The following is a 72089-nucleotide window of genomic DNA, read 5'->3' on the forward strand; positions in this document are numbered from 1 at the left end:
GGAAAATCTGTTTTCAGTGCCTTGCTGAGGCTTCACAGCTCCTTGCCTTGCTCAGCGGAATGTCTGGAGGAGACTCTGGGCCTCTAAAAAACAGCTCAGCCTTTTTCCTTGCTTGGACCTGGCCAGAGCCAGCCTGGAGAGCTGCCAGCTTGGAGAAGTGGGAGTGCAGGGTGGGTTCAGCCACACAAAGGAGGAATGTGGAATTACAGGAGTGTGTTCCTGCTGGATCTGTGCCCCACATCCTTCGAGGGTAACAACTGTGCTCCTGGCTGGGCTGGAAATGAGCCAACAGATTCTTACAGAAATGAAGGGCTATAACTCTAATTTATATTTAATATTTGACACCAAAACAGTGAAAAAACAGATCTTACTAAACTGTAGACAAAGCATGAGCCATTTCTATTTCCCTTATTAAACTGTAGACAAAGCATGAGCCATTTCTATTTCCTAGCATGGTCCTGTAGCTGGAACCCCAGTTTTTAGCCCTGCTGACTGAAGGAATGTCAAGGAGCTCACTCTGCCCAGCTCATGAGCTTTGCAAGTTCTGTGTGATTTAATTAAAAAATGGACCTGTTCAAAGCAAAGAGATAAATGTCTCTTTTTAAATTACTGCATTTTTAACAGTACCTCATTTCCTAGATTGCTTTCCTGGGCCATTTTCTCCAGCCCAGCCTGTAGCCCTGGGTTTCCAACAATTCTTCTTCCCAGCTTTTTGTCAGAGAGGAATCAGCTCTGAATTCCTGGAAACCAAAGCAGGAGCCAGCAGAGCCCACGCTGCTCCAGCTCTTCACTTTTTGGAGTTCTTGTTGTCTTTATGGCCCCTCAGTGTCCCTTCCCCATTCCTCCCCCTTGGAGCTTTATCTCACACCTTGCCCTGATCTCTTTTGTGGAGTTACAAAGCTCACTCAGCTGGGAAAGTGTCACTGTGGTATTTTATGAAAAATCCCTTCGCTAGGATTTCTTCTCCTGGGAAGCTGGGAAGTTTCAGTTTCTCCCGGTTTTTTGATGACCAAGTCCAATTTAATGACCAAGTCCAGTTGTGTTGGGACTCTGGTCAGTCATGGGTTTTTTATTATCATTCTTTTCTAGCCTTCAGATGGATCCTTTCTCTTTCTTTAGTATATAATATAATATAATATATGATATGACATGACATGACATGATGTGATATCATATCATATCATATCATATCATATCATATCATATCATATCGTATCATATCATAATATGATATAATATAATATGATATATGATATGATATGATATAATATAATATATCAGCTTTCTGAGAACATGGAGTTAAATTCTGATCTCTCACCTCGTCCTGGGGACCTCACAGCAGCACAGGAAAGCTTCTGGGAACCCCTCCCTGGAGATCTGGGTGCTCCTGGGTGTGTGCTCTGGAGCAGAGGGAAGCGTTCCCTGGGTGATGGATAACTGAGCTTCGTGGCACTGCCAGCTCAGGGAGGCACTTAAGCAAATGGTTTTATTGATGGCAGGGAGATTGTTAAATGGAACCCCTGGAATATGCTGTGCTGGGCTTTCCTGGAACAGTCAAATGAAATAAATAAACTTTGGAGAACAAATATCCATCAAACAAACCCCTCAGGCTTCCCCAGCCGTTGTCATCCTCATAATCCACTCGAAACCTTTTTGGTGTTTTCATAGACACTCACAAAGCAGCATATCTGGCAATTTTTAGCAATGTTTCCAGCTTTCTCCTGGGGGTTGTTCCCATGGAAAAGAGGAGTGAGGTTGGTTTGGAAACTCTGCCTGTTGTTCACCTCAGTCCCTGGGAGTGGTGGCATTGATCTGAGGGGAGATGGATGGATGGATGGATGGATGGATGGATGGATGGATGGATGGATGGATGGATGGATGATGGATGGATGCAGGGATGGATGGATGGATAGATGATGGATGGATGGATGGATGCAGGGATGGATGGATGGATGAGGGATGGATGCAGGGATGGATGGATGATGGATGGATGGATATTTGGATGGATGAGGGATGGATGGATCGATGAGGGATGGATGGATGGAGGGATGGATGCAGGGATGACGGATGGATGGATGGACATACATGGATCGATGGAGGGACAGGGAGGGATAGAGGAAGGAAGGAAGGAAGGAAGGAAGGAAGGAAGGAAGGAAGGAAGGAAGGAAGGAAGGAAGGAAGGAAGGAAGGAAGGAAGGAAGGAAGGAAGGAAGGAAGGAAGGAAGGAAGGAAGGAAGGAAGGAAGGAAGGAAGGAAGGAAGGAAGGGACTTCTCAGCCATTTCTTTATTATTGAAAATTCACCTGTAAATATTCATAATAATATGAATTGAAAGCTTTCCTTTGGAAAATGCAGATTTAATGTTAGAATCCCACCTATCATTTGCAAAAAAAAGACAAAAACCAGTTAGGTGTGAAGCATTCATATTAAGGTTATGATTGAAGCCTCTGGGCTATAAAATTTTAATATTTCTGTGTTAATCTTTCATCTTTTTCATCTGCTTTTGACATTTATTAGTAATATCCCCTGAAATCTGTTTATATTGATTTAAGATTAATCTTTTATAGTTAATTCCAATAAAAATTTTAATGGTCATAGATTAGATTCTCCCCTGCAACATGTTCAACAGCTCTTTCCCTCATTTGAGAATGTTTAATGACTTCTCGTGGTGATTAAGAAATATTACAAGAGGAACACGACAGTTCCGTGAAGGTTAAAGTAACAGAGATATGGGAGAAGAACAGATTAAAAAAAACCCCAGTCATGCAACTGGATGAGCTGTCTGGCACTTCATGGCTGCTTTTCACTCCTTTGCAGAGCCTGATGCTTCACACCGAGGTCCAAAGAGTGTTTAGTCCAAGGAGTGTCTGTAATCTGCCTGCAATTCTGGCTGTGCCTGCCATTGGCCCAGGGCTCTGCAAACACAGCTGAGAACTGATAACAGCAGCTCATAAAGCCCCAGGTTTGATGCTGAGCTTCACAGCCAGGAGCAGCAAATGAAGGAACCACAGAAGCGTTAAGGTAAGGCTTTCATTTTGTTATTTCAATGTATATTGTACTACATATTATTTATTCCAAGGTTCTGGAGAGCTTTGCCTCACTGATGAACACTCATCACATAACATAACTTGGATTTATAAATTATAAAGATTTATTTCCAATGTTTTAGGGTTTGGAGGGAGACCAGGAGAAGAAAGAACTGAAATTCAATGAGATAGGAGGCTTTAATGACAAGAACTTGAATAAAATCCTGATTTTCAGAAAAATGAGCGTGAGGGTTTTTAAGTTTTAGGATGATATCAGCTGGGGCAACAGAGCAAAAGGGGATTTTAGTTTGTGATGGAGGGAGGGTGATGGGTTTAAAAATGGCAACAGGTGCACACAATGATTTAAACTGTTATTTCACACAAAAAATAGTTCATTCTGAAGTATTTTTCCCTTCTGTGAGTTATCACTCAAACACGTGAAAGTGTTCTGATGTGCCAGTGCAATGCACACCTGCTCCCACACTTTCTTAGCTAAAAAGAACCAATTTCTCTGAATTTAACTCTGTTTTATGAGGTTAAATGCCCTTAACCACAAGCTCAGTGCAGTGGTAGCTGCCAGTGTGTATTGATCTGGCTGCTGAGATTCGTTTTAATTAGTTTTAATTAGTTTGAATCAGTCTGATTGCTGGTGCACAGTTCAGTGTTGATGGCTCTGGGTTGTTCTCTGAGCCAGCACAGCCCCCTTGGCTCAGCACTCCTTTCTCACCAAAAATATTAAAAAAAAAGCTGTGGAAAACATGAGGTTTTCCCAAATTCCTGAGGCACTGACTCCATTGAGTTATTTGCCATATTCCAGTTGTGATTCCAGCAGCAACCACTGTGCCATGAGTTTGTACACACTCTGTTCTGCCACTGCACAAAAAAAGCAATTTATCTCTGTCTTGCCTTCCCCACGTGTCCTGGACACGCCCTCAGGGTTTATTCCAGCTTTTCTCAGGTATATTTCTAACAAATCAAGTTCCTCCTTTTTAAATGAACAGCCTTGTGTTTGTTCCATAGGAGAAAAGAAAGTTTAGAAAAGGAAAAAAAGGGAAGAACATTTAATTTATTGTCTGTTTCAGGAATTTTAGTAACGTGTGGGCAACTTCATGGTTAATTTCAGGAGTAAATTGTTCAGTGATTTGCAGGGACCAAAATACATTTCTGAGTGTAATAATTCCATAATCTGCACTGGGTGAATTATCCTGAACTGGAGACTTATTGCACATAGTATTTAAGTAGAGTTTTATTTAAACCTTGGGATTAGGTGATGTGGCTTACAACCACAATTAAAATTATAATTTCAAATTAAATTTTTAATTTGAAATTATAACTTTAATTAAAAATTATTCAATTATTGTCGCAGACATCTTTTTATGAAAATCCTTTCTAAGGATTTTTTTCTTCCTGAGAAGCTGAGAGGCCTCAGGAACAAAACATGTAAGCAATGGTTATCTGCTGCTTTGGAATGCATCAGGTGGATCGGGGATTGGTCTCGTGTGGATGTTTGGATTTAGTGACCAGTCACGGCAGAGCTGCCTCTCTCTCTCTGTCTGAGCCAGCTGCCTTTGTTATCATTCTTTTCTATTCTATTCTTAGCTTAGCTGCCCTTCTGAGATGAAGCTTTTCCTTCTATTTCTTTTAGTACAGTTATAATATAATATATATATATCATAAAATAATAAACCGAGCCTTGTGAAACATAGAGTCAACATTCTCGTCTCTTCCCTCATCCAAGAACCCCTGTGAGCGCTGTCACAAATTATAAATGTTACTAGCAACGTTTATGAGCTGGAGATGTAATTCAGAGCTGTTCCTCGTGTTTCTCTTGGTCTGATGGGGTTTCTCTGGGTTTCCAGATGGGCAGGAAGTTCAGTGGGCTGGAGCTCACCCTGATTGCCCTCTTCACGGTGGTGACTGTCATTGCTTGTGTCCTCATTGGGCTGCTGGCCACAGGAGAGCCCGGAGTCAAATCTCCAGGTGAGAGCTTCCCCTGGCTGCTGGAGGAGCACAAACCCCGCTGGCGTCTGCCCCAGGGCTCCTGCTCTTATCAGTACCCAAATGCTCTTATCATTACCCAAAGGTGCATCGTGGCCAGTCCTTGCTGTGGGTGATCCAGTCAAAGTTATCACTTGTGAATGCAATAAATGGTGTGAGTCAGGGTTTATTGTCATGAAAAAATCTCTTATCTCTCCCTCCACTGATTGGACTTTCTTTAGGAGCATAGAGCTCAGATAATTTCGATTTTTGGAGTATTAAAAAAAAAAAACCTCCCAAAAAAATCTCCCTAAAATCCCCCAGTGTTTCCTGCTGAGGCACTGATAAATCAGGAAACCTTTGTGTTCCAGGGATGTGATGCAGAGCACCTGCTTTACTTCCAGTCCCATTTTGTGTAATTCCGTTCACACACAGGGACGGGAGTAAAAAGCTTGGAGGTGAAAATGGCAGAAAAATAAAAATTATTGCTTATACAAGGCAAACAACTCTGTGTTTTAGTAAAACTGCCTATACAGACTAATATCTGCATATTTTTTTTCCTGTTTCTGCCAAGAGCAGGAGTTTCCCTGAGCAAAAAGCACAAGTGCAGCTGATGCAAAGAGGCAAATCTGGGGGTGTGCGTCCATCTCAGCCCAGGGCACTTCACAGTCCTCCTTCCAGACACAAACAGTTCCCAAATACATAAAGGAACCTTCAGTGCTCCCTTTAATCAGCTAAAGCTGCCCACCTTAAATTCAGTCCCACAAACCTGAAATCTAAAAGAGCATTTTAATGGAGGTGCTTTTCCCTGATGCTCCAATTCCAGTAAAAAACTCTGGCTCAGAGGAAGGAGCACCAGGACAGCCCAGCTGAAGAAAAGTTCTTCCCATTTTTAGTTTTGCACATATTTTCAATGAAGCAGAGCACATTGACAGGAGTCACTGAAAAGTGGACTAATGAAATAAAATTATCAAAATTACCTATATGCTCAAAAAATTCACAGTGAAGTTTTCATATCTGAAATAACTGTGTGCCATTTTCCAAAGGTAAAAATGAATCACAGAAGCCGTGGTTGATAGAGATTTGGATCTCTGCTGTTGTTAGGGAAGCAGGCAGCAAAAGCAGATGTGCTGAGTTCAGAGGGACTCAAGTCATTCCTGTGGTTTAGAGATGCTGCTATTAACTCATTCCTTTATTTCCTGGTATTATTAACCCATTCCTTTATTTCCTGGTATTATTAACCCATTCCTTTATTTCCCTGACAGAATTTTACCCACAATGTCAGGACACACCAGTAGCAGAGAGAATTGACTGCATCCCAGACCAACTTGCAACACTGGTAACGTTCTGGAAAATACTAGAAAAGAGATTTTATCCTATAAAACCTCCTGCTTCTTTATAGAAATGTGATTTGTCTCTACAAGCTCAGGTGTTTCCTTAACCTGTTTAAATGTGTGATTTTCCCAGTGTTTGCAGGATTTCAGCCCACTGACAGCAGGTCTGATTTCTCTGGTTTGGGCAGAGGTGGCAAAAATATTGGTCAGACACCAAGCACTTAAAAGAGTCACCCTTGGTTTTTATCAACTTTTTCTGAACGGTTTCATTAGGTGTGATGGTCAAAAAGTGGCATTTACAATAATTCAGAAATGATGGCCTTTGCTGAGAATGTGCCATTTTACAAGGTGTGCTCAGAGTTTCCTTTCAGACCCACTTTGGATCTCTGTTTGATTGGGGTGTCTGAGAGAGCAGAGTATGGAAAAGACCTTTTGGCTTAAGAATCTCAGAGTTAAAATTCCCATGGAAAGCATCATCTCAGGCTGGATGAGCCTTGGAGCAGCCTGGGATGGTGGAGGGTTCCCTGCCCATGGAAGGAATTGGAATGAGAGGAGATCTGAGGTCCCTTCCAACCCAAACCCTTCCATTATTTTATGATGCCCTTTATTTTTCAGTGCTTTCACATTGAGAAGGTTTTTGTAATAGTTATTCCTGAAAGACTATAATTATTATAATTTTTATGATAAAAATAATTATTTAATATATATAATAATAGAAATATATAGAAATAATATATAATATAAATATATAATAATATGAATATATAAATATAAATAATATATAGATATATAATATAAATATACAAATATGAACATATATATTTATAATTATTATTTATTATCTTTAAATTATAAATATTAATTATTTATTATAATTATCATTTTCATATTTATTATTATGAATTATTATTCATATTATTATTATGAATTTTCTTGTTTTCTGGTGAGTGCTTGGTATCTATCTTTGATCTGGGGAGGGGAAGCTTAGGAGAGAAAAAAAACCCCAGTGTGATGTGGGTTACTTCTGTCATTCACAGAGCTATAGAAATTGTTACCCAGCTGTTGGAACCTGGAGGAAACTCCCACCTAATTCCAGAGCTGGCTGTTGTTAAAGCCTCCCCTGCCATGGGTTTTGTTGTGATTTGTAGCTCAGTAAAGTCCTGCAGGGGATGGGTTAGGAAAGGTTCAAATCACAGCCTGTTCCTCGCCTCTTCAGGTTCCTTCCCTGCCCCAGGAAGAGGCAGAGCCCTGCAGGAGAAGCCATGCAGATCATTTAAATCTGCAATTACCGCCTCTGAAGCGGTCACCCCACGTGCAGGGCTGCACTCCTCGGGCAGGGAGGGCAGCAGTGGTGCTCTGCTTGCAGCTGCAAGGCTGGTGCTGGGGGAGAATGAAAAACAATCAAATCACAGCTCCCAGCAGAAAGGTAGATGCAGGTTGCAACGCTGAGGGTGCCTGATCTGGAACAGGAGGTAAAAGAAATGATTTCTGAATATTAGTAAAGAGCAGGCAGCAGATTTGACAGGGTTAGAGATCAAGATCACCTTTTCTCTATGGGGAAAGCCAGAATCCCTATCCCACTGATTCCATTCACTCCTGTGCTCATGTTGCCCTGGAAGTGATTGGGTTGTGCCAGGCTGCAATAATGCAGGAATCTGTGAAACTGCAGGTCCTGCATCACTCTTCTGCAGTGGTTTGTGTTTGTGGTTTTCACAGTGAACAGCAGCTGGGAAAATGGTTTGGCTAAGCTGATCTGCAAGGGTTAGAGCCTGCCTTGAGTGCCCTGGTCACTGAAGATGGCCAGGGTGGAGCCAGAAAATGAGTGGGGTTGCAGAAATGAGAAGAAAATAGGAGAAAGAAAATGAAAGGAAGGAAAGAGGAAGAAAAGAGAAGAGGAAGGCAGGAAGAACGGAAGAAAAGACAAATGAGGGAAGAACGGAAGAAAAGACAACTGAGAGAAGGAAGAAAAAGGAAGGGGAAGGAAGGAAGAAATGCATAAAAGAGAAAGAAAGGAAGACAGTAACAAAAGAAAATAAATAGATATTTTTGATTTGATCATATGGTTGGTGAAGATAGAGATGCTGGAAGAAGGAAGATTTTCAGGATCTATTCACTGCTGTGGAAAATTGCCTGGAGGTCTGCTCAGACAAGCAGAACACAGCAGTAAAACAAGAATTCCACTGAGCAGAGCTGGTGTAGGCCAGGCTGACACCTCTGAAGGCTCAGGGAAGGGGGAATTGTTGCTTTGGGCTTGGTTTCTGTGCTTTTCCTCCCAAAATGCCCTGCTGGTGGAGGCCTGTGTGGATGCACATTTAAGTTCAGCACGTGGCCAGGCCCTTCTTGGAGCCCTTGTGCTCAGCTCATGCTGTTCCCCAGTGCACACAGCTTCCTTGTATCCAGGGTAATTCCTAATTAAGCTTTGGGTGCTGGTATCTATTGTGCTGCTTTTACAGCCCCCAGCCCGGGATCACATCTTTATTTATAGCAGATGATTGCTTTTACAACAGGCTCCCCAGTGTCTCTGGTGAACTCTGCTCCTTCCCCTGTGCCAGGCACAGCCAACCCTCAGCTCCTGTGTTTACTTCCTTGTGCAGAAAGCTCAATATATGCCACAAAAATAGGAATGTGCCAGGATAAGATCCAGCTGGAAAAATATCACTGGACTGTGAAGGAACTGCTGAAAATAGTTGAGGAGTAATCAGGAGGAATAGCTGGGGAAAAGAAAAAGGTGCTTGGGAAGCTGGGAATGTGGATGCTTGAAGTGCCAGGTTTTAGGAAAATCAGTTTATTCTGCTTTTTATGGGATGGTCTGGGAACGGAGAAGAGGATGGAAGTAGTGAATCTGTTCTTATATTTAGGACATTCCCCTGTATATGAAGGAAATTAAGTGAGGGGATAAAGCTGAGATCTCTGCAGTCTTGGGGGGCTGTGTTCTTCCTCTCCTTTAGCCTGCAATGGTTTATAAATGGGAAATGGGGAGTGCCCAGATGGCATCTGGGGAGGTGGGAAGTGAGCCTGGGTTTTTCACAGCCTTGCAAAGGGCTTAGTGTGTCAAAAGGGGAAATCAGTCCCTACAGCTCTCCTCCAGCCCTTAATTTTGGCCTGGTACCTGATGGAAATGACAGCAAATGTTTTCTGATGGGATGATTCTGTGACAGAGAGGAAAAGCATTCACCTGTTTGGTGAATCTGGGGTTTGTTTTTGGGTGGTTTTGAGTGATTTCTGTGCTCTGTAAAACCGCTATCAAATAAATGCCCCAAGATTGCCCAAGGCAGTGGCTTTGTGAGCTCCCTCAGTGCTTCCTTCAGCACCTGCCTGATTGCTGGGCTGGAGCTGCCTTATCTTTTATCTGCCCAGAGCCTCTGAAAATAATTTCACCTGCACTGACTAGTCTGGGCTCTCCAACCCCAAAGCAAGGACAGCAGCAATGCAGGTTTGGGGTCGTGTCCACCTATGTCAAGCTGCAGAATATTTTAAATATTTATTACAAACACCAAAAGCATTTTTTCAGGATCAGATGGAGGCAGAAAGAGTTTCTGGTAGTGGAGAGGTGAAAGTGAGGTTTGGAAGGTGTCCCTTTTGGAGCTGGGTGCCTGAGATCACTGATGGAATCACCCTTTGCCCTCAGTGAGAGTTGTTTTGCCACTGTCCTTTGCCCTAAGTAATGAATGGGGGTTTAAGGGGAGAAAATGGGTGGAAACTTTGTGATTCATTGCCCCAATCTTATCTCCAAACATAAACCTCACACACAGAGCGCATGGACAAGTTCATTTCTAACAGCAAAGCAAAGGAATTTCAGCTTTCTGGTGAATGTGTGTGTAAAGCATGGTGCCACTACACTGAGACAGAGGCTTGAAAAAATGTATTTATCTCAATTTGAGGTTATGCAGGAGCAGTCTGACTATTTCTGATACTGGGAAATTACATTAAAATGTAATATTGGGAAATTACATTAAAATGTAGATATTATACACAATGTTCAATTATGCATATATAGATATTTATTAGATGTTAATCCCGTGATAAATTTCACCCCCTCTCCAGTGTGTGACTTTTGGTCAGACTCTGCTGTATCTGTCCCAGCGGAGAGATGTAGATTATTGAACATAATCAATAATTCAATATTATATTGAATAATATAATAATTCAATACTTATTTAATATTAATAATTAATAATTACTGAATGTTATTCATTATTCGATAATAATTCAATAAAAATAATAATTATTGAATCATTATTCAATAATAATTCAATAATTCAATAGCAATAATAATTATTGAATTATTATTTTAAAACATTTAAAACATTTAAATAATTCAATAAAAATTTAAAATATTTAAATAATTAAATAATTCTTTTAAAATATTTATTTTACCTGTGGATCTTGTGGTCTTAAGACTGCATCTCAATAAGCAAGTTTATTCTGAATCCATAAAAAACCCTCTTTAGTGCTTTCTGTGCTACCACTGAGTTCACTCTATGGAGTTTTTCAAAGGAGGGCTTGACCTGAGTGCAGAAATCATTAAAGTTCCTGGTGTTTGGGGTGAAATGTGCCCTGAACTGGTTTGGTATGGGTGTCTTTGTGTGCCCCCACTGATCTGTGTCCCTGCTGTCCTTGCTCAGAGCACCTGCTCCCTCCGTGGCTGCTGCTGGAGCCCCCAGAGCGACGCCAACGTGCCCTGGTGCTTCTTCTCCCCCAGCCACGGCTACCAAGTGCGGGGCTCACAGAGATCCACCAAGGCAGGTGAGCTCTGGGCTGGGCCCCAGCTCCCACCCTCTCGGAACCTCTGCTGCTCACAGTGACTCTGAGGTCCGTGCCAGCCTCTTTTCCCAGCCCAGCGGTCGAAGAAGGAGTCAGAATTGTTCTGTTCTTGTTCTCAAGGTTGTTTATTATTTCGTATTTGTAACGTTTTTTCTCCGACCCGACGAGGGCTGTCTGGCAGGTGGGGTTGAGGCACACTGGTGTTATCTTTTTATACTAAAAACTACATATACAATATTTACAATAACTTCCTAGTACCTGTCACCTACGTTAGACAGTGAGCTTTTACTCTAAACCAGTCTAAAATTGCCAACATCACCCAGAAGATGGAGGCCAAGAATAAGGAAAAAGGACAAAGCACGCCCAAATTCCCCCATCTTGGGACCCCGAGCCCCCATTCTAAAACCTCAAAAATCTATTTTTCACCTTGTGACAAACTAACTATTATTCTACTTAAACTTTCTTGACTTGTAATTCTTCATATAAAGTTGATAGTTGTTTTTTCCAAGGGCTAAATCAAAGGCACAGGGGTCTTGGGCTCTGTGCCAAGGTCTCTGAGCCCCCTGGGCAGGGTCCTGAGTCCTCCAGGGCAGCCAGAGGAATTTCCTGGGTTTCAACACACCCCCGTGTTTGTCTCCCAAGGGTTTGAGGCCACGTTGGACAGGCTGCCATCCCCTTCCCTCTTCGGGAATGACATCCAGACCGTGCTGCTCACAGCAGAGTATCAGACCAACAACCGCTTCCGATTCAAGGTCAGCTGTGTCCTCTGCTGCTCCAAGGCCTGTTTGCTCTGCAAGATGTGGGGCTGCCTGTGCAGGGAGTGTAGGATTGATGCCTCTGGAGCGCTCTCATGATTCCCTGTGAAGTTCTTTCATTGTTCTCCCTGATGTTGCAATGCCTCAGGCTAACGGGGACTTGGCGCGGTGGGAATTCTGCATGAAAAATCACCCAGACCTCTGGAAAGCTCAGCTTTCCTATTATCCACCACTTGTCCTCACCCAGACCTCTGGAAAGCTCAGCTTTCCTATTATCCACCACTTGTCCTCATCACAGGAAGATTTGGGGGGATAAATGTATTTACTTACTTTTTGTTGATGGCCCAATCACATCTCTCAATCCCTTTGACAGACAATATTAGCTTTTCCAATGGTTTGTGTTTTCCATGGAGAGCTCAAGAGTCTGTGCCATGGATGTGGGGTACCAGTGGCTTGTGGGGTTGAGAACCCTCTGTGGGAGACTTTGTCCTGTGGTGGGTTCCTGGTGAGCCAGGGGAACACAGAGTCAAATATTCCAAAGAAAATGGCTGAAAATGAGTAATTAAACTTGGAAGTGGATAACAATGAAAGCAGAGGAGGAGACTGGGATAAGGGTGGAAATACCCTGAGTCAAAACTGTGGATAATGCTGGAAAATATCTGTATTGGGGATTGATTTTTGTCAAGGCCCAATGCTTGTGTTGTGTCAATGTGTGCAGATCACTGACCCCAATGCTAAAAGGTTCGAGGTCCCTCACGAGCACGTGAAGCCCTTCCAGGGATCCAAGGCCTCCAACCCCAGCTACAAGGTGGAGCTGAAGCAGAACCCCTTCGGCCTCGTGGTGACCAGAGCCAGCAATGGCAAAGTGCTGTAAGTCCTGGTGGGCCTTCCTTGGTGACACAGCTGTCACTGGGGCTCCCTGAGAGCCACACCAGGTGCCACCTGTGAGGTGTCCTCGTGGACACAGGCTCGACTTCTTCCCTCTTCTTGACTGCTGGATGTCCCTCAAGGACTCTTGGGATGACTTTGGGAGTAAAGTCTGAGGTGGGAAGCTCTGTCTGAAGGGTTTCAGGTGTGGCTCTCTGATCACGTTCCCCCAGTGCTTGGGAAATCTCAATATGGGGAATTTTTATTGCCTGAGGGACTCTTTGCCAGTTCTTCAAACCATGTGGGAAAACTCCTGATTGCCTTTTATCTGCTTTACCTTTTCACCTTTTTTTTTTCCTTTCCTTTACCTTTTATCTTCTTTACTACACTCATGCTGAGGCCCTTTGTATCACCTCCAAAATCAGGCTGCCCTTTACACCTGTGATATCCAAGGACAGCTGGTTGAGTAAGGCTGTGTGTAAAATATTTGAATGAACTTGAACATTGGATTGTCTCATCCCGTTTATGTTCTAAAAATAAATGAATGGAACCAAAGCCACCAACCCACAGGTGTCCAAGTGCCCTCAGAGCAGGGAAGTGCCAGATGAAGGTGCTCATTAAATCAGCCAGGAATGATTACCTGTCACAGGGCTGGGCCACTTGGATTAGCAAGGCTTCAAGTTTCATTAATTAAAGGTTGCTTTTTGCTCTTATTAGTATTGTTTTCTTGCTTGGAATCCTCTGTAATGATTGATTTGCAATTACAGAGGGCACAGAAGATGGTCTTGGCAGTCAGCAGTGCCTGACTGATTAAACAGGTACAGGGAGGGGGATGAGACACCTGGGGGACCACAATTCTCTGGAATATTGTGTAAATTTCCTTAGGCCTTTGTTTAATTTCATCAAAGTATTTGCATTTGGGTGTCTGAAGAAAAAATGACAGTGATGTTGGACTCTGAGTTTGAGGCTCTCAAAGGAAGCTGTTGCTACCATGGGATGAGGGCAGTGATAAATCCTTGATAAATTTCTTTGCACAAGGTTTGCACTGATTTTCACCAGCTCTTAAACAGAGAGGCCTTTTTATAGAAGGAGACTATGTCGTGACAATTCATTACCAAAATCTTGATTATTCTGATAAAGTCTGTGACCTTCCACCATCTTTTGTGGCCCCAAAAGAGACTTCTGATTCCAACAACATCTGGAAGAAAACTTGAAAAATCTGAGTGGAGACCTGACTGCGCCACCCAGCTCCAGCTGAAATGACCAGAAACAATCCTTGCAACAGCCCTTGGTAAAACTCCTCCTTTTTTCCTCATTTCTTCTTGCACTTTTCCACCAGGTTTGACACCACCATTGGGCCCCTGCAGTATGCTGACCAGTTCCTGCAGCTCTCCATCAGGCTGCCCAGCAGAAACATCTACGGCGTTGGGGAGCATGTGCACAAGCAGTACAGGCACGACGTCAACTGGAGAACCTGGCCCCTCTTCAGCAGGGACACTCCCCCAGCTGCAGTGAGTCTGGGCTCCTTTCCCCTCTGTCCTGGCAGTTCTGTCACCCAAACCTGGCTGTGAGCACATTCGTGAATCCACCAGGCTGAAATTATTTGTTGTGGATCAAGAGTTGATTCCGTGTTTGGGTGAGAATAAATTATTATGGATTTGTGACGGTGTTCACAGGGGTTCTTGGATGAGGGAAGAGATGAGGATCTGACTCCATGTTTCAGAAGGCTGATTTATTATTTTATGATATATATTACATTAAAACTATACAAAAAGAAGAGAAGAAAAGGTTTCATCAGAAGGCTGGCTGAGAATAGAATAGGAAGGAATGATAACAAAGGTTTGTGGTTCCGCTCTCTGTACGAGCCAGCTGGGCTGTGATTGGCCATTAATTACAAACATCCAACATGGGCCAATCACAGATGCACCTGTTGCATTCCACAGCAGCAGATAATCAATGGTTACATTTTGTTCCTGAGGCCTCTCAGCTTCTCAGGAGGAAAAATCGTAAGGAAAGGATTTTTCATAAAAGACGTCTGTGACAATGGATTATTATGATTTAAAAGAAAACAGCTGAAGGAAAGGACAAAAAGAAGGATTCAGTTAGTCTTGGGTTTGACAGAAGTTCCTGAAACAATAGAATTGGCACGAGAAATAAAACTTCCTTGCTACTTTATCAGTATCCTTCTTTAGTGAAAATTCCTACATTTCTTGTGGATTTACTAGAGGCTGTTGCCATAAAACAGAGGGATTGCATGGCAGTGCTGTCTTGAAGAATTGAATTTGAGACAAGGTCAAATTTCATCCATTTAATTCAGCTCAAGATACTGTTTTAATTCAGTTCATCCATTTAATTCAGCTCAAAATATTATTTTTGAGGGAGACATCTGCCTAAACATTTGGCACAAACATTTCATTTTATTTATTTAGTGTTATTTGAAAACAGGAAGGAGTTCAGGTCAAAAGAGGAGATATTTACACTTTTACAGACCTGGGTCACAAGCTCGTTCTCCTTCTGTTTCTTGTTCTAACATAATTTACATTTGAGTATAACTCAATAGCACTAAATTCAGCCCACTGAAGCCCTTCTGCCTGTGGAGTTTCCCATGAAGATTTTCCAGGCACTGTGTGTTGTTGCTAACAGCTCCATGGTAGTGATGGGTGTTCCCTGGTTTTTATGTTGGTGTGCAGTGGAAAACCAGTGGATAAACCTTAATAGATGAGTCTTCAACTTCTACAGATAATCAGAATAAATAACATACTAGTAAATAACAACAGGCTTTGCTGAGGGCAGGGTTCAGTTCAGATGGAGAGGCTGAACATCCTTGGAGCTCAAATTATGGAAAAATTCTCCCTAACAGCTGCTTCTTTCCAAGATAAAATATGTCTGTCAGCTGTTATTTGTTGCTATAGTTTTCTGGCCGTCCCTTTATAAAGCAATTTCTGTGACACCCATTTTGTGGTAATTGTAAGATTATTTTCACCATTACCTCAGCTTCATAAAGCAACTCCCTGCTTTGAGAGAGAACTTTTGTTGTCCTGCCACAGGAGATAAATGGACTGAAACCTGAGGGTGAGATGGCTGCATGTAGTTAATTAATAATCTGGAATTTGTACCCGTTGCCTTGAGATTCCTCCTCACTCTTTGCTCTTGGGTTGAAGATAGTTCTTAACTGAATGGCTTCACTCAGTGTAGACTCATTAAGCTAAAATGACACTGGACAGCACCAAGTGAGGCTGATTTCAAATTGCTCAGGCTCTGTTTCTTGTTCATTTGAACTGAATTTGCTTTTTCAGGAGAAAAAACACAATTACTGCAACAATTGTTAGCATCTCTCAGGGGTTATGTTGCTAATAATAACAGCAGAAATAAAAAAAGAATTAGAAAGGAAATGAAAAAGCAGCGAGGCACTCTCCTGTTTCCATAGATTAGGCATCAAAATTATTGCCATGTAGGATGAATAGAAATATAGATTAGATGTAAAACCTAATCTGTGGTGAACGGGAAGCACCTCTCAAGTTCTTGATGAGCACACTTATTCCCCAGAAACAGAGCTGCAATATCTGCCAGCTTTCCTGGAGATCCATCAGATCTGTTACCTATTTATTAGGGAAATTCTTGTTTTAATGGAAAATAAAGGAGAATAACACCAGGAAAACCAGAACATATAAATCAGGGAAGTTTCAGGATTTAAATTTCTGCTGTTTGCTCCATTTTTGAGACGTTTTGAGTTCTACCTGTGATATATTTTGGAATATTACCGAGCAGATCCTGTTATTAGATGTTAATCAGCTTGCCTGTTCCTTTATTTTAGACAGTGGATAACTTGTATGGAACCCATACTTTCTTCCTGTGTTTGGAAGACAACACTGGAGCCTCCTTTGGTGTTTTCCTGATGAACAGCAATGCCATGGGTGAGAAACCTTTCTCTGGGGCTCTGAGAAGTGCAGCTGAGTTTCTTTTTTGAAATTATTGCAATAAAGCTGAGCTGATGTAAGTGTCCCTTCTTAAAAACACCCCCAATATCTGAGGGCAGTCACACCCCGTGTCTAATAATATTTCAAATACAAGCAGTGAGTAGCTCCCTGCAGTTAACTTGAGGATTTTGATGGAAATCTGAGGGTCAGGAATTTATCCAAAAGCTGTACAGGTCTGCACTGGAATAAGAGACTAAATCTGGAGTGAACAACACTTGGAAGTAAATGTCCTTTAATCCCTTCAGATAAGTGTTTTTATGTTTACTGAGCTCTGCACATCTTTGGGCTGGAAAGTTGTACTAAAAATTCAGAGATAAAAGGCTGAACCATTGGATTTCTTCTGACGCTCTTCTCTGTAGGATGAAAAGGAATGAAATAGGGACACATAAAGAGTTGTCTGATTCCCCTTCTTTGCAAGTTCCATTAATGGTTTAGGGTTCTTTAGGCATTTTGTGGTTTTTACTTCAGTAAATTCTCTAATCATCAATTAGAAAAGTTAGTTTAGAATTTCCTGTCCTTCAGAACTGTTTTTGTGCCCTCTTGCCTGGCAGAGTTTGTGGTGCAGCCTGCTCCAGCAGTGACCTACAGAACCATTGGAGGCATCCTGGATTTCTACATCTTCATGGGGAACACTCCAGAGCAAGTAGTCCAGGAGTACCTGCAGGTACCTTTACCTACAGGGATTATGCATTGGGCAGATGTTTTCAAAGGTGCTTGGGATTTATTTTATCATATTCTTTTTCTCTGGGTGCTGGAGAGGAGACCATGCTCGAGGCCCAAGAGCTCCAAAATTGATAAATCTGTAATTTACACCGTGGCCTTTAGGGCTGGAGATGGTCTTTAGAATAATTTGTTTCCTTGCTCTTGTCATGAGGAAAAATTCCTGTTCATATGGCATTACTATGGGATAGAGAGTGTGTTTACACGATGTCTGGATCTTATGATCACAAGATATCACTGAGTGTCTTTTGCACTTCTCGAGGTCTTCCGTGGTTCCAGTGACACCTGAAAGAATGGGCATTGTCCCAAAATAACAGTACTTATTAAAATAAATAAATAATAGGGGAAAAATATTGTATTTAGGAGTGGGCTGTTGGAGTAGATTTGAGAAATGTGGTGATGCCTTTTGGGGCTCCCTAAAACCAGAGGGCAGACAAAGTGAAGGCAATAAAAAGCAGTTCTGTTTATTGAAGCCCTTCAGGTACATCCAGGGCAGACCAACCCAAAATGCCCCACGGCTCACGGGTTTCACACTTTTATAACTTTGGGCCATTTGCATCTTGGGGTTCATCCTCCAATTCCAGCTGCAGGTCATGAAGTCATTGAGCCCCAGTTTGCTGCCCCAACTCACTTTGGTTTCCATCTCTGGGCCCTGAGGCACTGAGGTGTCCTTGATTGCCAGGCCTGTAGAGGAATTGTTGTGTCTGCCCAAAATGGGAAAGCAGCAGCTGGCACTGGGTGTGGAGCTCAGAGTTACACACTAAAGAACTGCAGGGCCACAGAGAGATGGAAATAGAAAAGATAAAATCCTAAAGCATCACTGGGAGCAGGGAAAGGGAATGGGGTGACACAGGGTGTCCAGCAGCACGTGGGGTTTGTGTTTTCCCCTCCCAGCTTGTGGGACTGCCAGCACTGCCTGCCTACTGGAACCTGGGATTCCAGCTCTGCCGCTATGGGTACCTGTCCCTGGACGAGGTGAAGGAAGTGGTGGAGAGGAACAGGGATGTTGGACTGCCCTACGTGAGTATGGGGCTGGGGAGCACTCTGAGATCCCACAGCTGGCTCGTTTTCCATGAGCTTGGGTTGGGAAACCTGTGGTGCCAAAGGTTTTTGGGCATTTTGATGTTAGACCCATTATCAGAACATTGGATGAGGGGTGGAGCATTGAATTTTCTCATCCCATCCAGGGGTGTCCCATCTAACTGCAGTTAGATTTATTCAAACACTTTCTTGTAATAATTTTTCTTTTATTCTTTCCAACTCCATCCATTTTTCTTCTCTTGAAACATTTTTTATTTTCCTATGGACAGTTATGGAACCATATATTATTCTTAATTGACAGTCAAAGGCAAAGTACAATTAACTTTTAAAATTAGACTGTAGGGGACATGAACCTCATGTCTTCAATAGAATAAAAATAGCCTTATATTCAGCTAATATTTGGGAAGAAAAATAATAAAAATCCTTACCTATCACTTCTCATGGAAAAGCTGAACTCCTTTCTCTTTCAGGATATCCAAGTCATTGATATTGATTACATGGAGAAGAGGAAAGATTTTACTTATGACAAAGAGAAATTCAAAGACCTCCCTCAATTTGCATCTTATTTGCATGACCGTGGACAAAAATACATCATCATATTGGTAAGCACTTAATTACTCATTTTTTCCCTTGTGAACCCTTTCATTACAGTTATTTATTATTATTATTCTTATTCCATGCAATTACTTCATTTACAGCCTGTAATAATGGATGGAATATCCTGATTTCTTCTTCTCTTTGTGGTTTTCTAATTTCTTTAGGATCCTGCTATTAGCACCCAAAAAATGGCTGATGGAAGTCCCTATGGCAGCTACGTCAGGGGAACGGAGAGGAACGTCTGGGTCAATGAGTCAGATGGAACAGCGCTGGTTGGGGAGGTAACTGGTTGTACACGCTTGAATTTCATCTGTTGTCACTGTTGTGATTTGCTTTAGCCCAGGGGACTTGGCTCTCAGGGAGAGCAAAGTTTGTAAGGTCTCTTGTAGACTGTGATAATTCTCAACCTTTCTTAGCTTTTTTTTTTTTTCCAATTGTTTACATTTAAAAGGCATTTTTCATTGATTCTACATCAAAATTATATTTTTTTAATTTTAATTTTAATTTTTTAAAGAAAAATAGAACTAAAATAGCAATTAAAATTACACTTGCTCACATTAACCCTATTTTTTTTACATTAACATTTTTTTTACATCAAAGGGTAGTTTGAAGGCTCAAGGGACATTTCATCAGCCAGCTCCTATTTATTTCCAGTAGCAATTGAAGAGCCAGATCCCACATTATCCTTTTAATTTATAAACTTAACTTCTATTGAGAATTTTCTCAGCTGTGTATTGTTGACTCACAAGAAAAGCAATTGAAAAATTCAAAGTTAAGAAATTCATACTCTTTTGTGTTCTTCAACCTCCCATCCAACCTGAGCAGTTCTATGATCCTTTGACAGTTTTTTTAATCTCATTCAAAGTTTCATTAATTATTTTCCTTTGAATATTCCAGGTGTGGCCAGGGGAAACTGTGTTCCCAGACTACACCAGCGCTGAGGGCACAGACTGGTGGGTGAACGAGTGCAAATTGTTCTATGACATGGTGCCCTATGATGGAATATGGATTGTGAGTAATTCAAGATTTTTATTTTTATTTTTTAAAATATGGGTGATAGCAGGTGTTTATCACACTGAATTTTTATTGGATTGAAAGGTCCTTTTGCAGTCAGAAAGGAGACATTGAAGAATAGCTACTAGTGGTTCCTTAAAGGATGACAGAATAGAGTGGAAGACTTTTTTAGGGAAATGTACTTAAGGCAACTTTATTTCATCCTGCATATTTCCTTTCCAGGACATGAATGAAGTGTGCAGCTTTGTTCAAGGCTCAAAAAAAGGTTGTGCAGACAATGAGTTAAACTACCCTCCTTACACTCCCAGTAAGTCCACCTACTTTAATCAGAATAATAAAATATCAAATAAAATGTTAATTGCCTTCAAGGATACAACATGATTTTAGTGTAGTTCCTATGGGTGGGGTTTGGACATTCCTATTGACAGAAAACAACATTTATGTGCTTGTATTTGTATACTTCAGGTGTGGCTTATAGAACTGCCTCTTTTATCTCATCAAATAAATACTGGATATTGTCATTGCCTTAATTATGTCTGATAATGCGATGATCCTCTTGCACTGTCAATAGTTTTTCAGATATTTGCAGAACTAAAATGGAGTTCATAGTTAGCATTAATAGTAGATTTAAGTAACCTTTGCCAGTGTGCTGTCCGATGGTGATTCAGGAATTTAGAGCACAGCTCCCAGTGCCCTGGATGGGTGCAAAGCTCAGGAGTGGAACTATCACAGAACAAACCAACAGCCAAGAGCAGCATTTCGGTTTTGGAGTAATTAAACTGCCTGGGTGAAAGAATAAAGAGAAAAAAGGGGCTTGGATATCATAAATGTGCATTAAAGATTGGAAATATTAATAATAAAAATGTACCTTACCAGTGCTGTTTGTATGCCTTCCTTCAAGGGATCCTCGACAGACTCATGTACTCCAAGACGCTTTGCCTGGATGCAGTGCAGAGATGGGGCAAGCAATATGATGTCCACAATCTTTACGGATATTCCATGACCCTATCCACTAGGAAGTAAGGAATGCAAGCTAAAATCCTGCAGAAAGGTTTCAGAACAGTCCATGACCTGTGTTTTCCAAAGCACCACAAAATGTGGCTGCTAAAGGAATGAGATTCCTGGAAAAGGCTGTGTTGCCTTTGAGCTAATTTAGCCAAGGCAAAATCCACAACCTGGAGTTGGTAGGAAAAGCCACAAATTGGCTGCCAGAGCTGTGTAAAGAGATTATTTCAAATTAATCTCTTGAACCTTGCTAAAACACACCTGCAAAGGGGCTCCCATCCTTGGGATGAATAATCAGTGCAAATCGGTGTGAATCTGCTTAGTTCAGAATTTTCAACATTTGAGCTGTGTTTTCCTCTGTGTGACTCCAGCCTCATTCCTTTCCAGAGCCATCGAGACATTGTTCCCAGGAAAGAGAAGCTTCCTCATCTCGAGGTCCACTTTTGCAGGATCAGGAAAGTTCGGGGGACACTGGCTGGGGGACAATGCAGCCACGTGGGACCAGCTGAGATGGTCAATCCCTGGAATGCTGGAGTTCAACCTCTTTGGAATTCCTTATGTAGGACATCAGTTCCTGCCATCCTTTAAAATCAGAGAACAGATTACCTAACCAAGCACTCTCGAAATAACCACTTACACTGGCACCTCAAAATCAACCCTTTTTAGGAATCTCTTTTGGACATTTCTTTTTCAATCATCGATTTTTGATTTAGGCTGTTTGATTTTTGTGGCTGTAGTGACATAAAACTGGGTAACAAACTTATTATCTTATATATCCCAATCTACCTCTTATTGTAGCAGTTTTTAACACCGGTGGGGGATGTGAAACAATTCCTGGTATTCTTATAATTTCAAATTAGAGACATCAAATTAGAGACATTAGAGACTTAGAAGGGAAATAACCAGAATCCTTTTTGTGATTTAAATTTGGCTTTGAAGCTTTTTTCCCCGTGCATATGATCACCAAACAGGAAGGTAAAATTTGGAAGAAGCAGAATGATGGGCAGTGTTAGTGAGGGGTCAGTTTAATTTTTTGGACAGCACAGCTGGATTCAGGAGAGGAAAGTTACAAATATGTTGCACCTTTTGAGGTGCGCTGTACATCCAGCACATTCTGATTTTTAAAAATTTTTTTTTAAGGTTGGAGCAGATATTTGTGGTTTCTTTGAAGACACCACAGAAGAGCTTTGCAGACGATGGATGCAAGTGGGAGCATTTTATCCATTTTCCAGGAACCACAATAGTGAATACGTCATAGTAAGTTGTGCTTTCTGTTCAAAACTGCTTTGTGTTGCATAACAACATTTCCTTTAATGCTACTTCTAATCCTCACTCTCACTGAGTAGCTTGAAAACAAAACCTGAAGCTGTCTTTATGAAATTACAGATGGGAGAGGCTGGGTTCCATAAGGGTTAATTGAGAATGCAGTTGATTGGTAACAGTTTTATGAATATTGGTTGCTCAAACCACCAAGGAACACTGAGGCCTGTGTGAGCCACCAGGCTGAGCCCTGGGAGCTCCTTGGCATGAACATGAGTGCCAGGATGAGTCCTGGAATAACCCTGATGGATAAGGAGGGACAGGACACCAGGTCTCAGCACCAGAAAGGAGAACCCAGTGCAGAGCTGCCCCACAAAACCCCAGCTGAAACAGCTTTTCACACGTTTGGCAAAGTGTTTCTGAAAACCTGGCGATAAAAACAGTGGATATTTGTTTGCAGCATCAAGATCCAGCTGTGTTTGGATCCAACTCCTTGCTGGTGAACAGCTCCAAGCACTACCTGAACATTCGCTACACTTTGCTGCCCTACCTGTACACGCTGCTCTACAAAGCTCACACCCGGGGGGACACGGTCACCAGGCCCCTGCTCCACGAGTGAGTCTGGGAGTGTATAAGCAAGAGGGAAATCTGACTCATTTCTTACTGCTGGGGGACTTCCTAAACCTCTATCCTGTGAAAATGCACATTGGGGAATCTGTAGGTGGCTTCCCAATCGGTGAAATCCCATTTTGGCCTAATCAGGAGGTGATTTTTGTATAGCATCCTTTAGTCATGACTGTGAACAATCAGTACCCTGAAACCTTGAGGTTGCTGCTGATATAAATCACAAAAAAAACTCAATTTCTGCTCTGTCCTTCACATTTATTCAGGTTCTACTCTGATGAAATAACCTGGGACATCGACAGGCAGTTCCTGTGGGGCCCTGGGCTGCTGATTTCCCCTGTTCTTGAGCCGGTAGGTTTGGCTGGTTTGGGATCTGTCTGGTGGTCACAGGCCATGTGGAGACACCAGCTCCCTCTCCTTCATTTATTGCTTCCAGTGAGAGAGCCCACAGCACATTTTTACCCCTGCTGAAACAGAAAATCTCTCAGTTAAATCCTGCTCCTGTTTTCCAGTCTTCTATGGAGTCAGGGATATCTGGTCTGATATTCTGCTTTACCTCATCTTCATATCACCTCTGGGATTCCTTCAGAATTCCTCTCTGAATTTCCTTTGGAGTCAGCTCCTCTTGCTGCATTTCAGCTTCCCTGTGGTACAAGAAGAAAACAAAAAGGTCGTGGCTTATTCTGTGGCAGAATCTTGTAAATAATGATTTCTCCTGCCAGCAACACATTTGCCATGGAGAAACATAAAACATTTGTTAAAGACAAAGGGAAAGTAAGAATCTGGAAGGCGTCAGCCCCAAAATAAATGGAAATAAAGATGGTAGAGATATCTGTGGATAGGATCTGGTTCACTGGGTTTGAAGCATTGTGGCTTTGGGTGGCTTTCAATGAACTGCCACTTTGCAGAGCAGCAGTTCAGTTACACCCCAGCAGTTTTGCAGAAATCTGCATGGGTTGCCCTTCCCCCTGTCTGGACCATCCTCAACACCAGGAAACAGCAAAGTGTAGGAATGTCAGTGATTTTCTTCTCACACTGAACTTCATTATTGGAAAATTGAGTTTATCTGATTAAGTTGAAACTTGCACGTTGTTTCTTTATTCACTTCTAGGGTGTGAATTCCACTCGTGTGTACTTTCCTGAGGCAGAGTGGTATGAGTATGACACGGTAAGGAAATGCAGGGATATTATGGGATATTACATCATTTTCTAAATGGGATTGTGATGAAATAGAATTGGTAGCTCTGCTTTGGGGACAGAGACCTGAAGGAAAGACTTTGGGGTTACCTGGGAGGCAAGGGATGAAGGGTGGTGGGATCAGCACAAGAACTGACACCTCAAGAAAGGGCTCAGATTATGACATTAAATCAGAGTGATATGCAATTATATTATATATATATTATATTTTATGATATATATAATATATATTATAATATATATTATATTTTATGTGCCCATTAGCCCATAGATCTTTACATAACTTAAGCTTTTTTTATAAGGAACAGTTTGATGAAACTCGGGACTTAAGAAAACACTCCCAGCAGTGGATAATATAAAATCCTGCTCTCTTTTCAATCTCTGTCCATCAGGGTGAACCAGTGCAACTGAAGAAAGTGTGGTACAATATGCCAACCCCAGGAGACAAAATGGGGCTGCACCTGAGAGGAGGATACATTTTCCCTACTCAGAAACCAAGCACCACCACAGTGGCAAGGTAGGATCCCAAACAGAACAGTTTTAACATTTATTTTTTTCCCCTTAATGGGGCTGAGGACTTCTAGGCTACAAATAACAGCAGCCCATTGTATTTAGGATTTTCACCTTGAAATGTGGGAATATCTGTGATCCAAACCTCGCTTCCACACCTTCAGTGAGGAATTATTTGCATAGGAATTTTAAAATTCACCGAGTATTTTAATCCATTTGCATGAAAATGAAAGGAAACCAAGGATTAAGCTTAATCAAGGCAATTCTCCAAGGATTTGTGACCCTGTTGGATGTTTCACTCTTGCATGAACATGGAGGAAGCACCAAGAATGTTCAGATGTTTATTACACACATAAATCTCTCTTTCCACAGCCGCAAGAATCCAATGGGACTCATCATTGCCCTGGATATCAACAATGAAGCTTCTGGGGATTTGTTCTGGGATGATGGAGAATCCACAGGTGAGCAGCCACCAACAGTGAAATAAATACGGTTAACAAAGATCTAATGTGCTCAAATTTCAATGTTCCTGCTGGAAAAGAAGATATTGCAACACGCTGCTGCTACTTGCTCATAAATCAAATGGTTTTCATCACTTTGAAGCAGAAAACTGTGACTGTTATTAATGTAAGATTGAAGTCACGACTTAATTCTGCAGAAGTTAAGAAAAAAGACACAAGGCTCTAAGATCAAACCTCTGGTTTTCAGGAGAAATCTTTAGATTGTCAGGAGGTGACAGGATGGGATTTTCCCATGGGATTTAAGCAAACCACTGCCCATCCAGGGAGGTATCTGAACATCAGTATTGGAAAACTTTATACACTGCACATCTCCTTTTCCTTGTGGCCTGTACCAATCGTATCTCCCAGGAAAACTCCCAAGCCTCTGCTTTTGGGAATTTAGTGAAAGCTGGGGCTGCTTTTAAGAAATAGAGCAGTGCTTCAGCTGATTATTGCTGCCATAAATCCAGCAGGCCTTGGGTGGCTGCTGTGCACGGGGGTGACAGCTCCGCGTGCTCCTCTGGCCTAAAATAACAAAGCCATTACTGCCCTCCCCGCTGCTGCCAAACAGAGCAATAAAACATTTCATCATTTTATGGCCTGCCCAAAACTTACAGTTCTTGCAGTTTTACAGGGGGAACCATTTGCAATTTGCTCGTGATGGCAGGATTTGTCTTTTTGTATGTGGGGGAAAAAAGAAAAGTGACTTTGACCACACTTTTGTATTTCTTTTTCCTGGTCATGTGTTATTTCCTCTCTTATGGTTCCATGGCATTTATCATTATCATCATCATCACCGTTATCTTTATATGAAGAACCCTTATTTAGGTTACATTAAAGGATTAGTTTTGATCAAAACTTTTATATTTAAGACAAACTAAGAAGAAATAACGGTACAATAAAAAACCCACTACATTTTAGAAGAGCTGCTTTCACTGCATTTTCGTGGAAAAAATTAGGCCTCCTGGGAGGCTGGCCAAAGGAAAAAGGGACATTTCAGTTCCTCAAAGAAACATTAGTAAATATTTGAGTTGCTTAGTGCAGCTTTGAATGCAGTCCTGATAATTAACAGTTTTTTGGTCTCTAGCAGTGGCACAGCCCTACTTTAATTTTATTCTTTTCTGCACTCCAACTGTAACCTCTTTCTTTACCTTTTAGGTACAATTGACAAGAAAGCCTACATTTACTATGAGTTTAAAGTTTCCAACGTAAGTATTTGATTTTAATTTCTGATTTTTATCCAGAATCTTTTAAGAGCATTCTTTTCTCTCTTTATTCTCCTGTAAGATTTGCTGGAAAACAAAACATTTGCCAAAGCCAAGAGGAATCATATTCAAAATACTCCCATTTAACTGGGATGAAATCTGTGGTGTTTTTTCCTCTATTTAATAGAAATATCTAAATAACTCCTATTTCCTTCCACGTAATAAACTCAGCAGCAATATTCACTGAACAAGAGAAGTCTAAAGCACAAGAGACATTGAAAGCAGAGTCAAAAAGGACAAGAATGGTGTGTTTGTGATTCTTAAAATAGTGGCACTGTAAAAAATATGTATTTTTATACTGTGAAAATACAGCTGAATGTCTCCAAAGAGTGAGGGAGACCCACACCTTGTCTGAACCCTCAGAAACTACATCGGGATTACGTTTTATTGTGTTATTATTATGTTTTATTGTGTTATTTTAAGCTGAAAGTGCCTTTGCAGGGTTTGTGGACATCAGGGTGGAGTCCTGATAGTGTTTCTATCTAATATTGACAGTAACTATCACAAAACAAGGATTGCCAACAACATGTTATGTAATACCGTAATAATTATATAACATATTATCTGTACAATGATAATAACAACATTAATCTTGGGTAAAGGTATTCATTCCTTTGCCATGATGAAAGAGCACAAACTGAGTGAGAGAATGCAGAGGAACATGAGTGAAGCAGATGAATTAGTAATTTTTAAAATCATAACTAATCAAAGAATCGTTTGTAGATAAGACAATCCCAGATGCTGTTGGAGTTTGAGACTCCAGCAGCCAAATCATGGCTTGACTGTGATGACACTGAATTAGCAATTAACAATTAACCTCAACGTTCCCAGGGAGGGCAATTGGAAAGTTCCACACACGTGTCACAGCCATGGTGCACTTCCTCTGCTTGGACTCTCCATGTAAAAATAATTAATGGCACGGAATATGAAGTGGTATTTTTATATATGAAGTGGTATTTTTATATATGGGTGGTATTTTTGTATCAAGAGAAGTGAGAACCTTTGGATGTTGGAACCCAGTGAGTCTGGAGTTTATCTGCCCTGTCACAGACCCACCCCAGCCTTTCTTTATTTCCCAAGCAAGGAAGAAAAGCTGAAACACAACTCTGAATATTGTTTTATACATGGTAGAAAAGCCTTATTGTGATACCAACAAGCAGAGCAATAATTAATATATGTGGAAAAATATATTGTTTTTTTTATGCTGCAATGTGAAAATATTCATAGAAAAAAAAAAGTTAAATCAGGAGGACTTTTGGCAGATTTTTTAAAAGAAAAATATGACCACTGTATTATTTTTCAGAATGTTCTACAAATGACTGCTACACACAGCAATTATGCTGATCCAAACAACCTGAAATTTGAGGAAATCAAGATATTGGGATTGTCCCGGGAAATAGGATCAGTTTCTGTGTTTCAGAACAATGCTCTGCAGGATTATACCCCTGATATCACCTATGATCCTGCCACAAAGGTAAAGCAATAACAAGGAAGTGGAAAGTAAACATATTTAAAATTGCACCAACTTTATTTTATATATTGCAAAGGACAGTACCCATGCCAATGTTGTTTCAATGAAATACAATGTGAATTTTATTACAGAATAAAAGTACAATTGCATTCAACTCCGCTGCATAAAAGTGCATCTAAGTCATGCTTGCAGTGCAGCAGACAGCTTGTTTCATGTATTTATTCCTGTTTGCTTCCAAGGAAGCTGTGGCATGAACTCCGTATTTTTAGAGGCTTAATTCTTCAGATTTAATCTGTAAAAATATCAGTTGTGTGTGACTAAAGTGAGACTGTATCAAATCTTACAGGATGGGATTTTGTGAATTATCAGTTTTTAAGTATATTATACTGAAGGACCAGCAACTCTTCTGACGGAAGGAAAGCTGGATGGGATGTAACATTTAATAACTGTTTATTGTTTCATATTTATAAGGTTGCTGTTATAAAAGGGCTTCAGCTTGAACTGGGAAAATCTTACACAATCAAATGGACTCAAAATATGAATGTCAATGAAAGATTTGATTGTCATCCCGGCCCTAACGCAACAAAAGAAAAATGTCAACAACGCGGCTGTTCCTGGGAAGTAAGTCATTATTTCTCTAAACTAATTGGACAAAAAAAAATCCAGAATAAAAGGATTTCCTTTGTGGTTGTTACAGAATAAAAGTGGTCTGGGAGATTTGTCAGGTTTAAATAAAATGGGCCTCAGCTGGACTGTACTGGTGGATTTTATTTACCTCAGTAGCTGACAACCATTTAAATTCTACCACATTGTATCAGGAGTTGAGGAAAAATGATTTTTCTGAGAGATGAACAGAAATAATATTAGAGCTAATTAAAAATCAGAAGAGCATCTTCAGCTGCCCCTTCTGCCTCAGTGGCGCTGTGGCCTGCGAGGCTCAGCCTCTCCATGTCACTAAGGGACATTTTAAGTCACATTAATTCCTCTGGATCTCAGTTTGACAGGGAATCCTTGAATCCCACAAAAATCTTGATTCGTTTGTGAACTTGTTTATATCTGCATCAAGGAGCTACTTTAACATGAAGTTCTTTTACACATGGTTTTATGTATTAATATCATCAATTATTAATAAACATGTGGGAGCAACATGGCCTGGCAGGGCTGAACTTCAGAGGGTGCCTCCAACTTAGTTACTGCCTGTTCTTCTAAATCTAAAATGCCCATTTTGGGCCTTTCCTATAGGAATGAAATCCAAAATTCAGTGCTGGCTGCTCCTGCACCAGCACCTGCTGAAGCAGTTGATGAGCTGCTCTGGTTTTGTTGCACTACTAAAAGGATTTTTTGTGATTTTGGACATTTCCAAATGTCAGGAGATCTCAGATGAGTAGGATGTAATTTTCACTGGATATATTAAGGATAATTTGTGTGAATAAAGCCAGTGAAAGATCTGCTCTGATGCTGCCTGAGTATGAAGTGGGTTTTGGGCACATCTCCTTCGAGGCAGCCAGAGAGAAATGGGATTAAAAGGGACGAAGTTTAGGAATTCCCACAAGCCAAGATTAAACCATGTTGAGGGATTGATCTGAAGATCACAGAGATGGGAAAATTAAATCCTTCTTAATTGCACAAGGATTCAGTTTCCTGACTGAACTATTTCCACAGCCTTCACTGGATGGCTTCATTACACCTGAGTCAGCATAGAGATTATTCTGTATTATTTCTTTATTCAGGATTCCATTAATTTTCCCCCCAATTCCACATTTGACACAGATCTGATTAAAAACAAGATTCCATGCTAACAGCTAATAAAAAATCCAGCTGATTTGCTAACCTGAAACTCCTTTCTGTTTGCACCAGGAGACATCAAATCCGAATGTTCCTTCCTGCTACTACAGCTCCAGCAATCCTTACTTCATAGAGAATATTCAGTATTCCCCCACTGGAATTGTAGCCACCCTCAGCCTGGATGACTCCAAGGTCAGGGCTAACGAGGCTTACACTGCCCCAATCAGCACCCTGCGCCTGGAGGTGAAATATCATCTCAACAACATGCTGCAGTTTAAGGTAAAGCCAGCCCAGAATTCCTCAAATGTTTTATTTATGGGAAGTCAAAGGGCTTTTTATGGCCAAATTTATATTTCACAGACAGAAGCAGCCTTGTGTGAATATGTCTCTCCTTCTAAGAAATTATTATTGCTCTTAGCTTGCATTTTTTTTGTCCTGAAATCCTAGCACTCAGTTTTACAAAGAAATTACATGAATCAAAGGTATAATGCCAGTGTATGTGTGTAATGTCAAACAGGAACTTTGAAACTGAAAGTATTTTGTTAATATGCAGGTAATTTATCTGTAAGTGCTCTCATGACTCTATAGCTTATTTTTACATCCACCATTGCACTTCTATTCTAAAATTGTCCATGCACTGTTGTTTGACTGTAATTTATTGCCATATGTTTAACAATATTGAGCTAAGTGGTCAGACATCAAAAAACTACCTTCTATCAGCTTTCAAAATACAGAAAACCTGAAAAAGAATCCTAAAAGTTGAGTGAAAGAAGAACTAGAAAATTATTCATCACCCTTGCAAAGTATATACACCTATGTACAAAGTATATACAACGAAGTATATACACCTATATTCTAAATATAAGTATATACTTTAAATTCATGTGGATCATTAGACGAGCCATTCATGATCCAAAACAAATCTTTGTTTGGTTGGTTGGGATACTTTTGCCCCCAACAAATTCCTGTGAAAGAAATGGCTCAAGACCATGCATTTGAAAGGAAATACCACAGGAGGTGTTCGAAACCTGAATCTGATACAGATTTTTGAAATAACGGGCTTGTTTAAATAAACTGATTTTTCTTCACAGATCTATGATTATCAAAACCCACGGTACGAGGTCCCTGTGCCCCTGAACCTGCCCAGCTCCCCCACGAGCTCGAGCCAGGAGCGGCTCTACGATGTCTCGCTCCAGATCAAACCCTTCGGGATCCAAGTGCGCCGCAAGAGCACGGGGACGGTCATGTAAGCCACTGCCACCCTTTGGGATTTTGCGCCACACGGTTTTGGTGGCCTTTTTCATGCCAAACCCTCTCTCTGTGCACGTGCTGGAGTGAAGAGCACATTGAAGTGTGGCTCTGAAGGCTGCTCCTTGTGCGCTCCCCGAGTTTCTGGGAGGAAAAGGATTTTCTACAGTTCCTAAAATATTCCTTAGGTGACCACAGCACTCCTTAAGGATTGGCCATTTGGGTCAGTTTTGGGGAATGGTTAGTGTGGAGGTTCCAGTTGTCCGTTTCTCTGGGTCTGGAGTGAAGGCACTTGAGATGATAGTTCATGTTTGGACTCAAGTGTTTATTATTTCTTAGCAGTAAAACAGTCTCACTACTGTGAGTTCAGCAGCTTTTTGTTAGAAGGCACAAGATGGCCAACAATCTCTTGGTACAAGGTCTTTTAAGACTAAACTACCCAATTAAGAACTGACACCTGGATTATTTTCCCTTTTAACCCAATAACTGATCCCAAAGATCCCCCAATGCAGACTTTTCTGCCCAATTACAAAATACCACCATGAAGAAGGAAGAGGCATGAAGAAGAAAAATTCAGGACAACACCCTGTGCCCTCCATCTTGCTTCCATCCACAACATACTAGAAATCCCAAATCCTCAATTTCTCACCCAGTGACACACCTACACTGCTCTCTATAATCTGTTCCACACTTTGGTGGATTCCAGTCTATCCTGAAGCCTGGGAGCCTCTCTCCATTAATGAGGGTCAAAGTCAGTGCTGCCCTGGGGGTCAGGGCACCCCAGAGCAGACACAGAAATATTCCCAGTGCCCTGCGTTAGGGGATATATAGCAGGAAGTGGTGTCCCAGCTAACTCGAGATTTGTTTTGGTAACACAACAGATGAGTCTGGCAGGAGCTTCATTTTTCCTTGATTAAGTCAGAGTTAGAAAACAGAGAACAGTTGAGTGTGGTTTTTTTATTCAAAAAACCAATTTTATTTAATTTTTTTTAAGTACTCAAAACTTAATTGTGAATTGGGTTTCCTTTGCCAACCAGAATAATAATTCAACCTGCAATTGAAGCTCCTGGAACAATGAAATTCTCTGGCAGAGCCCACTGGGCTGCAGTTTGATTTCTAATTGGAAAGATGCTGATTTATAATAAATGTGACCTGTGAATGCAATTCCAGTGTAATCTGCACAGAAAGCTCAGTGAACTGTAAAAAGCATTTTGTTTACTATATTCCATGTGGCTCCAGTGCTTGGTCTGGGAGGAAAATAGGGTTGCAGTGTACTGAAATGCATTTTCTCTCTATTTCCAAAATATGACACAAGTTGCCGTGCACGATGCCTGCATGCTATTCCTCTCTGAGAGACACAGAGGATTTGGTGTCCCTAAACTCTTCAGCAATTCTTGCACACCCCCATTCCATGTCCTTTAAGTTTTTTTGATAATCACAAGAGTTTTAGCCCACTTTTACTGAAGAGTGAGATCTCCAGAGAAAAAGAGTGGCTCAAAAGGAATTGTCTGCCAGAAACACAGCCCTGAGGATGCTGTATTCTCATTTTCCCTTTCCTCTTCCCTCTTCAGCTGGAATTCAGCCCTGCCCACTTTCACCTTCAGTGACATGTTCATCCAGATTTCCACACGCTTGGCATCCCAGTACATCTATGGGCTTGGAGAGGTGGAGCACCCCACCTTCCGACACAACATGAGCTGGAACACCTGGGGAATGTTCACCAGGGACCAGCCTCCAACTGTAAGTGGGCAAAGAAGAAGAAAATGTGATTTCTGAACCAACGAGTGCAGAACTGGTCGGCACGACTTTAAAATCCAGTGGATGTCTGCTGGTGTAGGGCACTGGCTCTGAGCATATTTATCAGTTTACAATTTTAGATGGTGTCTCCATGGCAAATGTCTTCTGTAAACCCATTATTTGTGACCTGCAAGAACAATGTGAGGAGCTCAGACCCTCAGTCAGATGTTGGAAGGTGACAGATGGCTTAGGAGTAGCAGCACGTTCCTCCTTTTTTTATTCTCCTCTCCTCATTGTTTTGAAAATTAGACATGAGTCAGAACAATTCCTGTTGCTTGGGGATTAATTTAGTACTTGCACAGGTAAAGCAGAAATCTTATCTCTGTTTATTTGTCTTATTTCCTACAAGATAGCAAATTTCCAATTATCAGGGAATGGCCAATGAAATAGCAGCAGCTAATTATATCTCTAACTTCCAGTTCAGGCTGAACACATTTTGAGAAAATTAAATATAATGTCACCAGCACCTCCTGAGCACGCATACACCTGGTTCTGTTTGCAAAGAAGGGAAAGGTTTGTCCTGAGGAAGCACCTTCTCATTAGTGAAATTTAAGTGCAGCAATGCCTGTGCTTTCCTTCCTGCCTTAGCAGCCTAGACAAGCCTGACAAATTATGAAGCTCCAAGTGACTTTCTGCAGGTCTGTTTTGTGGTTAGGGAGGGTTCAGGTGCCTACATTTAAAGTTTATTTGCTATGTTTGGCAATTATCTCATCTTTTATTAAATTTATTACTAAATGTTAATAAGCAAATGTTTGCAATGTTTTTTCAGTAAAATATATTTTATTTTATTTGCAGTACCTGTTGAATTCCTATGGTGTTCATCCATTTTATATGGGTCTTGAAGAAGATGGTAATGCCCACGGGGTTCTCTTGCTTAACAGCAATGCAATGGGTAAGAAAACCTTCATTTTATCTCATAAAATCATGGAATAGTCTGGGTTGGAAGGGACATTAAAGCTCATCCTGTTCAACCCCCTTGCACGGACACCTCCAACTGTCCCAGGCCACTCCAAGCCCTGTCCAAGCTGGCCCTGGGCACTTCCAGGGATCCAGGGGCAGCCACAGCCTCTGTGGGCAACCTCAGGGCCTCACCCCCCTCACATGGAACAACTTCTTCCCAATATCCCACCTAAGCCTTCTCTCTGCCAGTTGGAAGCCATCCCCCCTTTTCTGGTCCCTCCAGACCTTTGTGAATTGTCTCTCTCCATCCTCCTCCACGTGCTCCATTTTTACAGTCAGTGTTTTGCACCGGTGGCAAATCCAGGCCTCCTTTTCTCCCTTCCTTCCCTCCACTTCCAGATGTGACCTTCCAGCCCACCCCTGCCCTGACCTACCGCACCATCGGAGGAATCCTCGACTTCTACATGGTGCTGGGCCCGACCCCGGAGCTCGTCGTTCAGGAATACACCCAGGTAGGAGCCTGGCTGCTGCTGGGCTCTGGTGGGTCAGGTTGGTTTCTCTTCCCCCTCCTCACCAGGAGCCTCCTTTCCTCTTTCCAGCTGATTGGGCGCCCAGTCATGCCACCCTACTGGTCCCTGGGATTCCAGCTGTGCCGCTACGGATACACCAACGACACGGAGGTCGCCCAGGTCGTGGAGCAAATGAAGGCGGCTCAGATTCCCCACGTACGTTGGCAGCAAACAACTTTGGGAGCAAATAACAAATAATTTGAGCTTTTGGCTTCGTAGAATCGACTAAATCCATTTAAACACTAAAGCAGTAACCCACCAAAAACACCCCCGATGCGGTAGAGAAGAGCAGGTTTTGTGCCATGGACTCTGGGCTGTGTTAAAAGCTGTTTAATTTTCTTAATTATTCGCACCAAAGAATGACAGGAAGGAGCAGTGATTAAGAAAAACCAGCAGGGAGAAAAAGGAAGAGCATAATTTCGTTGCCATAATGCTCTGTGTCAAGTCAGCTGTGATTTGGCCCAGGTTGTTGTTGGGGTAGTAGGAATAGCACCTAGTCCTAACAAAATTATGCTATGAATTGAATGTGGATTCATTTTAAATATAGTAATATCAATGTTTCAATAGAGAACAGGTATTCCCATTGTTTCCTTATAGCTATGGAAATATAGGTGCAGTTTCTGTGTACATATGTACAGACAAATAATTTTTTTTCTCTATTTTGTATCAATTTCTCCCCTCAATTTAGATGCAGCAGTGAAAGGTTTATTTTGCTCATAGATTGTGTAATATTCATTTAACAACTGCAGCCTGAAGTTACCACTGCTTCCAATTTTACACATCGAAAGTTCAATGCTTTACTTATTTTGGCCAATTTTCAATATTTTGCAAAAAAGAGGAGAAAATAATTTAAAATTAATTATTTTTATTTTTTTTTAACTTCAGGATGTCCAATTTGTAGATATTGACTACATGGATAGGAACCTGGACTTCACCCTTTCCCCACGTTTTGCTGGATTACCAGCTCTGATCAACAAAATCAAAGCAGAAGGAATGAGATTTATCATTATCCTGGTCAGTTTGGAATATTGTTTTTAAATTCCAATACAGCCTCAAAAAATGGAGAATATATTCAACGTGAGTTTTGAGCCTAAGGGTAAAAGTGTTTGTATTTGTAGGATCCAGCCATTTCTGGGAATGAAACCAATTATCCTGCCTTCACCAGAGGTGTGGCCAATAATATCTTCGTGCAGTGGCCTGATACCAAAGAAATTTTATATTCCAAGGTACTGTCCAGGGATGAGTATTTAACTGTGTGTTGTTGATGCTCAGTTTGTATTTAGTGTGGCTTGATTATTTAAAATATTCTTTGTCCCATTAGGTCTGGTCGTTTCTTCCCAATGTCCAAATCAATGAGTCACTGCCTCATGAAGACCAAGTAGAGGTAAATACTGACATGGTTTGGTTCTGGACTCAAATATAGATATTAATCAATTAAAATAGCAGCAAAATCATTGACAAATCTCATGGCAGGAATAGGTTGAAGAAACTGGTTAAGCCTTCCAAAAAAATTAGTGAACAAGCAATTATTTTTTGTTGTCTTTTTTTTTTTTTTTTTAATTCCAGAGTTGTAACTATGGAATACCTTCGGTCCCCTCATCTGTCTTGTTTTCCTTCTGTTTTTACAGAAATACGTATCCCATTGTGCTTTCCCAGACTTCTTCCGCAATTCCACGGGGGAGTGGTACAAGAGGGAAATCCTGGAGGTCTACAACAATCCTGACCCCTTAAAAAGCCTCAAGTTTGATGGGCTGTGGACTGTAAGTGTGGAAACATATCTGATTTCTGGATTGCTTTTCTCTGCCCGACACTGGTGGAGAGGGCCCAGATTTGATTCCCAGTATCTGCACTGCTCTGGCAGAAGTATCCCGTGTTAAATTCCCATTAAGGAAATGTTGGACTTGACGATCTTGGAGGTTGTTCCCTCAAAACAAAGAATTGCTGAATCACAGAATTGATTCTGGAGGAGACCTTATAAATCTTCTATTCCCATTCCCTGCCATGGGCAGGGACACCTCCCACTGCCCCAGGTGCTCCCAGCCCCAGTGTCCAACCTGGCCTTGGGCACAGCCGGGGATCCAGGGGCAGCCCCAGCTGCTCTGGGCACCTGTGCCAGGGCCTGCCCACCCTCACAGGGAACAATTCCTTCCCAAAACCCCATCTAATCTTGCCCTCCTTCAGCTCAGAACCATCCCCCTTTTTCTATCACTCCATGCCCTCATGGAAAGTCCTTTTCCTGCCTTTTTATGCAAGCCCCTTTATGGAACATGGGATACCCAGCTGAGGCTCCTGAGGAACCCTGCAACGCTGCTTGTGTATAATTCAGAATTTATGGTGTTCTGTAGCAAACTAAGGGGTTTTACTCTGTTTTTAGGACATGAATGAACCAGCAGCTTTTATGAATGGCGCCATGGGTGGCTGTAAGAACGAGCTCCTGAATTATCCCCCCTACATGCCTCGTAAGTCTGATTCCTCCTTACAAGAGTTTTAGGTTTTTCTGGTTCCCAAATAAATTCTTATCTGGTATATGGGAAATAAAAGCTGAAATGAAGATGGATTTATAAACCCACAGATCCTCACTGACGTGGCCCTTTATTCCTGAGATTATGGGCACACTGCAAGCCCAGATATTTCAGCAGGAGCTGTGCAGCACTTTGGAAAAAAAAGTTCTTTCCAGCTCCTCGCTGCATATGGATTTTGGTCCCTATTTTGTGTTTAAGTGCTTTGCTTGAGGCATGCCAGAGAATTGAGCTCTTGGTTTTTGCACTTTTCTCAGATGAATAATGCAATTAATTAAATATTTAGAAAATATCCATGTGTCTCCTCTCATTACCATTTATGCGAGCAGTCAAATGCTTGAAATGCTTCGCTTTCTTAGCTCAGCTTTCCTGAAGTACTGGTGTAAAGTAGTACTAATTAGGATTATTTATTAATGGTTTATTAGCATACTCTCGCTGCTTACTGTTGTATTCAGGTTTCAGAGTGGTTTCTCGTGAATTTCTAGGAAATTAATATTCACATAGACAGATCATACCCCCACCACATCCATTTTTCTGTTTATGTGATTAGTGTGACAGCGTTCAAAAAGATTTGAAATATTTTCTGATCTACTCTGTTTATTCTTTGAGCCTCTGTAGTAAGAGCATCTGTAACTGAACTATTGAAACATTCACAGGCTCAGATACCTGCATAGGAATATTGGAAATGTTCCATTTTGAAAATGCTATTTTTATAATTATAAATAAATAAGTGACAGGCTCAGACACCTGCATAGGAATATTGGAAATACTCCATTTTGGAAATGCTATTTTTATAATTATTAATAAATGACAGTATAAAGAGACTGTATGCCTAACAGATTATGAAAATTAAGAAAAAGTAACTCAAATGATTAATATGTGATTATTTATAATAATAAATATATTTCTTCCCTTTTCACGAGATCTGGGATATAGGTCAACAGGATTAATCCACAAAACTCCATGCATGGAAGGTCTACACTACCTCCCAGACGGGACCCCAGCCAGACACTATGATGTCCACAGCCTGTACGGATGGTCCCAAGCCAGACCCAGCCTGGAGTAAGTGCTTTGCATGTTCCATGCTGCCTCCAGGATATGCTCTGATGCCTCAAGGGGCTGCAACAGAGGCTAGAAGGAGTTAGGAGGAATAAAAGTGGATTTTTATTGAAGTGCCTTCAATGGCCACAGCCATGGCTCTGCCCCAATAGTGCCAAGATACGGAAGCAAAAGGGGGTTTGGTCATGAGATCTCACATTTTTAGTCCATTTGCATATAGGAGTTGACTATCCAATTAACAGCTGCAAATTTTGAAGTTTCATCCTCCTTGCCTGCTTGCCCGCCCTCCTCTTCTCACATTGCTCATGCTTGGGGCCTGCAGTTTGAACAGCTCCAGTTGCTGTTGGGAGTGACATTTTCCCTTTCTTATTCCTGTTATCCCAAAGTCACTCAGTGATGGGCTCAGCCTGGGGCACGTCCCTCTTGGCTCTGTCACAAATGAGGAAGCTCCAGAAGTTTCTCACCAGAGCCACCCCTGCCAAGACCTTGTTGTGCACACGCAGTGGAGCAGACAAGAATTTGATGGGAAAAGGAATATCACCATCGTTTCTGTGTTTTAAATGTGAACTGTTTTCCTCTGCTTTGTGAGGCACTGCAACAGAAATCACTACAATAAATCTCACAGCTCGCACAGATACTCTCACACTGGAAATTTATAGCGAATGTTATCTACAAAATATATACATATACATATATTTCAGGCCCAAATTTATTTTTTGTTAGTAACTGAAGGGGTACTTGTGAAACTGAAGAAATGCAATAATTTATTTTGATACTAAACCACCCAAACAGAAAGATTATTTGCACACAAAACTCACAAAAGACTGTACCTGAGAAGTGAACATCAGTATTTTATGTAACCTGGTGTCATTTCAGTCCTCCATCCATTAGACACAGGAACTTTGGGATATTGCCTCGATGCTGTTCTTTTGTAATGAGGTTTTTGCATAGCCAGAGTCCCTATTAGTGAATACAGGAACCTTGTGGAGGTAAATGCAGCCTTTATGACCTGAATAATTGTTTTTCATGCGTAGAGCTACAGAGCTGAGGCTCCAGGCACTGAACACTCAGGTCCTGCTCATCCCTGAGCAGTTCTACACGTGACATTTGCTGTCTTCACTTTTGCAATTTTGGCTGCCACCTCCAAAGCATTATTGACACAGGGAAAGCAAGCAGAGAATTAAAGTGTTGGACAATGTGTTATAAAGGAATAAAGGATCCTCAGAAAGTTACTGTTTGTCTTGGAGGAAATAATTGTGGCAAATTAGTCTGGCTTAATTGCTGCAGTAATTTAAGTGACTTGTGTATCTTTACTGTAATTATGGTGTCACTAAAGCTGCAAATCCTGTAGAAAAATAAGCAAATAGTGCCTTATTGAAGCAGCAGTTTAGGCAATTATGGGGCTCTCACACTGGAGAGCAGTGGGACTTAATCAGGGTGATTTTCTGACTAATATTCATATTGATGTACTGTCACCTTGGTCTTTCAGGAGGGACTAAAAGCCCCTGACACTTCTTCTTTTTTTAATTTCAGCACCTTTTAATCAGCTAAACTTATCCTGAGACGTACAATATTCCTGCTACTTCTGTTTTCACTCTTGTGAGCCTTTTGGTTTGATTTTTGCTAAATTTTTTCCAACTGTTGCTTCAACTTTTTGGGTACTTTAAGAAAGGAATGACGTGCCCTCACACACATTGTGGAGCACCTAGAAAATGGGCTCAGAAAACTTCTCCCACATTCCTATTTTCCCACAGAGGAGTTAGCCTGAGCTGGAAAACTCCTTTTTAATCCCTCACGTTTGCCAGTTCTCTTTGCAGCTGCAGGTTGGCCACCTTGCTGGGATTGTGTCTGGATCATGCAGAATTGCCCCAAAAACCCCGAAGGGACTGGATGTTTATGATTCAGCCCTTCACTAGGATAACACAAACCCAGAAGTTTCTTTTCAGAGGCTCTCCTGCAGTAACTTCTGGTGCAGTGTTTCTCCTGTAAGCTGTTTCTGTGCCTGTTCCCAACGCAGGGCTCTGCAAGCTGCCACCAAGGAGCGTGGGATCGTCATCAGCCGCTCCACGTACCCCAGCAGCGGGAGATGGGTGGGACACTGGCTGGGGGACAACACGGCAGCCTGGGACCAGCTGCACAAATCCATTATTGGTACGTGCCAGGGAAAGGGGCTGCGTGCCCGGGAACACCCAGTCGCAGAATGGTTTGGGTTGGGAGGGACCTTGAAGCCCTAAATCCAGTTCTGCCCTGGACACCGTACGCACGCCAGGCTCCTCCAAGCATTGTCCAACCTGGCTTTGCTTCTCCTTCACCTCCTTGCTTGTTGTATTCCTGGGATTTTTAGCTGAAAAATATTGTTCAGCAACCAGAATTTGTGGTCAATTCCTTTTTCACTTTTTCTTCTTATTTCCTTCTGTACCAGTTGCTGGGAACTCCTTGAATTCCCTTGGGATCAGGCCCCTCCATGCCCTGTGTCCTGCCACTCATTTTTTTTTTCTTTGCTCCTGTCCACCCACATCCCATCTCCTTCTGTAGCAGGAAAACACAACACATTAGAGAAATTGTGGGGCTTGGATTTGGTTTTTTCTCTTCTGAATCAGTAGTGTAATAAAAACTGTCTATGTAACCATAAAAAAAACCCAGCAAGTAACTCCAATTTATTTCTCTTTTCAGGCATGATGGAGTTCAGTCTCTTTGGAATATCTTATGTAAGCTAATGAGTTATTAACTTCTATTTAATTACCATGATGCTGTACATGATAATACAGTTTTCCATTTGGGTTATTCTGAAAATTTCAGACAGGAGCTGATATCTGTGGCTTCTTCAAAGACTCCCAGTATGAGTTGTGTGCCCGCTGGATGCAGCTGGGTGCCTTTTACCCATTTTCCAGGAATCACAATGAGAAAGGAACACGGGTGAGTTGCAATTTTTTAATAGTTCAGAGCAGCTGGGCCTTTGCAACACACAGGCAAAACCAGACAGAACAATGCACAACTGCCCTGGCTCAAAAAAAAAGAAAAAAATATATTCCTTGTAGGAAACAAAACAAAACACTTTTGGCTCTTTATCAAATGAAAATTGTCATCATTTACATGCTGGCTCTGCTGTGAGCCTCCCCATCACCTGGGAGGTTTTGTACCCACAGAGGGGCTGCTCTGAGATTTGGGCACTTGAGGGAAGCCCCTTCTAACTTTGCTTTCACTGACTCTGAACTCTGCATATTTTCCCCTCTGTGCCATTTGGATTTCAATGAGCTACAGCAGGGCTACAATGGAGATTTTATGGCAGCTGACCTCAGTGCTCTCAGCCCTAATTGCCCATAATTATACAACAAATGAGAAAACGGGGCAGTGTAATAAGATGCTGGAGTGAGACTCAGGAATTTGTGTGCTCTGCCTGTTTGCCACCATCAGATATTGTATTTCTGCTGAAAGGAAAGGGAAATAATTGCCTAAACGAAGGCTAAGGAGTGGAGTGGAGAAAGCTGTAAAACAAGATAACTGGGAAAATGAAAAAAAGGGAAACAGCACTTGTGTTCCAGGGAAAGCTTCAGGTCCAGCAGAGTGGAGCTATTTAGATGGCAAATATCGAATGGATTAAAGTCTCCTTTTCAAAGCCACTGCTTTATCTCACAGCACACACCTTCCACGGGCCCTGAAAGCTTCAAAATGCAGATTCAGGGTTATCGTGGTGCTTCCAGTGCTACCCAATTTGCCAAGGTATTGTTCCTACATTTAATAAAGACTTGAGGCTCTCCTGACACCGGTCCCTGGTGCCTCGGGCTCCTGCTGCGAGCAGAGGGCTGATGGGTGACGTGCCCTGGGACGTGTCACACCTTGGGGACACTTTGCATTAAACATTTTTACTGTTTCCCCTGGGTTTTTATCAGCCTTCCTCTTCCTAGTTCCCCTCCTGGGGCTGACAGTGACAGCCACAGTTTTCACTTGCTCCTGTGGTGAAGAATAAACAAATGAAGATGCTTTGCTTCAGAGAGGGAATTTCCTCGGTTTGTTTTGCTGTGTTGATTTGCCTTTTTTTAACTTTCTCACACAGTCCAACCCAGCTTCTCTAACAACACTCTCTTTCAGAGGCAAGATCCTGCTTCCTGGGATAAAAAATTTGAAGACATGTCCAGGGATGTGCTGAACATAAGATACACCCTGTTGCCTTACCTCTACACCTTGCTGCACGATGCCCACGCCCACGGCAGCACCGTGGTCCGCCCCGTTCTCCACGAGTATGTGCAATTCCCCTGCTCTCCTCACCAAGAATCCCCATTAAAAATCCTCTAGTTGTGACCCCCTAACAACAGAGTTGTCTCTTTGTTACAGCATTCCCCCCTGCAATTAAAAAATACCAAGTTTTGGCTGGGAAAAAAATGAGTTTTTTGCATGTAGCAATTTGCTTTTTACAAAGAAGCTCCGAAAACAGTGGCTCAAATTAAAAATCTGTCCCAGTCTGTCCAAGACTTTATTACTGTAAATAATAAGTGCAAGACTTTTAGAGTTTTGTCATCCCAATGTACTAAAAAGCAAAGGCAAAGAAATGGACCAAAACCCCTAAAGCTAAGCACTAAATTTCATTTCCCTGAGCGTCACATCAGGATCTTTGTGCAGCCGTTAAATGATCTCTGATAATTAACAGCAACAATGAGGAAACAGGTACTAGAAAAGGGTAGGTGAAATTACTGACAGAAGGGTGTTCAAGGAGGAACATTTTTGGGAAAGCTCAGCTCTGGCTGTCTCCTCCTGGCAGGTTTGTGGGAGACAGGACCACGTGGGACATCGACGAGCAGTTCCTCTGGGGTCCTGCCCTGCTCATCAGCCCCGTGATGAAAGAGGTGAGCTCTCAAGCTTATTGATTACTGAAAGGCAGTTTAACTGAGCTTCACTTTTTGATCTGAGGTGCCTAAAATTTGTGTGTTTAACTGCAGAATGATCGGAGTGTGATCGCCTACTTCCCCGATGCCCGCTGGTATGATTACCACACAGTAAGTCATCCTGAAAAAATTGTATTTTAAAACTTGGATTTTCTGTCTTTTCACAGTGCTGAGCATGGCAGGGAGGTGGGAACATTCTCCTGCCTAATTTGCATTTAATATAAGTTCTTAGAAACATAAAAAGAAATAAAAAAAATCCTCAATTCCTTTATAATAATGTATAATAACATGACTAGAGTTATGATAAATGAAAAGGCGAAGTTAATACCTTTAATTTAGAATTCTTTTCACTTTTTGTAACCCTCAAATGATACACAAAAGGTTTTTGTAGTGGAATGCTCTAATGAAGAAAGAAAAAACCAGATTTAGCTGCATAATTTTTCCTGGAAAATAATAAAAGATTTGGAAATAGGAAGAGCAGGATCAAAACTCCCTTCATTAATCACAGGTTTGTGTTTCACCTGCTTGGCCCCCTTGGTTCAGCTGCCATCACCCATGGTCAGGCCAGCCTTTTACAGACCCAAAATTTCAGGGTTTCTCTTATTAACAGTTACTCTTGTAGTAACAACTCCTAATTAACCTGTCTAGAGAAATATTACATTTTGTTCTGAAGGAAAACCCTGTAAAAATTCATATTTTTTGTACACAGAACTCAGACACTGGCTTTAGGAAACAGTTCCAAAATCTATCAGCTCCTTTGGAGCACATCAACCTGCACATCCGAGGTGGATACATCCTGCCTTGGCAAACACCTGCTAGAACAACTGCTTCCAGGTAGGAAGAAGTGAAAATTTTCAATTTAATTTGTCATTTTGGTGGTTTTTGGGGTTTTTTTTTCCTAATGGTTTTTAGGAGTATGGGATGGGAAGATGGCTGTGGGAGGTCGGTTGGGCGGTTCATGACTTTTCTGGAAAGGAATCACCATTTGGGGAATATGGAATGTGAGCAGCTGAGGGAATTGAGAGAAAATTGTGTTTTGCACAGCCGGAAGAACCCGATGGGACTCACGGTGGCCCTGGATGATGCTCAGCTTGCAGCAGGACACCTCTACTGGGACGATGGGGTTCGCATCGGTACGGCCAGCCCTTCTTCCCTCCCTAAAACCCTTTTTATTGCTGTGGGCATGGTTGGGCTCTGCCAAGTGAGGCTCCATCCCTGGGGATATTCAAAGCCCAAATTTAAGCAGACAACACCAAACCCAAGGATGTGAACTGGGGAGAGAGGGAACAAACTCTGGGGTGTCCGGGGAGGAGCAGAGGGAAGGGGTGGACTTGGCCAAGGCCATTTCTGGGGGACAGATCTGAACTCACCTTCAGAGGCAAAACTGAAATGAAACCTGCAGACCAACATTACAGAAACGTGACTGAAGCTACACCACGCTGTGATTTACAGAATTTATGTGTTGTATAAATGAACTCGTGCCCTGGGCCTGAGGAAAGGCAGGCAACAAAGACTCCTCCTCAAACCTGTGGGAACCACAACCACAGATCATGTGAGAGCTCTCACTGATTTCCTGAACATGGCTAAATTTAAATTATCTGCAGGTGAAGGACACTGAGCTGGCATTTCTCCTCCCCACCTAGAGAGCACTACCCTTGTAATAACAATGAATTCCCACCAGGAATGCAGGAAATGTGCCTTGCATGGGGACCTGGGGGGAGCCTGCAGGAGGCTGGAGGTGGAGCTGGAGGTGCTTCACACCCTCTGCCAGCATTGGAATCCAGAACAGATGGCCAGATTTAGGGAAAGCTGATGACACGTGGAATTTGGGTGGGGCATCTCCCAGGATAACACTGCCAGGAGTGTGGGAAGGAAGGACAGGAGCCCCAGAGGCCAGGGACCAGCGCTGCTCTGAGGGCAGCGACAGCTGAATCACAGCGCTGGGGAAACACCAGCAGGGGCCTCAGAGAGGCAGCACCCGTCAGGTGTCACCTGGAATTGCCACCTGGCAGTGGAGGGGGATGTGGAAATGACTCTTCATTTCTTCAGTGTTTCAAGCAAATGTTTTTCTCCTCATCTAAACTCCCCTGATCTCCCTAGTGCTGTTTCTTTGCCTGCTTTTATATCTCACCCCTAAAATGTTCTCCTTTTATCCTCATTTCAGCTTTATATACGCTGAAAGTATTTTATGTCTAATAGCATTCATCTCCTGGAAATGAACAACTTCTCTTTATTTACATAGAAATACATCCCTTGTATTTGTAAGCTGACTGTGGACAGAAATTTTTGATAATGCATTAAATAAGGTGGCCAGCAAAAGACATTTCATTCAATTTCTTTCATTCTTTCTTTTTAACAGATGCATATGAAGATGGTGTTTACCTGCTGACATCTTTTACTGCTAAGCAGGTAAGCACATTAGCTCATATTTATTTAATAGTCACTTCAGGTGATTTTTTTTTGTTTGTTTTTAACTGTGGGTATTTCAATTTGGGTATTCCTAATGTCTGTGTATCCCAACCTTACACTAAATTGTGCTCACAGATTACTAGGCTACAAGAAATGTGATTAAATTGTGCTAAGAATGAATTTAGGAGTGAATCTGAAGAGTATTGTTGAGCACAATTGTCAGATTTCATTTCCATAACCAGTGGAATATCTGGAAATAAATTAGGCTCTAATTACAGGGACGTTTGGCTTAAAAGAAAAGCTCTTTCTATTGTAGGAGAAAACACACTTTCTTATTTCATTATTTTCCAGTGTGCCACAATGTCTTCTAATTTTATCCACTCTGTTCTTTCTTCTCATCTAATTCTGTCTTTGTCAAATAAAAGGGTGTTAATTGCTAAGGAAAGGAGTTTGTTTTGCTAACACTCAATATTTGCAGTTGTAAGGAGATCATAAAATAAAAGCACCTTTCCCTGCTCTTACAAAAACCTCCTAAGGAAATGCCTAATTAAAGAGGTCTTGAATTAACCAACAATGAGAAACACTCACCCTCTGAGCACCAAATACATGGAATTATGTCACAGGACCTTTGGGCACATCCTAAAGAAATCCAAAATCGACTTAAATGAATGGGAGGTGGGGGCTGTGAGTGCTGAGGGAGGGGATGGGGAGGCAGGAACTGTCCTGGGAGGGCAAAAAGCAGGAGGAGAAGAGGCTGGAGCAGCTCTCAGAGCCCTGGAAGGTGACACAGGGCAGGGAAGGAGGGAAGGAGGAGAAGAGGCTGGAGCAGCTCTCAGAGCCCTGGAAGGTGACACAGGGCAGGGAAGGAGGGAAGGAGGAGAAAGAGGCTGGAGCAGCTCTCAGAGCCCTGGAAGGTGACACAGGGCAGGGAAGGAGGGAAGGAGGAGAAGAGGCTGGAGCAGCTCTCAGAGCCCTGGAAGGTGACACAGGGCAGGGAAGGAGGAGAAAGAGGCTGGAGCAGCTCTCAGAGCCCTGGAAGGTGACACAGGGCAGGGAAGGAGGAGAAGAGGCTGGAGCAGCTCTCAGAGCCCTGGAAGGTGACACAGGGCAGGGAAGGAGGGCTTTGTCCTGCAGCTCTTGCTGCCCAGCCAGGGGTTGAGAATTTCTTGTTCCTCACTCCTCAAATCAATCAGCTGAGTGGCAATTAAAGCACAGCAGAGCCCAGGATTTGGCCAGGCTAACAAAGTGGAGAAAAGCTTTCAGCATCTAAGAATAAATAACAACACACGGGTATTAGGAAATAAAAATTTTAAAAAAACCCCAAAAAACCGGAGTGAGGACGGAAAAAGTAGAAGTGGACTTCCACTGAAAAGCTGAAATGGAAGCTTTGGATTCACAGAATTACAGCATGGTTTGGGTTGGGAGGGACACAAAAGTCATCTCATTCCATGGCAGGGACATCTTCCACTGTCCCAGCTGCTCCAATGACCCGGGGACAGCTGCTCTGGACTTGCACCAGCCTAATGCCAACCTCTGATATTTGCCTTTCCCTCTTCCTTCCAGAACGTTCTGGAGATCACAGTTACACACCAGAATTACACAGACCCAAACAACCTCGCGTTCACTGAGATCAGGGTCCTGGGGGTGCCCAGGAATGTCACTCAGGTGTCAGTGGCACAGAACGGGGCAGCAATCCCATCAAGCCACCAGTACGAATACAGCAAGAACAAGGTGAGATGCTGCTTGAAGGGTCAAAAACCTGCATTTGTGCTCTTAAACCTCTGGAGATTTAAAATATTTAAAATATTTTTACTTACCATATTTAAAAGCATAGCTATATTTAGCGTATTAAATTTATTAGCCTTTTAAAAATATTTATAAATTTACCAAATTTAAAATATTTTTACTTACCATATTTAAAAATATATCTATTTACCATATTAAATTTTTATTAGCCTTTTAAAAATATTTATAAATTTATCAAATTTAAAATATTTCTACTTACCATATTTAAAATATATATATATCACATTAAAATTTTTATATTAGCCTATTTAAAATATATATTTATCATATTTAAAATATTTTACTTACCATATTTTAAAAATATATATTAGCCTATTTAAAATATTTTAAATATGGTAAATATATAAATATTTTACTTACCATATTTTAAATATTTATATATTTACTGTATTTAATATATTTATATATTTACCGTATTTAAAATATTTATATATTTACAGTATTTAAAATATTTATATATTTATCATATTTAAAATATTTTACTTACCATATTTTAAATAGTTGTATATTTAGCATATTTAAAATATTTGTATATTTAGCATATTTAAAATACCTATATACTTAGCATATTTAAAATTTTTATATTAGCATATTTAAAATATTTACTGTATTTTAAAATGCACGTATTTACCATGTTTAAAATACACATATATTTACCATATTTAAAATAAACCAGATTTCAGAAAGAGGCACAGGATGCCATCAGGTAATGATTCTTTAATACAATTCAATGCCACTTCTGGCAGTGGATTTTGTTCCCTAACTGCTTCCTTGCAACCTGGGAGATGTGACAGGAGAAAAACCTTCTCTGAGATTCTGCTGTTGACTTTTTGATGGAAAAAAAATTCATATGCACTGTTGAATTGCCATGTATTCAAAGTTTTTCTACTTTAAAAAAATTCCTTTATTTTTAAAACAAAAGAAACCTCAGCTCTAAAAGAGCCCGTGGGTGAAGGGAGGGATCAGAGAGCCATGGTCAGACTCCCAAATCTGTGCTGGTTCAACTGTGTGTGTAGTGATATATAAACAAATGTAAATTAAAAAAGGGAAATAAACTCTTGCAGTATAAAATGAGAATGCAGTTTCTCCCTGGAACACAGAAAACACTGTGGATCTTCAGGGCCCAGTTACTAAATGTGCATTTTGTGTGTCTTTTATTCCCAGCTCCTGAAAATCACCAAACTCCAGCTGAAACTGGGCCAGAACTACACCCTGCAGTGGAGCTTGGAAGGACAATAAAATCGGCCACACCTCTGCGTTTTCCCATATTTTTAAAACCACTTTTCAATTTCCAAAGTGCTTTTTTGTCACCCTGGAATGCTTTTGCCCTCCCAATGCAGCAGAACAGTTCACAGCCAGGTGTTCTGTGTTCAAAGCAGTCACGAGCCAGCAGAGCTGCCTGAGGATAAAGTTCATCTTTCAGAGTGAGGACTGAAGGGAAAAACTCTGTTTTTTAGAGTAGAATTCCTGTCAGACTTCATATCTGATTAATTTTGTAAAAAAAGATGCAGCTGATGTTACCAAAGTGGATTTGAAGCTGTAATTTTACCTATATTTAACCTCCATCCTAATTTTAATTACACCCAGGCAGGCCATTATTATGGAGAATTTGAGTCCAAATAAAGTAGAATAAAATGTTTTGAGATGACTGATTTAGCATGAAATAATGTTTCAAGATGTTGGTCCATAAAATATTCAGATACTTGAAAAAATAATTTGAAGTTGGGGGGCTCGTATGACTTCAGCCAGATTTGTGCTCCCTGTGTTTAACTTGAAGTTGTAAAATAAAACCAGAAATTTGAAGGTTAATTAATGAATGTTGGTCTCTGTTTATTTCACTGAAGGAAATTGTTGTTATTGTGTGTTTACCTTAATAATAATTCACATTAAAGCCTCTTTTTGTCCCAAGAGTGTGGCATATGAACTAAAGAGACTGGGAAAACATATTTACAATTAAATTTGATGGGAATAAATGCTGCAGGAGGTAGTGGCAATCTCCAGTGACTGTGCTTTACATGCATTTCAAGGATTGTTCTTTGCTTTAAAGTTCTGGGGTACAAAACTCAATAACCAACATCTCATAGGTGGATTAATGCAATTATAGGGGGTGAATTTATTGACATTTCACTGTGAAATGATAATGATGTTGGCAAAGAAAATGCTCGTTTAGAAGTAATTTTATCCTTTATATTTGGACACATGAAACTTCCCTGTTTCTCACAGAGCTGGTGCAGACATGTCCCTTTGCTGCAGCGAGGGGTGAGGGGGTACAGACCCTTCAGCCCCCTCCCTCTCTCTTTGTCCCACCACTTTGCACCCTCTCATGTGACACTGGAAACAGCAGGAGCAGCCAAAGGCTTCCAAAACCCCAGTTTTTCCTTATTTATTTGGGGAACCTTGTTATTGGCTTTTTTTTTTTCAGCTTTGAGACCCTTCCAAAAACCCAATTTTTCCTTATTTATTGGGGAAACCTTGTTACTGGATTTTCTTTTAGCTTTGAGACCCTTCCAAATAAAAAAGATTTTTTTTTCCTTATTTATTTGGAGAACCTCATTCTTGTCAGTTTTCCAGCACTGAGAGTCCCAGCACACCAAATGAATCCTTTTGTTTCAGCCCCAGGGAAGGTTTTATTGAGTCTCCAGGGTAGGAATTCCTCAGGAACTCACCCAGGCTGAGAAATCCCAGCTTCAAACTCTCTTGGCCACCCCTGGGGTTGCCCCCTTGGAGTCTGTCCCACCCCCCAGAGACCCTGGATCCAGCCCCAACTGGAAAAAGGAAATCCCATGAAAATCCATCATCCTGAGCAAGGGGGAGTTTCCAACAGAATTCCACATCCTGCTTGTGCTGGGATGGGATTTTTTTCCACTCTCCCTCTCCTCATACTTTGACTTTCCAGCACTTGTAAAATAACAACAGCCAGAGTGACACAATCCTGATGTACATCCCACCGGAAAATCCTCACTCAAGGCAAAAAGTCTTCCCTGAGACGAAGTTCTGCATTGCAAATTTTATTTCTGAGCTTCATTTTCTGGAACTCTTGGAATTTTGTTGGAATTCTTGAGGTTTGAGAACAGCTGAAGAGAAATTCCCACTTTTTGGCAGCTTAGAGGGAAGCCACCACTAATTTGTGCGGGCAGGAAATGATGGAAAATCAGCTCTCATTCCAAAGGGTTCCCAAATGACCCCTGCACTGAAAAGGCTCCTCCTGGACCCAAATTTTGGGAGAGACTGGATGGGGTAGAAGAGGAGCAGATATTGCTGCACTGAAGAGCCACGGACGGCCCTGGAATTCCAATTCCAGTCATGGAAAAGATAAAACCACGTCACACCTGGCTGTGCCTGTTCTAATGAAGCTGCCAGAAATGCACAGGTAATTGGATTTTTCCTTGGAGCTGGAAGGAGCAGCTGGATGGCAACATCTGGCAGCACAGCTGGAGCATGGTGGGCTGGGAAAAGAGAAGGTTCAGCACCTTTGGGGATTTTCCTTTCCTTTTGCCTTTCCCATTTCCCATTTCCTTTCCTCTTTCCCCCTTCCCACAAAAAATTCACTTTTTGTCCTCTCGGCTGAAGAACTTCTGGAGTTTTTTTTCACTAAACCAGGAAATCTTTGCTAAATGATGCAGAGTTAGAAGTTCCTCTTTACATTTCCTGGCAACACCAATCTCCTGTGATTGCAAGGATTCAGTCAAGCTTGGTCGGGTTTTCAATAACCAATACAAATATATTGCAATACGAGTTTTTGAGTTATGATTATTTGCAAGTAAAATGTTAAAAATTAATCCAATGCAGTGAACTTCAAATTAGCCCATGTGGAAAGTTTAAGTGTTTAAATACACATTTGGTATGGGCTGTATTTACATATATAATTCATAACTGCATGGTTAAGTGTACACACTGAAACATACCCTATGTATATTAGATACATTATTAGTATTTTAAACTCTATTATGTAAAATAAGGGTTTTTTCCCATTATTATATGGTTGCTCTCACATTCAGAGCCATTTCAGTTGAATGTTTAATGCACATGAGGCATTATGCACATTATAATAATTATGGAATAAGAGATTCAGAAATGCTCCCTGACCAGTGGGTGCCTTTTAATCATTGCAGGAGACCTTTCAGGTGAATGTAGAGCCCCATTTCCTCCCCTTGATACAAACCCCACACTCAGGGTCAGCCCAGAAAGCAGCTGATACTGAAATATCCCAGCTCTTTTTAAAAATGGATAAAATTTGCATCGAGTATCCAGTACAGGAAAGGCAAATAAAAAGACATTTAAGCAAAATGTCCAAAACTACCTCTTAAAAACATTATTAACTGAGCCTTGAAAGTACCACAGGCTTGGAGGAGAGCAAAGAATCTGATCAAGAGGATCCCTCTAGATCTGTGCGTTCCTTTGCCTGCATGGGAACAACTGGAAGAATCTTCTGTGTAAAAGAGAAAATATTCAAAAATCCAAACCACCTTATCAGGACACAGCCCCAGCAGCTGGCATTAAATCAGGTGAGCCCAGGAGCTGATGTAACAGCTTCCAATGCCCTGTATGCATGGATAAAAATATCCCCACAGCTGGTTTTCAAGCAACCATGGAATGGTTTGGGCTGGGAGGGAACTTAGAGTTAATTTTGTTTCACTTCCACCATCCCAGGGTGCTCCAAGCCCCATCCAACCTGGCCTTGGAATTTTGATTTGATAACTGGATAAAAGTCTAGGACTGAGGGGTTTTGGATTTGGGTGGAATGCAAAAGAGCTGCTGCCTAAAAATGACAGAACCTGGCAGATTTGTGTTATTTTCTGCTGAATTTGAATGTACTGGTGAGTTACAAACTGGGATGTGTTTGAATTAAGTTAGGAAAGGAAAGCCTGCAAAGAATCGGGCTCTGCTTCAAGTCCAACCTCTTGTTACTGCTTTCACTAATAGATTTAATTATATTGCTTATTATTTTTAACAGATTAATGAGAAATTAAAAGCAATTTTTATCAGTGTTTACACTGTCAGATAAATATTTCATAAGTGTTCTCTGTATTGACACTTCTCCTCAGAACAGCACAACTCTGGGCATCCCTTGAAGACAACAGCCACAAAATCTCCTTTCCTCTCTGTTTTGATCCACACAAATCCTCCCACATTTCTCTCATGTTCAATAATGAAAGAAAAGAGAATATCCTGCTCTGCATACACAACCTCTCCAATTACTCTGTGCTCCCCAATATTCCCAGCCATGCTCCAGTGCAGGGATGCTGGGAAGGGCATTTTGTTTTCTATGCAGGCAGATCCTGCTTCCTCCACAATATTCCAACTCCTTCCATGAAATCTCTCTCCCACTGCACTCCTCTTCCCCTAAGCACTCCCTTTCTCATTTTTTCCTGCCACCTTTTGGCTCTGTTCAGTGCTCTGAGCTGTGACCAGGCTGGAGAAAATGCTTTTCCAGGCTCTGCTATTCCATCTCTACATTATAGCTCAGGTTTAGCTGGGTGTGTGCTCTATGCCCATCTGTCAGAGCTGGGGCAGTTCTCTGCTGCTCTTTGGGCAGTTTTCTTTATCCCTCCCACAGCCAATCCTCCCTCCAGGAGATCTCTGCTGTTCATGGGCCATTAATGATTAATTATCTGCTGTTCATGGGCCATTCATTATTAATTATCTCCTGTCCATGGCCAGTGAGTGTCCCTGCAGGGCTGATCCAATTCCATCATCCCATGGGGAGATGCTCCGCCCAGGGGAGGAGCCAAGCATTCCTACCTGGGTACAATCTGAGCTTTGGGACAGCACAGCAGCCTCTGCCCCCTGCATTGCCAGAGGAGCAGCTTCTGCTGCCCTGCATTGCCAGAGGAGCAGCTTCTGCTGCCCTGCATTGCCAGAGGAGCAGCTTCCTGCTGCCCTGCATTCCCAGAGGAGCAGCTTCCTGCTGCCCTGCATTCCCAGAGGAGCAGCTTCCTGCTGCCCTGCATGGCCAGAGGGAGCCCAGGCCCATCTCCAGCAGCCCTGGAGCTGCAGAGTGTCTCTGGCAGTGGTTTGGTTTTTTTTGTACTACTGCATTTGTATTTTTCATTTTCCTAGTAAAGAACTGTTATTCCTATTCCCATAGCTTTGCCTGAGAGCCCCTTAATTTCAAATTTACAATAATTCAGAGGGAGGGAGGAGGTTTACATTTTCCATTTCAAGAGAGGCTCCTGCCTTCCTTAGCAGACACCTGGCTTTTCAAACCAAAACACATTAGCACAGGAAATATTTCCTTGCCACCTCTGCATGCTGCAATCCTGAATGGACTCCATCAGTTCTGCCCTTTATAACCAGAACCATTTCGGAGGGAAAATGGAGATATCCCATCCTTTGGAGAGCCTAATCCCTTCCCACACATCTTTCCAAGCAAGAAAAACAAAGTTTGCCTGACTTTGAGAACTTCCCCTCAGCACAAAAGCCTTTTCCAAGGGTTTTAATTGAAGCCAAGCACCTATTTGGGTTACGATGTCCTATATTTAACTTGAATGGAATAATTTCTTTTCTTGTATTTAACCTTTGATCAGTTGCCTACCTTTGAACTCTGGATATCGATCCCCCTCCTTGTTATCTTTGTCCCACTTCTCCTGGAGCTCTTTCATAACCTCAGAAATCAAAATAAAATTCTCTCTTTGCTGAAATAACTTTTTTTTCCCTTTTTGTTTATTGTTCACAGGCATGGCTTCACTTTGTTCTTTTGTTTTTTAATGTAAGCACCACGGAGATCTGGAATACAATAATGAAGATGTTTGTAGAGTTTTATATCAAATTCAGCACTGGGGGAATGTGTGGTTGCACAAACAATAAAAATTAAAGAAAAACTCAAAATCGGGGTAGATTTAAAAACTAACGTTAAAAATCTTGTCATGGTCTGAATTTTCCTTTTTTAGTATGACTTAGGATGCTCTAAATCATGTAATTACCTTGTTTCAAGTGCTTGCATTAAATGATTTGTTGCTTCAGAGGGATGCAGGTAAAAATCTTCCTCAGTGACATTTGTTCCTAAATGAACTCCAAAGAGAGAAGTGAAATTCTGCACTCAGGGTGCTCAGATAAACAAAATCTCACCAATTCCTTTGTCCCCAAATCATTTCAAAATACCCAGACCTAAGTGGTTTATAAATCCTGTGTCCCTCTCAGGCTTGAGGCACATCCCAAAGTGTTTTTTCCCATTTTTTCCCTTTTCTTTGGAAATATCCTTTTATCCCACATCCCACCCCACTTCTTTCACTGTCATATCCCAGATGGAAAGTGAACATTCTTCTTACCTAGGGACGCAGAGAAATAAAACTGGTTTTAGCAAAACCAGCAAAAAGCAAATCCTACACTGAGCAGGAGCAGTACCTCTGCATTTCCTCAGCATTCCTTGGAGCTGGATTTTCCCAAAATTCATGTCAGGCAGGTCATCCCTGAAACCTCTGGAATTACACAGATAAACCTACCAGGAGAGAATTTCCATTTCTTTTCCAAGCAAGAGATTATCCTGACTGTTTCTCAGCGTTTCCTGTGTCTCCTCTGTACCCCAAAAACTTTATTCAGTCCAACATTCCCATTCCTGGACATCACTCCAGCCCTTCTTGTGCTGACTTTCCCCAAACTGGAATTTTGGCTATTTCTTCACCTTTTTTTCTGCTTTCCTGCCATTCTAGAAGTGAGTGCTGCCATCAGTGTCCCATGCACCAAAGCCTTTCTGAGTCCCTTCCAAGTTCAGAAATTCCATGATTTAAATACCCAGGACCTAGAAAACAGAACCACTCATTAATATCTTATGAGAATAATTTTGGGTCAGGCTTTTTGCCTCTTACAATGCATTTTAATGCACTTCTGATTGAGTCTTCCATTAACGCTCTGCAGAGGTAATTCAGCTTTCCCTTTTATTCACTATTTCCTCACAAGGGAATAACAAAAGCTGGAATTCTCCACATCCTGTGAGATAACTCCAGTGAGTTATTGTATTTATTGCTTCTAGATGTCAGACAGGGAATTCACTTCCCACTGTGCCATAAAGCAGATTTATAGAATACAAATGCATATATGGGTCAAAATGAAATATATATTTTTTTCCTTAAATAAAGGGGGAGCAAAACTAAAAGAAGCTTTTAAAATAATGACAACGCAGTGAAAATGTCCAATTTCAGGTTATATATTTCCAACATTCAAATTCCATACTGAGGAATAAATCAGAACTTTATTTTTTTTGTTGTTGTTCTGGTCTAGAAAGAGCCCCTGAGAGAGGAAATATTTTCAGCTGCTGGAAATATTTTCAGCTGCGTGTGAGTGGCCTTCACACTCATCTACAGCATCAACCTATAGAGGATGTGTTTGTTATGATAAATATTTACATGTGCAGCCGTAAATTTCCATATCCTGCAGAACTGATTATGTCAAAGGAAAATATTTGGGTACTAGACAACAAAAATCTCACTTTTGATTTTTCTTTCCTCTTTCTTTTCTCTCATTTCTTTGCAAATGAAAGAAAAAATATCATGCATATTATATAAAATGTAATACATTTTAATATTCATGCATCTTTCAAGGATAGAATCTTCATGCTATGGAGACACTGTAAAAAGTCACCACTTTCAGAGATTGTTTTTATTCAGACTTGTTTTTTATTCTGACTTTGGGGTTTTTTTATTTATATTTATTTATATTTATGTTTCATCTCCATGCCCTGTAGTCACAGATGTTCACTTGTGTAGGATGGATATAAGCAGTCTGCCTCCTTAATTTTTTTGAGAAAACTTTAAATAATAATGGCAATCCCTAAATCAAGTAGCATGTAAGACCACATCTAAAAATAAAATAAAATATAAAATAAAATAAAATAAAATAAAATAAAATAAAATAAAATAAAATAAAATAAAATAAAATAAAATAAAATAAAGTATGTAGCACACATGCAGTAGCACGGTTAGAAATGCTACATTCTGAATATCTGGGTAATTATCCTCAAGAATGAGGACAAAAAAAATGGTTATATTCCTGCAGCCTGATTTTTTATAATTTTTAACACATTTTTCATTTTTTGTAATATTAAAAAAAAAAACCCTGAAAGCCCTCAGTTGTTTTCAGTACCCTGGAAAAGTAAAAAGAGCAGCTGTGGACTTATTACAAAGCAAGTATGAGAACATCTTACAGATGTTCTTATTACAAAATGAGTATGGGAGCATCTTGAGGCACTCACTGAGGTAGCACTGAGGATCTGCTGCAACTGCAAACCTGATTGTGCTGCAGCAAATCCACAGAATTTTCCAACCAAACAGCAGCAAGAAATCTTTTACAGGGAGAGAAAAAGCAACGTGAGTCCCTCAGTGCCTCTCCTGCAAGGATCACACTTCTGTTCTTATTTACTTTACTTTACTTTATATTTGTATCTAATAAATATTTCATTTGAGCAGCGCCCATGGAACAAAACGAGCTCAGAGCACAAGGTGCCCCAGGGGTTTCACCTGCAGGGACAATTACAGGTTTATTGCCACCCTACTGGAAGAGCAGGGGCAGGAAATTTGGAATTCTAGACTTGGTAATGTTGGAAAAGACTTTTAAAATCATCAGGCCCAACCACAACCCAGCACCACCACCATTGCTCCCACTGAATCCTGACCCTGAGTGCCACATCCACAGATCTTCTGAACAATTCCAGGGATTGGGACTGGACAGCTCCAGGGATGGGGACTGGACAGCTCCAGGGATGGGTACTGAACAATTCCAGGGATGGCATCTCCACCACTGCCCTCCCAATGCTTTACAACCCTTCCCATGAAGGAATTTTCCCAAATATCCAATCTAAACCTGCCCTGGCCCAGCCTGAGGCCGTTCCCTCTCCTCCTGTCCCTGTTCCCTGGGATAAGATCCCAAATCCCCCCCGCTGTCCCCCCCTGTCAGGAGCTGTGCAGAGCCACAAGATCCCTCCTGATCCCCCTTTTCTCCAGGCTCAGCCCCTTCCCAGCTCCCCCAGCCCTTCCTGGTGCTCCAGGCCCTTCCCAGCTCCCTCAGCCTCTCCTGGTGCTCCAGGCCCTTCCCAGCTCCCCCAGCCCCTCCTGGTGCTCCAGGCCCTTCCCAGCTCCCTCAGTCCCTCCTGGTGCTCCAGGCCCTTCCCAGCTCCCTCAGTCCCTCCTGGTGCCCCAAACCCTTCCCAGCTCCATTCCCTTCCCTGGATATGCTCCAGCATGAGAAGAGAGATAAGGAAGGACAGCCCAGGTCCTCCCAAAATCCCAACTCTACATCCCTGAGTGCCAAGGGCTCCCTACATCCCTAAATCCCTGCAGCTCCTCAGCAGGATGGGAGGGATGAGGCACGAGCAGGGGAGCAGCACCAACAGCTGCAAACGAAGGAGGAAAAAGTTTGCTTGTAGTATGTGAAAAACATAAAAACTGGGAAAACTTCTCCTGTCTTTTCTTTTCTTCTTTTTTAAATGCTAAGTCACAGATTTTAACAACAAGGGGGGGGGGGGAAGAACATTGTTGTTGAAACCAAAGAATTTCAAGTTCCCAGCCTTCTTTATTGTTGTCAACTTCAGAAATTTCCAAAGCCTAACAACATCACTTCAAAAGCACTTGGTCTAAACGAACACCAGATAATGAAAGAACATCTTTTAAGGATATTTCCAGAGACATAAAAAACCCCCAGCATGCTTCCACCAGCGACACTTTGACAAACGACGCTCCCAAAAAAAAAACCAAAAAAAACCCAACAAACCCAAAAAATCTGGGCACGGAACTGAAGGTGCTGGTGAGAGTGACACTTTCCCTCCTGCTAATTGACAACTTGGGGAAACAAAGCCACAAAAAGAGAGACGTTCTGCTGCTCCTCTGGTGCCTGGAGCCTGTCAGGAGCTGGAATCAGCTCGGGTTTGATCTCGGAGCCGAGAGGGGGAGCAGAAGGATCTGGCTGCCAGAGCACAAAGAGATGCAAGAGGCAACCCAGGTGTGTTTGAAGGCCCATAAGGAGCAGCCAGGGAGGCTGAAAAAGCAGAATTTTCAATATTTTTAGTGCTCTGTGGTTTCTTATTTAACAGCTTCAGGATGCTGCATGATTACAGCCAAGAGGGGAATAGCCACAAGGTGGGAAGCTGGGAGGGTGAGATGTTGGAGGCAGCACTCAGCCACTCTGGATTCAGGACAGTGACACACCCAGGAGCTCTGTATGGGGAAAAATCCAGAAATTTTGGCTAAAAAAGTGTTGAAAGCCAGGCTGGCTGGAGCTCTGAGCAACCTGGGCTATGGAGAGTGTCCCTGTCCATGGCAGGGCTGGAACCAGGGGGGCTTCAAGGTCCCTTTACAGCCCAAACCATCCCATGGTCCTGTGATTCTGCTGACTCATTGGTGTTAAATAAATCCTAAACTGTTTTTAGTAATAAATGCTACATTTAATCCTAAAAATGGGGATTTTCTTTTTATGCAGGATTCTGAGATCAGTAATTATTAGAGAGCTCTCTATGTATTATATAGATTTATAGATATAAATCCCACTATTGTAGCAGCCAATAGTTTGTGTCTTGTGCAAAAAATCTGAAAAATATTGAGCATTTTATTAATCCTTTTTAAATTCATTCTCTATGCAACCATGAACCAGCCTCGGGTTTTACACTGGAAATTTCAGCTGAAATGATTACAAATCACATGAAAATAAATTCAGGATTTAACAGTCTCTTATCAGATATTTTTATTATAATCAGAGATCCTGTAGCATCCAGATTATATGCTCTGCTGCTTTTTTTCCCTTTAACTTAGCAATAATCCTGTGTCTATCTGTACCAAGAGGGCTCTTAAAATTCTACCTTTACATGCAAGAACACTGCTCCAGTGGCTTTTTCCCCCCCCAGTTTTTATTTCTGTCTCACATAAAAACCAATCCTCCATGAACTTACCACCAGTGAGGCCAATAATAGAAAACAAAATGCACTGATGGAGATTTTAGAGCCCAGTTTCATGCTACAACCCACTCTCACGGCCTGGTTAGAGGGGCAATAAAATCTGCCTTGTTTAGGGGAAAGCTGACACTTTCTTTTTATCTCTGAATCTCCAAAGGCTGGGCTGAGGAGTTTTGATGATTTTGCCATGGGAATCATGAAAAATCTTATGAAAAAAAGGCCAGCAGACGTCATATTTTGCATCAAAAAATAATTTATAGAGCATTCAGGTTTGTTATTTGGAATAGTGATCATGCAATTTAGCAAATTATTGAAAATAATGACAATTGCACACCAAATTCCGGGCATTTCCTCTGCAGGCTCAGCTGTGCTGTATTTTATTCCACTTTGCAGAGAATTGTGTTTGGTCTCCTGCAGAAAGATTAGCATCAAATATTAATAGTTTTTCCCTATGCAGAGTCAGAAGATGGGAAGTGTTTGACTGTTTTCCATCATTCTAATAAACTGTTCTGAAAAGAAAGAATTATGGAGTGTCTGAGGTGGTGAAAACATTGCACTGGCAGGTAAAAAAATGAGTCCCAATTCCGAAAATCACAACAGAGAGCAAGTCCAGAGGAGTGATGGGAGAATGTTGGGGCTCTCCAGGTACAAATGCACCTTGTCTATCTTTATATTTCCCTCAACACAAGAGCACTTCAGACATTTTTTTTCACCCATTTCTGAAGTTCTGTGGGAGGCAATGAACAGGAATGAAAGCTACCTTGAGGTTTGAGCACATTGTTTTGAAATGCCACCCACAGAAGTTCCCGTAGATCTCCAATAAATGAGGTGAATAAAATCCTGTTTCCCAAAAGGAGATAGGCAGAGCCTATCATTCACCAGGAACTTGTTTGCCTTGGCTGCAAATCCAGAATTTTGCTCTTTTAGCAGAAATTATTGAATTTTGGAAGGTGAACACATCAGGTACAGACTCAATTCTCATGCATAATATGGGCAGGAAGGAACTCAGCCTCCAGTTCCACCCGGAACTCTGTGTCACCTCTGGATCTCATCACCTCTTTCCTTGCCTGGATGCATCTAGAGGCAACCAGAACAAAGCTCAAACAGCTCCAATTCCTCAAAAATGCGCATTTCCTTCCTGAGAGGCTTTTAAACAAGAGCTGACTGCAGGAGAAAACAGACAACGGCTCCGTTAAAAACGAAGCCGTTCCTCCCATAACATTTCAGATCAAATTAATGATTTAGTGAGTACAAGTATTGCTGCTATCAGGCTTCCATGGCACTTCCAAAAAAACAAGTAGATGGCTGGAAAAATCCTGTGGAGAATTATTGCTCACACAGACGTGGCAGAACAGAGTTACAGCTCTCGCCAGCGATGAGAGCAATAAAGTCTGACGAAGATAATGCAACAAACATAATGGTTTGCTTTGCATCTTAAATAGATAATGAAGCAACCAGAGGCAATAGATCCAGCAGTTACTGTGCTCAGGGCTCCATAAATAACAGCTCAGAGCAGCAGGATTTACTGTGCCAATAAAGTCAACAGACGGCCGGATTCTGGCGCTTCTACTCACCCCGCTGGTGATGCTCTCCCAGGGAATGGGGGGCTCACTCCCAGGAGGAAGGCAGCAGCAAAGTTTGGAACACTGGAGCCAAATATTAGTTAAAATTACGTTTTGTGGATTGGAAGAGGTCATCTTCAGGGATTGTGAATCAAAAGTTCCCAGAGCAGGTCCCTTGGCAGCGTTCCTTCTCCCTCCTTGGCTCCAACCCCCAGGAGAAGGCTCCAGACTCTTCTCCCTGTACTGTTCCACACCAGCCTCAGGGATTCAGTGATTCCATTCTGTGTTCCTGTTGGAGGAACCCATTCTGGGGTTCTCCTCACCTCCTTTCAGCTGCTCACACAGCTTCAAGCTGAACAAAGCTCCCCAGCTTCTCCAGCCGCAAGGAATCAGCCAGAATTGGAGCATTTAGAGCATTAGAGCAAAAATAATTCCTCCTGATTTAGCAAAGTGTCTCAGGAGGAGAAGGGAAGCAGAAGGGTTGCCCAGAAGTTGCAGATTCATTATTCCAAGTGTCCCAGGCCAGGCTGGATGGGGCTTGGAGCAACCTGGGCTTGTGGAAGGTGTCCCTGCCCATGGCACTGGAGGATCCTTGAGATCCCTTCCAGCCCAAACCATTCTGGGATTCAGTCTGGAGAGGGATGAGCTCTGCCAGCAGCGAGGTGGAGATAAACAATCTCCCAACAGCACCTGAAGCTCTGGCTGAAATGAAGCAATCTTGTACCTAAATGTTCCCTTTCTATTCCCACCAAGAAAATCCTCTTGACATAATTTAATTACACCTAAGAGGACATTACACCTCAGCAGAGGCAGGGAATTCTGAGAATGCTGTGTCAGAGCTGAAGACATTATCTGAGCCACTTCTGATGGGATTAATGTTGTTTAAGAGGAGCTGAGGAGAATTTTGCTGCACGAGATAGAAAAGCAACAGAACAACAGGTCCAGAGGGTGAACACGGCTCTTCCAGGCAGCGGTGGATAATTATGAAATGTAATTATCCTTGGAGTTTCTCAGGGAAAAGAGCAAGGCTTGATAAACATTTTAGCACATTCTTGCTGTTAGCAGGGAAAGAAAGGGAAAAAAAAAGGACATTTCAAGGAAATTAAAAACCTAAGGCAGCAGGTTTGAAATACTGAATGCTGGGATTTGACAGGTCATTTAAATACGTGAAAATGTTATTTAATTCATGTAACCTAAAACTGTACAAATAAAAGTAAATAAGAGGAAAGAGGGTTATCTTACAGATGTGTGGGTGTGCATGTAAGATGGGAATTTTAAAATCTAGAACTAATCAGTGCCTAAACCCAACAGAGTCCCCCTCTTCTTGCTGGTGGCTTCTCCCCATCCCTCAGTTCCATCCCATTCCAGCAGCTCTAGTATGGAGTAGATCCAACCCAGGTGCAATTTTCTAAACTTTTCATAATATTCTGAACAAAATTATATAAAAATCCCCACATGGGAAAGGAATAAGATAAAGAATCCCATTTGTTCTCTTCCCCTTTACTTGGGCACTGTATTGTGAGTAGCTCACATTGATATTGTCCAAATGGATTTAAAATTCCTTTTCTATTATTAATTGGGAAAAAAAAAATAAAATACTAGAAGACAGTGGCTATGACTGCCAAAATCACCAAACAAAGTGGATAAAGCAGCAAAATATTTGTCCACTCCTTACAATTTACATTGAAATAAATTTTTTGCACATAGCAAAGAATAAATATTATGAACAATGTGCTCCCTCTCTCTCCTCTCCATTTCTACATTCAGAAAATATGGGACCGGTTTTGCTGAGGACCCTGAAAACACAAACAAAGCTGTAAAGGAAAATATTTTAGGGAAATATTTTTTGAACAACTCTAGTTTAAAATATTTTTCAGTATTATTTCAAAATAACTACCATTTGGATACAGCTCGATTCCAGAAAAGGTGACTCCTCAGAATTGCAAGGTCTCAAATCCTAAAACTCTGCTCCTTGGCATCATCCCAGCCCTGGCACTCCACCTTATCCTGCTCCAGTTCAGGACAGGTGTGATGCTGCACAAACAGATGTGCTACAAAATGTGCAAATCTGGAGCTGCCTGAGCTGCCATCCCTTGCCTTTTGTCACTTCAAATCAACATTTCCACGTGTGCTTCTGCACGGCTGGGGCCATCCTGATGAACCTGTTCCTGACAGGATTTTGCATATGTGCAAAGGAATTTATGGAATTTATGGAATTTTGATTCCAGCAGATCAAAACTGCAACGCAATCGAGGACAGATTAAAAATCCTCTCTGTGAGGTTCACCCGGAGTGACTGGGGGATACATCCAAGCGGGCATTTCTGCCATTTGGGGTCCCCCTGAACAATAAAACCCTGCCAGCTGTCAGCGTGTCAAGGTGTGTTGGCTTCACAGCGAGCAAGGGAAGGCAAAACCTTCTGGAGGAGCACGAGAATAGAAATGCTGCGAGAGAAACTTTGGCTCAGCAGACATTTTTCAACGTTTACTCAGATCAGGTCTCTAAAAATAAAGATGTCTGCCTTTCCCACTAAATTAGCCTCAGTCAGGGATTCTTGTCAGATACATACGTTACATAAAGCCAAAAAGAGCCTTAAAAATAGAAGAAAAATAAATAAACCAAAAAAGAGAAAGCCAGCAAATCTCTTGCTTTGAAAGGAGAGGTTTGCTTTCATATACATAAATACAAATGAGTCTTTTATCCTGGCATGTGTAGCCTTAATTAGAGCTGGAGGTACAGGAATTTCCAGGCACTACAGAGGAGGTGTCAATACAGATCACAAAGTACATCTGAATGGGTGCACAAAACCCCTGGGTGCAGCAATTCCTGCTGCAGAACAAATATCTGTTCCTTATTTATACTTGTTCTTCTTCAAAACAAATTGAAAAAATGAAAAATCAACCACTCCTGCACTGAGTATTTAATGGAGAGATCAAAATATCTTCTCTATGTGGTGATTTTTTTTCCTATAAATTTATTTATTCTACTAAATAAACAATTCTGCATTTTGTTCTTATAAATTTAATTATTCTACTAAAAACAATTCTGCATTTTGTTTTTCTTGTAAATTTATTCATTCTACTAAAAACAATTCTGCATTTTGTTTTTCTTGTAAATTTAATTATTCTACTAAAAACAATTCTGCATTTTGTTTTTCTTGTAAATTTAATTATTCTACTAAAAACAATTCTGTTTCACTTTAGTGCAGCATCAAAGGGGAATAATTTTTACCATCCTGGAAGATTTCTAACCCCTGGTACATTCCTACCCTCATTATCCATGGAGCTGGTTGGTTCTTTTGTCCTGGGAAAACTCAGGCACAAATTGAATATCCTGGACTGATCTCCACAGGAATGGCAGAAGGGAAAGGGAGAAAAAGGAAGGACAGACAGACAGACAGAGGAACTGATAGAGGAATTGAGTTCAGAACTGAAACCTTTCAGGAAGGAAATCCCCAGCAAAGGAAAAATTTGGGTGCAATATATCCTGGAAAATTATTAGAAATTTTTGGAATCCCAGCAGGGTTTTTTCATTAGTAAAAAGTGTTGTGAAAACAAAATTACCTCCCACACTGGTGATGGGAATAAAGAGCATTTTTTGGAATGTTCAAGAATTTTCAGAGATCTCACCTGAAAAAAATTCAAATTTAAAGCTTAAACAAATTTAAACCCAGTAGGAAACCCAATTCATGAGCAGTGAGCAGCAAGATTCAGTGTTTTAGATATATTTAGATAATACAAACAAGGATTTAAAACCTGGTTCATTAACAGCAATATTTGTAATCTCATGAACTCCTGTGCCATTCCCTCTGGGTGGGAAGGGATTTTTAACCCTGCTGAGCACAGACAAAATGCAGGTGTGAGAACACATTTGTACAAAAATGCAGATCCAGGTCACCAGAACTATTTATATCTAATTCACAAGATTGCCTCATCTGAGGGGAAAGAAGTTTTGAGCAAACATCAAAAGGCTTTTTTTTTTTCTTGTTTCAACATTTCAAAGCAAAATTGTTGCTATTTTTTACTTCCCTTGTTTCATTTCAAAGTACTCCTTTCTTAAAGAGTAAAACATGAAGACATTTTGAAGATTTTTGTTTTGTTACAGGAGCTAATGAAAATAGTTTAGACTGACAGAGAACAAGGCGGGAGCTGTCTCAGGCATTTTGGGCTCACCTGGCAAAGCAAGCAGCATTTAGGGATTTATTTCAGAACTTCCCAAGTCAACTGAAATTATTAAATTTGAGAAAATACAGCACATCACTTGATAATAATGTAAAATAAGTAAAATACACTCAAATGGTCATAAATTGTAATGTGTGCAACCTCTGTCCTCAAATTATATTTTAATGAAGTTTTGGTTTAATTTTCTTAGTTTTTATGGAGTTAATATCAAATAACAGGAATCCATGCAAACACCTGCTGGTCTATGCTGATACTTCAGGTTCTGGTATTAGGCATGAATATTAAAATTATATGTATATATAAATTAAATATTAATTATGCACCTTTTAGTTTATATAATCATGTTAAACATTGTAATACAAATTTGCTATGCATGTTTATTTGTGTATAACTACAGACACACTTCATTAGGCATGGATATTAAAATTATATATATATATATAAGTTAAATATTTATTATGCACCTTTTAGTTTATATACTCATGTTAAACACTGCAATACAAATTTGCTATGCATGTTTATTTGTGTATAACTACAGACCCTTCACACCAACATCCTTACAGGACACCACTGAAGTGTGGAGAATAAATCTGCATTTTTGAAGTTCCTACTCACTTCTCTGCCTGGGCCACAGGGGTGGACATGGCACAGTTTGGAAGTTGAATGTGTTTTTTCTTTATGTTCCCTTTCCAGATCTTTTTCCTTTTCAGCTTCCATGACCTATTTGCTCAGGGGTTTGCTGTTTGTTGGGCAGGAGCTGCCTGCCTGGCTGGCTCCAACAAAGGCAGCTTGATCACAGCCAGAAAAACTCACCAAAATATCATTGCTCAGCAGCTTCCTTGGAGGCACAAACCCCAGCAATCCTGCTTTTACCCACACACCATAAAACCGGGAATATTTGGGAATTCTGCCCCTGGGGTCCAGCATGGGAAGGACCTGGAGCAAATCCAGAGGAGGCACAAAGCTGATCAGAGGGATGGAGCAAACCCCAGCGCAGTAGGATTGCTTGGAAAAGCTAAAATGAAATAAAAATCCAGCTTACAGACTGCACTCCAGGAGAAAAGGGAAGGAACAGACTCCAAGTCTGTGGGAGTCAGCCTAATATGGGAATTATTCCTGAAATAAGGAGCTGGGTTTTTACAGCAGGACAAAGATTCAAACTACACTTCAGGTATGGAGAGCTCCTTAAAGCTCACTGGGAGAAGCAGCTCCAAACCCAAGAGAAAGGAAATAAAACTGAATTTCTCAAGTGTACTTCCATTGAGAAGATAAAAGAGGCCAGCAGGAGGCTTCTCCTTTAGGATGAGTTTCCAGAGAGCCACCAACCAGCACAAATCCTTCAAGAATTCCCAATCCCCATTCCAAACCAGGATCTCTGCGTTTTGATGCTGTTCTGACTCAGCATCTCAGCTCCCTGGGACAGATTTCTTTGAGGATCTCACAAAGATAATTCTGTAAATTGCTGTGGGACTATTTTATGCAGATGACAGAGCTGAAAGCCAAAAAATAAAGAATTAAAGAGGCTGGATTGTCCAGAGTGCAGTGTGCATGTGTGTACACAAAAATATCACACTTCAGCTCTCTCCCAAATGCTCTGAGAACCAAAATAATTACAGTTCACAACTTTAATTTAAAAATCTGGGTTTGCTACTTTTCAACCCTTTTCTTTTTTAAATGTTGAGGGAAAAGTGGAGCAACTGATGTAGTGAACTCTTCCAACTTAGGCAGTTCTGGAAATCTCAAGAATTAACTTGAATTTGTGCTTTTTATGTTTTCTGTAGCTTTCTTCAAGGCTGGTATTGAAAATCTGGCCCATGGATTGCACAGAAATCATTTTCCAAGGCAGTAAATCTTACTCCTGCAGAAATACAAGGAATTTTCCCTTCTTCAATACCCACCAGCAAAGCCAGTTGAATTTCTTTTAAACCAAAAACTCAGCCCTTCAAATTTTAAACTTCTCTCAGAGATGCAGGGTGATACCACAACTCGTCCAGAAGCCTATTTGGATTTAGGAAATGAATTTTCTTGGGCTGCCCTCAAATCCAGGCCATCCACATTAGGCTTATGGAGAAAGCACAGAATTGTATTTAGCACACAGGTTATTCCTCTTGTGGGAAATGGATTTGTAAAGAATTTTTAAAATTTAATAGAAAGTTTATATAGCTTTGTATATTTCTATATAAATACTGAGATAAGGTGTGTTGATTTAAGAAAGTTATAAAATAGAGATGATATTGTTGAGAGAGAGATTGAATTAGAAATAAGTTTTAGTAAGTTTTAAAATATGGTTTATAAAAAGATTAGGTGTTTCAGAGAATTAGAATTGTGAAAGATGTATTGTAGTAAGATTTGGAGAGAATAGAAGCGATTAGTGTTAGAAGTAATAGTAATATTGTGAAATAAAAATCAATAAGTTGAAAAATAAAGTATTGTAATTAAGAAGTAATTTTTGATAGAATGGTGTTGAGTTTTGTATTTTTTGTGTTTTATTGTTTATTAAGATTAATATTAAAATAAAATCTTTTAAAATATTTAAAAAAATTATTTTATCACTTCTCGGTTATCTCATCTCTATAGAAGCTACGAAAACCAACACCCCTTAAAAAGCAAAAGGAGAAAGAAAGACAGAAATTGTCTGAAGGAAATGTCTTTATAGGCACAGTCACACACAACATATTCCCACAATTAAAAGAAAAAAAAAAGGGATTGGGAAATTTCTCATCAGGATCCATTTCATGCCAGGGACTGTCACCAGTGTCCCATGGAATTACGCCATGTGCAAAGAAACAGAGGGAAAGAGCATTTGGGAGACACTCCTGATCATGTTAAAAACAATAAAAGCTGAATTTCAAAGGCCTGGAGGACCCTGAGGAGATTTTTAAAGCACTGGAATTTCTGGGATTCCACAGATGCTCCCAGTTTGTCCCAGCTCCCAGCATTCATATTCCCTGGGCTGAGGGATTCCCACACCTGCAGGATTCCTGCCATGTCATTCCTTGATTATCCATGGGGAAATTCCTTTATTGTCCTCCAGCTGTGCCAGGAGAGGCTCAGGGTGGGTATCAGGGGAGGTTTCTTCCCTCAAAGACTGGGAAAGGCTGCCCAGGGCAGGGGTGGAGCCACCACCCTGGGGCTGTCCAAAAAACACTCAGGGGGCACTTTGGGGTTTGCTTCAATGGCGATGCCTTGTGCAGGCTGCCCTGGAGCAGAGTCCCAGAATAGAGCAGGGATTCATTCCAAGCATCTCCTCCATGGACCCACCTTGGGCAGCACCAGAGCCCAGCCAGGGCTGCACCCAAGATGAACCAAAATGGCCCCAAAATGCACGAGCGCTCCCGGGGTCTCTGCCTTGGATCAGTTCTGCTCCATTTGCACCTTGCAGTTCATTGTCCCATTCCAGCTTTAGCCCCTGCAGTCCCACCCTGCTTGTTTTTCTCTCTCCAGCCCACGGGGTTTGTGCTCTTGGGCTGAGATTTGGATCATTTGTCCTTGGTGCCCAGCTGGAGCAGGAATTGTTTTGTCTCCCTGCTCTGTGCACAGAGCTCACCATCCCAAAATGTGAAGCTCAGACCCACACACTAAAGCAGCACAGAATGTGAAACACAGAAAAGCTCAAACCTGAGGCATCAGTGAGCAGGGTGGGGTTCAGCTGGAAGTTGGATTGGATAATCCTGGAGGTCTTTTCCTCCACAATTCTTTTCATTTAAAGTAAGAGCAGTGAAATAACCTCAGTGACACATTTAGGACTGTGACACAACCATCCCTACATTCTGTACAGAGTGAGCATCACATGGAATGTCAGCACAGCCCTGGAGTGCTGTGCAAAGCCAGCCAATAAAATAATAGACAGGAATAAAAAATCCTGGATTTTATTTACTTTGAAACAAACCAAGCCTTGCAACATCACAAATATTATCAGAGAAGTGTGGGGACTGGAACTTGGGACCAAACCAGGGAGCTTTTGACAGCACAGATTTGTTTGCAAATTCAAACAACTCTATTGTGTTTTTTTCCCTTTTAAATTTGTTGTTTCCCTCTTGGTTCCAACCAGCAGCATCTCCTCTTAAAGAAAAAAGGAAAATATGCATAAATATCACATTTGAAAAATGTAATAAAAATCCATTTGCCACTTTTTCCCCCCAAAAGCAGCAAAGCATTTGCATAGCAATGCCCAGGCCGTGCTTCTTCTCCCCGCAGGCTCTGACTCTACAGAAACACAAAGAACAGAATAAAAATCAGTCCTTACTTCCATGACATCCCCTGATTTCAGCTGAGGGCCATTTCCCTGAGACGGATTTCTTCAGCTGGGAATGCTCAGCACCAGTTCTCCTCCTCATCCTGGACATTTCACCCACTAAACCATCCCTCTCCTCTGAGGACAGGAGGAAACACAATTTGTTCTCACAGGGGACTGCCTGCTCCTGAAATGTGAAGAAGCTCATGGCAAATGGGCAGAACGTTAAGAATGAATAAGCAAAAATGGGGCAGCAGGAACAAATCTCCCACGATGACTTTTCTCATTCATTTCAAATGGGAAACAGCCTTTGCTGGGCTCCCAGGGATCCAGACACAGCAAATTTGCAAGTTGCAGGGGGAAAAAAATGGGTTATCTGCTGTTTGAAATATCAGCTGGGAAGCAAAATGTAAAGACAGAGGCTCCCACAAACAGCCAGCAATTTGAGGAAATTACATCAGCCAGGGGACAAGTGATGTTTGCTGCAGCCATTTAAACAATAAATTGCTTTAAATTTGTAAGTGAGCCAATGAAACACTAAATTTCACCCTGTTTTTCAGGAAGCTGCTGCTGCACCCCAGCAGGGATTAAATAACACACATTGTGCCTGATTTTACAAACAAGTTTAATCTCAGTGCCACTCTGTGAGTGCCTGAAACCCCACGTGCCCAGAGATTCACCTTTCCCAGGTGTTATTTCATGCTCTCCCCTTGCCTGCAGCAGAGTTTTCTCTCTGCAGCTCCATCTGAGGCTCCTCAGGTGCTCAGGAGAGTTAAATGGAAGTGACAATTCCTGACCTGGGGCCAAGCCTCTCTTGCTGCTCCTCGAGCCACCAGGAAGGCTCAGTGCAAGGGCAGGTGACGAAGCTGCCCCAGCCCAGACTTCAGTGGGAATTTCCTGAGCAAAAGCAGAATAGATCTCACCTGCCTGAGTTATTTGTGGGTTTTTAGATCACACAGTGATCTAAACAGCTCTTCCCAGAAGAATTTCATCCTTGCTGGGACACCACAGAGAAGTTTCCATCACCACTGCAACAACCAGAGAGAAGAAGGTGAATTAAACAAACGGAACTTGCATTGGAAGCACTTTCTGAGGTATTTCCACATTTTCACTTTTAGGAGGTGGCAACATAAATCTCTGACCTGAGTGAATGTCTTATCCAGAAAAGTCTTTTAATTCTGTTTTTTCCCATTTTTTCAGGCTGGAGAGGAATTCCAAGAAACTTTCATGACCAAATGTGTCCAAAGAAGGTCCCCCAGAACTGTTTGATTTCGGTAACAAAAGTCCATGAGTTTGTTGAATAATTTCTTATTTGTTCTCCTCAACATTTCACCTCCTAATCAGCATTTTCATTCCCAGCCTGACAAGCTGATTGATTATTTTTGTTATCTGTCTCAGAGCTTCATCACTGAATTTTGAAGAGAAGTTATAGGGCAAATAAATGCAAAAGATGAAGTGGTTTAAATTAGAAATGTTCAGATTCAAGACCAAATTACAAAACTTCAGCTGTTTCTGTAACTTTAAACCATTATACAGGAGCTGAAGTGACAGGACTTGTATTTTGTAGAGCACAGCAAGGCCCAAGTGACATTAAAAAGAAGCTATTTGAATTTCCAAAGCATTAAATGCCTGAGCATTAAATGCCTGAGCAACTCTGCCCCTCCCTTTTATCCCCAAGAAGAGTTAAATTGAGATTTTTTGGCCCAACAGGGCAAACAGGTGACTGGGAATGTGGTTCTGTGTTGGTGAGGGTGAGTCCCCACCTCTCTGGGGAGGGAAGGTGACATGGCAGGAGTTAGGAACTGCTTCTGCCTGGGTCCCCCTGAGCACAGACACATTCAGGAATTCACTCCATGAACTTCACCCATTATCCAGTTAATTTCTCTGGTCAAGTCTGTGCCTGGCACCAGCTCCAGTAAATCTTTGTCATGGGAGGAGAAATGTCCATCATCACTGCTCTGGAATGGAGCCTTGTCACTAACAGAGCTTTGCAAACCCCCAGCATGGCAACACCCAAGGTTTTCCCATCTCTGCATATGAAAAATTTGCTTTTCTAGAATTTTACAGCCAGTAAAATGTCGGGACCAGCAGTGGTGCCCATGCACAGGAGGTCTCTGCACTGGGGGAAGGCACAGAGCAATTACCAGGTTATTGACCCACAGTCAGGACCCTGGACAGCAGCACCTCAAGGAACCCCCGGGAGAAATCTGGGAGGAGATGGAGCAGGAGTGATGGAGAACACTGGTTCCCTAAACGTGAATAGATTCACTTTCCAAGTACTGCAGGCAGAGCACGACAGGATCCAATCAGCCTAAAATAAAACTTCATCTACCTCTGTGCCAAGGCTTTAAACTGGTAAGAAGAGCAGGAGCAGCTCTGTGAAGGAATCCTGGCAGATGTGGGGTACGAGGCTGGAAGAGGTTGAAGCTTGGATGAACAATTTCCACCAAAAATCCCAGTGAGGCAGAGTTTGATGGTGCTCCAGGCTGGGTGAGTTTGTGAAGCCACCCAGAGATGGCTTCAAACATTTAATTTTACCAATCCACCACACCAAAATTTCCCAAAAAACTGCCAGGAAAGGCTGGTCTCACACTCAGCCTTGGGGCTGGGCTGGGCTCTCTCCTTCCTCCAAAGCCAGAGGTGCTCCTGTTCTGGTAACATTAATTTCTGCTATTCTCATACAGATGATAGCACCAAAATGTTACCAAAATCATTATTTCATAATGATGCTTTCATAAAGCTAAGATATAAAAATATAAAATAAAAAATATATATAAAATAAAAATAAAATTAATATATATAAATATATATATAATACAATTTAAAAATAAAATATATATAGAATATAAAAAATATAAAATACAAAAATAAAGCTAAAACTTCATCAACCTAAATGAAATAGCTAAGATGCCTTTGGGCAGAAAAAGAGGAGATCAGGTTGTTCAAACAAGGCAGAACCCCTTTAATATGAGAGCGTTTTCCTACCAAACAAAAAGCACTGAACAGAGGATGCATCAGACAAATGCAAGATGAACTGAGCTTCACAACAGATTTTTCCCTGCATGAATAAAATCTCTGTCCACACAGTGTTTGCAGTGTTTCACATTAACTCAGAGCACTCAGATCCAAGCTCAAAAATAGGTGCCTGTAAACTTTAATCTCCTCTCTGGAGTTATGTTTTTATTAGCAGTGGTTTCCAAAGCTGTGTAGCCAAACAGGAATGGATTTTAGCCAGGGCTGTTCCTCAGGAATGCATGCTGCAAATGGTTTAATTTAAATGTCAGGGAGGGAGCGGATTTCACCTGAGCAATATTCAAAGGTTAGGACAATATGTCAGTGGAGATATTTCCTTAATGCCACCAC

General features: G+C 41.5%; 1 protein-coding gene across 1 annotated transcript; it reads left to right on the top strand.

Moving 5' to 3' along the window:
* Nucleotides 1-4884: 4884 nt before the first annotated feature.
* Nucleotides 4885-48121, top strand: SI (sucrase-isomaltase). Its single transcript, XM_066556436.1, has 47 exons — nt 4885-5005; nt 6268-6341; nt 10962-11082; nt 11743-11852; nt 12574-12725; nt 14062-14233; nt 16537-16636; nt 17251-17363; nt 18314-18439; nt 18931-19062; nt 19222-19338; nt 19955-20068; nt 20294-20378; nt 20973-21090; nt 21464-21635; nt 22217-22333; nt 22797-22951; nt 23227-23311; nt 24072-24128; nt 24550-24674; nt 25040-25128; nt 26326-26375; nt 27736-27906; nt 28375-28524; nt 29761-29967; nt 30780-30934; nt 32508-32676; nt 33529-33625; nt 34033-34145; nt 34233-34358; nt 35088-35216; nt 35321-35428; nt 35524-35586; nt 35831-35962; nt 36577-36661; nt 37645-37783; nt 39798-39931; nt 40454-40488; nt 40580-40696; nt 41870-42018; nt 42537-42621; nt 42715-42771; nt 43370-43494; nt 43705-43793; nt 45020-45069; nt 46633-46800; nt 48040-48121. The coding sequence occupies exons 1-47, from the start codon at nt 4885-4887 to the stop codon at nt 48112-48114; spliced, it is 5433 nt and encodes a 1810-aa protein (XP_066412533.1). The 3' UTR covers nt 48115-48121.
* The last annotated feature ends 23968 nt before the right edge of the window (nt 48122-72089 follow it).

Source organism: Molothrus aeneus, chromosome 10 (assembly GCF_037042795.1).
Source record: "Molothrus aeneus isolate 106 chromosome 10, BPBGC_Maene_1.0, whole genome shotgun sequence".
Lineage (NCBI taxonomy): Eukaryota > Metazoa > Chordata > Aves > Passeriformes > Icteridae > Molothrus > Molothrus aeneus.

Excerpts from the sequence above, each read along its gene's own strand:
- SI (XM_066556436.1), top strand. The coding sequence starts at position 4,885 with ATGGGCAGGAAGTTCAGTGGGCTGGAGCTCACCCTGATTGCCCTCTTC. Across the intron at positions 27,907-28,374 it reads CCTATGATCCTGCCACAAAG|GTTGCTGTTATAAAAGGGCT; the intron begins GTAAAGCAATAA and ends CATATTTATAAG. Across the intron at positions 33,626-34,032 it reads GCTTAACAGCAATGCAATGG|ATGTGACCTTCCAGCCCACC; the intron begins GTAAGAAAACCT and ends CTCCACTTCCAG.